This window comes from Delphinus delphis, unplaced genomic scaffold, assembly GCF_949987515.2.
Source record: "Delphinus delphis unplaced genomic scaffold, mDelDel1.2 scaffold_205, whole genome shotgun sequence".
In the NCBI taxonomy this organism is placed as follows: domain Eukaryota; kingdom Metazoa; phylum Chordata; class Mammalia; order Artiodactyla; family Delphinidae; genus Delphinus; species Delphinus delphis.
The window spans coordinates 44763-113147 of NW_027192826.1; the positions used below are offsets into that span (position 1 = coordinate 44763).

Genomic DNA, 68385 nt, shown 5'->3' on the forward strand with positions numbered 1-68385 from the left:
TATGGGGGCTGGGGGAGGGGAGATGGGGTGTTACCGTGTAATGGGTACAGGATGTCAATTTGGATTGATAAATAAGTCTTAGAAATGGACACTGGAGATGGTTGTACCACATTATCAGTGTACTTAACACCGCTGAACTATACACTTAAAAAGGTCAAAATGGTAAATTTTGATATGTGTATTTTAAGCACAATGTAAAAGAAAAGGTTCACAAACTATAGACCCTGCCTGCTAGAGAGTCATTCTCCAGAGCAGGACAGGGTCATTGTATGCAGTGGGAAAGCCGCTACAGGGAGGAGAGCCTGGGGTGTGTGGAAGCACCTAACCCAGCAGGGGCAGTGGGGGGGTTGAGTCCTGAGCCAGCTCCACATGAGTCAGCCAGGCTGAGCGTGTGGTGGGCGCCAAGCCTGAAGGCAAGCAGGGAAGAGGTTCTCATCAGGGAGAACGTAAGTACCTGGAGAAACTTTTTGCCTGGAGACAGTGATGTGACAGACTTGTGCCTTGTGAACTAAGCAAGGTATCTGAGCTTAGGTGCAACAAGTCCTAGGGGAACGGTGAAATCTGGACGCCCTCTCCTCGCCTGACTTCAACGTGCAGTGCGCATCTATTTACTTCTTTCTATCACTAGACAATAACATCTAGAAAGCAGGGACAACTAAGTTAACAAGCCAAGAAGATGGCAGAGTAGAAGGACGTGCTCACACTCCCTCTTGCGAGAACTCCAGAATCACAACTAACTGCTGAACAATCATCAACAGGAAGACACTGGAACTCACAAAAAAGATACCCCACATCCAAAGACAAAGGAGAAGCCACAATAAGACGGTACGAGGGGCGAAATCACAATAAAATCAAATCCAATAACTGCTGGGTGGGTGACTCACAAACTGGAGAACACTTATACCACAGAAATCCACCCACTGGAGTGAAGGTTTTTTTGTTTTTGTTTTTGTTTTAAGGCTGAGTGGGAGGCAAAAAGCCTACAGCACCTGGTATTCCCAGGCGGTCTCCCATCCAAGTACTAACCAGGCCTGACCCTGCTTAGCTTCCAAGATTGAGACGAGATCGGGCGCGTTCAGGGTGGTATGGCCGTGGTCGGGTGGAGTGAAGGTTCTGAGCCCCATGTCAGGTTTCCGAACCTGGGGTTCTGGCAACGGGAGGAAGGAACAGTGACCCCAGGGGAGACTGAACCAGCCCTACCTGACAGTGTTGGAGGGTCTCCTGCAGAGGCGGGGATGGGGCTGTGTCTCACCAGGAGGACAAGGACACTGGCAGCAGAAGTTCTGGGAAGTATTTCTTGGCATGAGCCCTCCCAGAGTCCGCCATTAGCCCCACCAAAGAGCCCGGGTAGTCTCCAATGTTGGGTTGCCTCAGGCCAAACAACAGGGAGGAAAGCCAGCAGTCCCAACATCAGACAAGCGGATTAAGGTTTTACTAAGCTCTGCCCATCAGAGCAGCAGCCAGCTCTACCTACCATCAGTGCTCCCATCAGGAAACTTGCACAACCCTCTTAGATAGCCTCATCCACCAGAGGGCAGACAGCAGAAGCAAGAAGAACTACAATCCTGCAGCCTGTGGAACAAAAACCACATTCACAGAAAGATAGATAAGATGAAAAGGCAGAGGGCTATGTACCAGATGAAGGAACAAGATAAAACCCCAGAAAAACAATTAAATGAAGTGGAGATAGGCAACCTTCCAGAAAAATCATTCAGAATAATGATAGTGAAGATGATCCAGGACCTCGGAAAAAGAATGGAGACAAAGATCGAGAAGATGCAAGAAATGTTTAACAAAGACCTAGAAGAATTAAAGAACAAACAACAGAGAAGAACAATACAAAAACTGAAATGAAAAGTAGACTAGAAGGAATCAACAGCAGAATAACTGAGGCAGAAAAGCTGGTAAGTGACCTGGAAGACAGAATGGTGGAATTCACTGCTGTGGAACAGAATAAAGAAAAAAGAATGAAAAGAACTGAAAACAGCCTAAGAGACCGCTCGGACAACATTAAATGCAACAACATTCGCATTATAGGGGTCCCAGAAGGAGAAGAGAGAGAGAAAGGACCCGAGAAAATATTTGAAGAGATTATAGTAGAAAACGTCCCTAACGTGGGAAAGGAAATAGCCACCCAAGTCCAGGAAGGACAGAGAGTCCCATACGGGATAAACCCAAGGAGAAACACACTGAGACACATAGTAATCAAATTGGCAAAAATTAAAAACAAAGAAAAAATATTGAAAGCATCAAGGGAAAAACAACAAATAACATACAAGGGAACTCCCATAAGGTTAACAGCTGATCTCTCAGCAGAAACTCTAGAACCCAGAAGGGAGTGGCATGATATACTTAAAGTGATGAAAGGGAAGAACCTACAACCAAGATTACTCTACCCAGCAAGGATCTCATTCAGATTCAATGGAGAAATCAGAAGCTTTACAGACAAGGAAAAGCCAAGAGAAATCAGCACCACCAAACCAGCTCTAGAACAAATGCTAAAGGAACTTCTCTAAGTGGGAAACACAAAGAAAAAGGCCAACAAAAAGAATTCCAAAAAAATTAAGAAAATGATAATAGGAACATACATATCGATAATTACCTTAAACGTGAATGGATTAAATGCTCCAACCAAAAGACACAGGTTTGCTGAATGGATACAAAAACAAGACCCATATTATGCTGTGTACAAGAGACCCACTACAGACCTAGGGACACGTACAGACTGAAAGTCAGGGGATGGAAAAAGATATTCCATGGAAATGGAAATCAAAAGAAAGATGGAGAAGCAATACTCATATCAGATAAAATAGACTTTAAAATAAATAATGTTACAAGAGACAAGGAAGGACACTACATAATGATCAAGGGATCAATCCAAGAAGAAGATATAACAATTATAAATATACATGCACCCAACGTAGGAGCACCTCAATACATAAGGCAACGGCTAACAGCTATAAAAGAGGAAATCAACAGTGACACAATAGTGGGGGACTTTGACACCTCACTTACACCAATGGAAAGATCATCCAAAACGCAAATAAATAAGGAAACAGAAGCTTTAAATGACACAACAGACCAGATAGACTTAATTGATATTTATAGGACATTCTATCCAAAAACAGCACATTACACTTTCTTCCCAAGTGCACATGGAACATTCTCCAGGATAGATCACATCTTGGGTCACAAATCAAGCCTCAGTAAATTTAAGAAAATTGAAATCATATCAAACATCTTTTCTGACTACAACACTATGATTTGAAATGAATTATAGGGAAAAAAACGTAAAAAACACAAACACATGGAGGCTAAACAATACATTACTAAATAACCAAGAGATCGCTGAAGAAATCAAAGAGGAAATCAAAAATTACCTAGAGACAAATGACAATGAAAACACGAAGATCCAAAACATATGGGATGCAGCAAAAGCAGTTCTAAGAGGGACGTTTATAGCTATACAAGTCTACCTCAAGAAACTAGAAAAATCTCAAATAAGCAATCTAACCTTACACCTAAAGGAACTAGAGAAAGAAGAAGAAACAAAACCCAAAGTTAGCAGAAGGAAAGAAATCATAAAGATCAGAGCAGAAATAAAGGAAATAGAAAGAAAGAAAACAATAGCAAAGATCAATAAAACTTAAAGCTGGTTCTTAGAGAAGATAAACAAAATTGATAAACCATTAGCCATACTCACCAAAAAATCAATAAAATTAGAAATGAAAAAGGAGAAGTTACAAGGGACACCGCAGAAATACAAAGCATCCTAAGAGCAACTTAGGAGCATCCTACAATAAAATGGACAACCTGGAAGAAATGGACAAATTCTGAGAAAGGTATAACCTTCCAAGACTGAACCAGGAAGAAACAGAAAATATGAATGACCAATCACAAGTAATGAAATTGAAACTGTGATTAAAAATCTTCCAACAAACAAAAGTCCAGGACCAGATGGCTTCACAGGTGAACTCTATGAAACATTTAGAGAAGAGCTAACACTTATACTTCTCAAACTCTTCCAAAAAATTGTGGAGGAAGAACCACTCCCAAACACATTCTATGAGGCCACCATTACCCTGATACCAAACCCAGACAAAGATACTACAAAAAAAGAAAATTACAGACCAATATCACTGATGAATATAGATGCAAAAATCCTCAACAAAACACTAGCAAACAGAATCCAACAACACATGAAAAGGATCATACACCATAATCAAGTGGGATTTATCCCAGGGATGCGAGGATTCTTCAAAATATGCAAAACAATCAATGTGATACACCATATTAATAAATTGAAGAACAAAATCCATATGATCCTCTCAGTAGATGCAGAGAAAGCTTCTGACAAAATTCAACACCCATTTATGACAAAAACTCTCCAGGAAGTGGGCATAGAGGGAACCTACCTCAACATGATGAAGGCCATAGACAACAAACCCAGAGCAAACATCATTCTGAATGGTGACAACCTGAAAGCACTTCCTCTAAGATCAGGAACAAGACAAGGAATGTCCACTCTCACCAATATTATTCAACATAGTCTTGGAAGTCCCAGCCACGGCAATCAGAGAAGAAAAAGAAATAAAAGGAATACAAATCGGAAAAGAAGAGGTAAAACTGTCACTCTTTGCAGATGGCATGATACTACACATAGAGCATCCTAAAGATGCCACCAGAAAACTACTAGAGCTAATCAATGAATTTGGTAAAGTTGCAGGATACAAGATTAATGTACAAAAGTCTCTTGCATTCCTATACACTAAGGATGAAAAATCTGAAAGAGAATTTAAGGAAACATTCCCATTTACCATTGCAACAAATAAAAATAAAAATAAACAAATGGGACCTAATGAAACTTCAAAGCTTTTTCACAGCAAAGGAAACCATAAACAAGACGAAAAGAGAACCCTGAGAATGGGAGAAAATATTTGCAAACGAATCAACAGACAAAGGATTAATCTCCAAAATATATAAACAGCTCATGCAGCTCAATATTAAAAAAACAAACAATCCAATTCAAAAATAGGCAGAAGACCTAAATAGACATTTCTCCAAAGAAGACATACAGATGGCCAAGAAGCAAATGAAAAGCTGTTCAACATCTTTAATTATTAGAGAAATGCAAGTCAAAACTACAATGAGGTATCACCTCACACCAGTTGGAATGGGCATCATCAGAAAATCTACAAACAGCAAATGCTGGAGAGGGTGCCGAGAAAAGGGAACCCTCTTGCACTGTTGGTGGGAATGTAAATTGATACAGCCACTATGGAGAACAGTATGAAGGTTCCTAAAAAACTAAAAATAAAATTACCGTATGATCCAGCAATCCCAGTACTGGGCATATACCCAGAGAAAACCATAATTCAAAAAGACACATGCACCCCAATGTTCATTGCAGCACTATTTACAATAGCCAGGTCATGGAAACAACCTAAATGCCCATCGACAGATGAATGGATAAAGAAGATGTGGTACATATATACAATGGAATACTACCCAGCCATAAAAGGGAAGGAAATTGGGTCATTTATTGAGATGTGGATGGATCTAGAGACTGTCATACAGAGTGAAGTAAGTCAGAACGAGAAAAACAAATATCGTATATTAACGTATATAGGTGGAACCTAGGAAAATGGTACATATGAACCAGTTTGCAGGGCAGAATCTGAGACACAGATGTAGAGAAGAACCATATGGACACCTAGGGGGGAAAGTGGTGGGGGTGGGGGTGGGATGAATTGGGAGATTGGGAATGACATGTATACACTGATGCATATAAAATGGATGACTAATAAGAACCTGCTGTATAAAAAATAAGTTAAATTAAATTAAAAAATCAAAAGAAGAAAAAGTTTACAAGCCTATTATGGATTAGCTCAACAGCCTGAACATCACTAAATTTTTGGGTATAAACTTACATTCAAAGGGTTGGAAACAAAATATGAAATTCTGATTGATGATATTTGCTATTAGCTTGAGAGAAAAGGAAGGAAGCTTCTCAGCCAAACAAAATATTATCACAGAATGCCCATGATAGACTATGACTTTGGTGGCCCCCAATGAACCGCACCCCTGCCCCGAGATTTATGTTCTTGTAGAGTCTCCCACATTGAGTCAGGGCTTGGCCACAAGACGAACTTTGGCCACTGAGCCATTAGCAAATATATTCCAAGGGTGGGGGCTTGATAGGCATTATTCCAATGGGGCTTGTCTTCCTGGAATGTTCCTTAGAACCCCATCGTCAAGCTCTGAGGAAGCCCAAGTAGCCATGCAGAGCATCCCACATAGGAGAGAAGTCAGGCCTTGGGTCAATAGCCCCAGTGACCTCCAAGTCAGTCACCAGCCCCAGCGGCCATAGGGGTGAGGCCATTTAGGAACCTCCAGCCAACCCACTACTATGTGAAACAGAAGGGCCTTGTGATCAGCTGGCAGTGTCAGAAGAAATAATAAATTGTTTTTAGGCCACTAGGTTTTGGGGTGGTTTTTTATCCCCCAAATGGATAACAATGGATAACAGAAACAATTCCTTTCCATATTCCTAATCTCATTTTGGTAAAAAAAAAAAACATGAATAAGGGAATTTGTGAGAGGTGGCATGCCTTGATGACTAAAATCTCCAGCTCTGGAATCACACTTAACTGGTAATTTTGGTTTCACTGCTTACTTAGCAACATGGTCTCAGGAAGATGACTTAACTTTTACAATCGTATCTGCAAAATATGAGTAACACCTGCTTCAAGGGTCTTTAGTGGGCATTAGCTGATGGAATGTATATAAAATGTGAGCCTGCCTGAGCACCTAGTCTGTGCTGAAATCAAATATATTGACTGGTAATTTTTTTTTTTAATAAGAATGACAGTGGGTTTTTTTCCCCGTTTTTATTTGGCCACACTGCGTGGACTGTGAGATCTTAGTTTCCTGACCAGGGATCAAGCCCAGGCCCCAAGCAGTGGAAGCAGGGAGTCCTAACCACTGGACTGCCAGGGAAGTCCCTTGACTGGTACTTTTACACTGAGAACTTTAGAATGGATTCAAAATAAAACCGTGGCAATGTTTAGCAGTGGAGAAAGTTTAGGAACTTCAGAAGGTGTTATATGCCCACAACTAGTCTTAAGGAACAAAGAGATTGAGGCCTGCTGGAGAAACAGGACAAATTCTGGCTGCTTATATATTCAAGAGACTGCTCTACATTCTCAAGCCCTCCAAGTTGCACCTGGGTCTCTTAGCCAGGAGACTGCACCAGGCAGCACGGCCTCAGAGCCAAGAGAGTCACAGATTTAGCAAACATACTGCCTCAAAGCCTGCCGGCTGTTACCTGAAATGAGAGTTCTTGGGAAGGAGAGGACTCTAACTTTCCTCATTAGTTGAGTGATACAAGGAAAGTCTGCAGGAATATCCTTGTTCTCCGTTCCTGTGTTCTCCTCAGCAAGAGCACAGATGCTAACAGAGAGCCCAGATTCCTAGTATCTTTCCTCTGCTGATGGCATTCAGATGATTATGGTGGGTTTTGGCAGTTCCTTCCATTCAGCTTGCTGCTCACTGCTCCTCTGGCCTCCTGACATGGATGTTAAAAGAGAACAAATTCAATCCCACCCCAGTCACCTTTTCCACGTGTCTCCCCTGTGCTACAGTAAGGAAAGTCACCCCACAAAAGCAAGGAATGAGCTGCTATGCCATAAATGGGGCCCAGGGTTAGTTATATGCAGGAACATATCTGTTTCCATAAAGCAGCACATTTTCTGGAGAAGAGCTTCCCATTCATCATTAGAGGAAACGGCTCCTGTCAAGCTCTAGTCAAAGATAGCCAGTGTCCTACGAGCAACAACTTCCCAAACTGGAATATGGGGGCCCAGGGAGTGTGGGAGTGAAAGATGGGGGAGAGGAGCCCCCAGACCAGCAGGTTCCCAGGTGGCTTCCCTCCTCAGGGCCAGGCTTCCCACTGACCAGACTCCATCCCATCCCGCATGTTCATCCAGCTCCTTCGGCGGTAACAGTTTGTCCAGGAGTGAATGAGGCCAAAGTAGGCACAGCCCTTCTTAAACACCTTCTCCTCAAAGGGAAAAATTGTGACACTGATTCTTTCTGTTCTCACAAACCTCCACAAGTAACTGTACTGAGTATAAACCAGAAGGTCAACAAACATTACAGAAGGAAGGGACTTGGGAGGGAGCTTTCTGGTGAGAAGCACTCTGGGTCTAGAGGCGCCACTCCCAAAGGGGGAGGAAAACCTCAATCCTGGGTGACAGGCAAACAAGACAAACCTTTCTCCAATTATAAGCAATGAAAATAATAATATTTGGGGGCTTCCCTGGTGGCTCGGTGGTTATGAATCCGCCTGCCAATGCAGGGGACACGGGTTCGAGCCCCAGTCCAGGAAGATCCCACATGCCGTGGAGCAACTAAGCCTGTGCACCACAACTACTGAGCCTGCGCTCTAGAGCCCACGAGCCACAACTACTGAGCCCACAAGGCACCTAGAGCCTGTGCTCCACAACAAGAGAAGCCACTGTAATGAGAGGCCCATGCACCACAACGAAGAGTAGCCCCCGCTCGCCGCAACTAAAGAAAACCCGCACACAGCAACGAAGACCCAATGCAGCCAGAAATAAAATAAATAAATAAATTTAAAAAGTAATTAAGAAAATAATGACCTTTGGCCTCTGGTCATCTCTGCGGAAATGGGTGGGTCACACTGGCTTCCTACTAAATTGTTTAATTTGTCATTAGGATGAGTACAGAAGTAACTTTGCACCCAGAGGAGAGACATTTTCCCCTAATCTAGATTCTGAATATGCTCTCAGTGGTTCCCAAGGGCATGCAGGTTATGCTGAAAGAATCTGAGCACAGCCTTAACTCCTTCAGTGTAGCTTTTTGTGTGGGTTGCCGAGTTGCTGTTTCCCTTGCTCTAAACCTGAGAAAGCTGCCTCAAGAATTTGTAGGTCTTTTTTTCCTGCCTTAGAAACCTCTTGACACTTGTTCCTTGAAGATCTACAAGTCCATTTCCCCAGTCAAATAATTTCCTCAACTCAGCCTTTTAAAACCCATCTTTTGTATCAGATTTTTATTTTAATTTGAGATGAAAATTGTTTAACATAGTTATTAACTGGCAGAGATAGTTGGAAAAAACGAATCAACACCAGATTATTCAAAAGAATTTATGGCAATAAATCTTACTTCTAACTTCAACTGATACCTCCTAAATTAAGTTCCCTATTACATCATTTCCTCTCATCTGACATGCATTGTTACAGAATATAAGAGAAACATACTGAAACAAAAATACCTCCTGACTCCCTGCTTCGGCTGGTGGTCTACATCAGTTCGAGAGAGAAAGAATAGAGCATCTGGACGCTTTTTCAATCCCACAAGATGGGTCTCCCCAGGGTGGTGATGTATCTCCAAGTTCCAAATCAGCCCCAAGATATGAGAGTAGAGTCACTCCGCTAGGAACCTGAGAGTGGGCGATTGGAGACTCTGACCTGTCCTCTAGACTTAGAATGTAGGAGGAGAAGGAAGATGTGTGCAGAAAAGCTCTGAACCTAAACACACCATTGGAGTGACACGTGCTCTGGGAGATCAGGAAATAGAGAGGTGGCTCCTGGCCAAGGGAACCATGCAGGAGATGACAACCCACAGAGGCATTTGATGGGTTGGGAATGAGGTGAGAAAGACGTGGACAGGAAAGCTAAGTTCAAAACCAGGAACTGCAAAGAGAACAGTGTGCTTGGGAGTGGAAACTATGTCAGAGCACAGTGGAGTGAAACTTTATGTCAGAGCACAGAGAGACCATGGTGCTAAAAATCAGTTGGCCGGACAACAAGGTCTGACTGTATAGCACAGGGAACTATATTCAGCGTCCTGAGATAAACCATAAAGGAAAAGAATATTTAAAAATATGTTAATATGTTAACAGTCACTGCTGTACAGCAGAAATTAACAACATTGTAAATCAACTATACTTCAATTAAAAAAAAAAGACTAGTTAAAAAAAAAGTTTAGTAAAAACAAAAAAACAAAACAGTCGGCCCATCTCAGTATCAATGAGCTCACTCAATACCCAGAGCTTGGTTTTTTAATGCCATTCTCCAATCAAAGGAACCAAGGTCCTGTTGATTCCAGGACTAAGGCAGGAAATAGGCAGGATGGACCCATTGCATCTCGTCTTGCCAGATGTAAGAAAATGCTAAAAACAAAACCAGAGGACAGACCAAAAAACCCAAACCAAACTGAAACAAAGAAATAACAACAACAAAGCCCATACAACATTGAGAGGGTTATCCCAAAGACACGCAGGAGCCAACAGAAAGAGCTCCCAATGGCCAAAGCTAGAACACTTTGAGTAATGAGAGAAAGCAGTATTGGATTATAACTCAAGGTATAAAATAAATATCGATGAGTCCATACCAATGAAAATAAATGACTGAATAAATTAATGAGTGGGAAGGAAGTGGTGATGAATTTGTGTGCAATTAACTCAGGAAGAGATAACTCTTCACAAAGTAATAGAGTCCACTTTCCATGACCAGGTTTTTTAGTTCTTTTGAGAGTATCCCACATTCAGGGATCAGAAATGAAACCTTTTGGAATGTGTAATATAAACAAGGCCCCATTTTCATGTAGATTAACACCCAGATTTTCAGGGATAAAATAACATCATGAAAACAGCTAACTATTCCTCACAGGTTTCAATAAAACTCTTAAACTCCTAAATTAACTTACTAATCTCAGGAAAAGAGAAATTTCACAAGTCAAGTTTTTGGTTTCTGCATTCAAATGTACAGTATAGCAAAGAGAATGAGCAGAAAATTTTCAATGGGACGGCTTTGATTGCATTTCATCTTCTGCAAACAAGCAATATGCAGGCAGACCTCCAAGATATCGCTGGTTCGGTTCCAGACCACAGCAATAAAACCAATGTTGTAATAAGGCGAGCAACATGGATTTTTTGGTTTTCCAGAGTGTATAAGTTATATTTACACTATACTGTAGTCTATAAAGTGTGCAATAGCATTGTCTTTAAAAACGACAATATTTTAAATAAAAACTACTTTATTGCTAAAAAATTCTAACCATCATCTGACAAGAATTGCCACAAACCTTCAATTTGTAAAAAACACAGTATCTGTAAAGCACAGTAAAGTGATAAACAATAAAATGAGGTATGCCTGAATTGTATGTTCTGTTCTTTTCACTACTCTACTTAATTTTTTTTTTTTTTTTTTGTTGCGTTATGTGGGCCTCTCACTGTTGTGGCCTCTCCCGTTGTGGAGCACAGGCTCCGGACGCGCAGGCTTAGTAGCCATGGCTCACGGGCCCAGCCACTCCGCGGCATGTGGGATCTTCCCGGACCAGGGCACGAATCCATGTCCCCTGCATCGGCAGGCGGACTCTCAACCACTGCGCCACCAGGGAAGCCCTCTACTTAATTTTTAAGGAAATATGTACAACTGAATATCCCTAGATTTGCTAACCCTGGTGCTATGCCGGATCAAAAGAACTGACCCTTACAGCATAAAGAATTTAGAGACATCAGTTACTAACCGATTACGTGGAAGGAGACATGCTCCCGAATATTTCCATTTCTAGACAGAAAAATTCAACGGGTCAGAATGGAGAAGTTAAGGTACACACCCCTAACTGCTGCCTCTGATGAGCTTTCCACCCAGAGACTTTACACTTGATGGGTTTCAAATGCTGCTAAGCCCTCCACACCTTGAAAACCATTCTCCCAAAGTGGGAACACCAGCCTGCTCCTAAGAAGTGGGGTCACCACCTGTGTCTCTGAGAAAATGGCCAGTCAGGCCTGAGTTAAGGTTAAGCTGGTCATTTTGAAGCGTTAAATTAAAAAAAAAAAGCTTAAACCATTATCATCTTTAGGTTGATATTTTTGGAGACCTTGCCACTTAAATGGGTTGGTGACAACGGCCTACTAGATACTTGCTTGGGAATTGGGGAGGCTCATCTCTCAGGACACCTTGGGCAAATCAAACGCCTCAACTTCCAAATCTCCCAAAATGGCGCTCGGTGTGGGTGATATTTTCACGAAGCCACAGTCCACGTCCCTCCACCTGCTCTTCAAGTTGTGCTTTCGAGCAGAGCCACTACGACGAATTTCTCCCCGAAACGGTGCACTTTGGCTGGTGGAAGAGGGCAGCGAGCAAAATGTAAAGTTTCTCAGATGTCAAACCACTTCCCATAAACAGTTTAGAAAATAAAATAGTAGTTTCCTGGGTCTGGACTGGGCACACGGACGGGAGAAAGAACCAAGCTGCGGATGGGGGCGGTGAAGGGAAAGAGTACGGGCCAAGACCTGATGCCTGGCAAAAGCGAAGACCTGATTTCGGCCTGCACGTGACGGGCTGGCGGCTGCACGTCACAGCCTTTATACCCTCCTAACTCCCTACCGCCGGCCTCGCCCCTCACTTTTCTCTCCGAGACTCACCTCACGGGGTACTGAGAAAGGACCAGAGACTGCAAGCAGAGGGGCTTCCAACAGGCCCGCCCGTCAGTGGGCGCCAGGTTCAGGCACCGCCCCCATGCCCTACGCATCTTGGGAATTGTAGTCCTGCAGCCCAGCAAGCCTCGGCTGCAGCGCCAAAGAGACTACAGCTCCCAGAATGCACGGCGAGGGCCCCCGCCTCCCGCCCTGCCCCTGGGTGTGGGCCGAGGGTGGTCCTACAGCGCCGGGAAGATTGCGTGTTTGCCAGCACCTCCCGCCGGCGGAGCCCTAGGTCGGCCGGCGTGCCCAGAATGGTTGGATTCACCCTGCACACAGCTACGTCTCCACGAGATGCTGGTGGTGAGACTGGATTTCTCGCGGGCCGCCAAGGGGCCTGCCCCTCCGGCTGCCCGCGCAGGACTGGAGTACCTGGGGCTCGGCTAGCTCAGCTGCTGTTCCGCTCGCCCGCCCCGCCGCTCCGGCCACTCCTCCAGCTCCCGGCCCGGCCGGCGTTAGGAGTGCGGCCAGAGCACGGGGCTCGGCAGTTCCTTAGGCCTTTCGGGAGCGCACACGGAAGCACCCCGATGGGTATCTGAAACGTTAAAAACACTGCCTAAAATAGAAATACGGTACCTGGTACCTGGGTACATGGAACTTGCCTTCTGAAAGCCACCTTCCCGCCCCACCCCCCGCCAACCCCGCCCCACCTTGGGTTGCGGTAAATCTTCCCTCTGGACTGGACCCAGCTGGCCGCAGAGCCCACATCTTGGTCAGGCCCTTAGACGGACTGTTAGTATATAGACCTGAAAGCAGTCTTAACTGACAAAACAGGTATTAGATCATAGAATCTAGGGGAAAAGTCTAAGAGAGAATGAAGGGCCTGAAATGTTTTGTTTTGTTTTAAAGCACCCAAAAGAAAACATAACTGACCTGTATGCAGAAACACAAAAGATTGTGGTAACAAAATGATTTTTTTAAAAAACTGAGCCAACAGCCTTGCAAACAAACTTACCTTTGGTCATATTCTGAAAACAGGAGGATATACTTAGTGAGAAGGACAAAAATTTTACACATCACATTTCTGGGCCATAATGCAATAAAATGAGAAGTAACAGAAAGGGAAGTTAATGATCGGCTCCTCCAAAAAAAGATTATTTTACATAAGTTAATTCCTGGATCAGGGTGCAAGTCCAAAAGACAAACACAGTACCTATAAATATCTGTGCTTGCAAATATATTGTAATCAGATATATGCAACAAAGGTGAAAAGATTGAGCCGTCGGACTGGGAAGCTCGCTGAGTGCCCAGGTCCTGTTCGCTGGAATTCGAGCGCCACCCTGGAGTCATTCAATGTTATCTCAGTATGACTGGGAGCAGCGGGGAAGGAAGGAAGTACTTGGAAATGGAGCCAATGCAGATGCTGGTAGTAAATCAGAGGCCTCCTTCCTGCTGAGTCTGAACTTGGCCTCACAATCCTTTCCAGCACAGAGCCAGGCAGCCACCACAAATGGGCTGGTGTTGGAGGACAAGATCACAACTGTCCTGCAATAGCAGGCAGGGTGGAAACTGGCACCAGCAGCTGCAGAGGAAAAAGTTAACGGCCCCGGTAGAATGTATGATCCACCCTGTGCAAGGACTTGGGATCCCAGAAGTTCTGGCGAGGGCTCAGAGCCAGATTCCTTCATTTCTTTCCTCGGCTGTTCTTCCTGTGACTGGTATGGAAATCCACAAAGCACACACATTAAAAATGGTCACTCTGTGGGCTGTGTCAATACATGGAAGTATGTAAATGAAGGAGTATTTTAAGAGAACACAAAATAATTTGCAGGGTCTGATTAAAAGTGTGTCATGGGGGCTTCCCTGGTGGCACAGTGGTTGAGAGTCTGCCTGCCGATGCAGGGGGCATGGTTTCGTGCCCCGGTCTGGGAAGATCCCACGTGCCGCGGAGCGGCTGGGCCTGTGAGCCATGGCCGCTGAGCCAGTGCGTCTGGAGCCTGTGCTCTGCAACAAGAGAGGCCACAACAGTGAGAGGCCCAAAAGTGTGTCATGTATATTCATAAGTTTAGAAAGGAATTTGGAAATGGCTGAAATTGTTTTATAAAGCTCATTCTTTTAGGTTGTTTAAATTTTAAAATGTGTTTAGAAACACATTGGTATGTAAAAATTTAAATCTTAGCTATCCAGAAACTTCAAATATCTAGAATGAGGCATTTCCCAAAGGTCTGTAACTCAAGATATTACTGTAGTTTGAGAACTATTAATGCGTAATGCACTTGATGAAATAACATGCATTCACAGAGAAAGGAGCAATTGCTATAATATTGTATGTATATAATAATATAATAACTATATATATTGATATAATATGGAACACCTATAATAGGTGAGGCACTGCTAAAAGCAGTGGTTTCCATACACTCACATGTATGTACAACCATTACCACAGTCAATTTTAGAACAGTTTTATCACCTAAGAAAGAAACCTTTAGCTATCACCCTCCTATTTCCCGCCCCCCCACCCCCAGCCCTGAGCAACCGCCAAGCTACTTTTGTCTCTATAGATTTCTCTGTACCGAACATGTAACATAAATGGAATCATGCAATACGTGGACTTTTATAACTGGCTTCTTTCACTCACTGTAATGTCTTCAAGGTCACCCAAGTTGTATGTGTCAGTACTTCATTCCTTTTTATGGCTATCATAATAATATTAAAAATTTTTATCTTGAATGCTGGTACTTGAGAAAAAATAATTAGAAGGAAATGAGAAAGAAAGATTACTCTGGAGCTCCTAAAGTCCTTTCCACTACTCTTGCGATCTCTGGAGGTGGACAGCCCTGATTCTTGTTGCAGGCCAGGACTTAAAGGAATGGGAATACCAAGCTATGAGGTGAATTTGGGTTCCCAAGTGAATGTGAATGAGGCAGAGTGTAGAAGAAGGGTTATTTTACTGAAGGAAGGGGACAAAAATCACTGAGAGGAAAGAGGACAGCTGCCTGAAGCAGAATTAGCACAGCTGTGAGCAGTGAAAGGCAGAAGAAAAGGTGCACATACTTGGGTCCAGAGTCTGACGGGAGGAGAGAGTGTGATGAGATAGGACCAACAGGTCATAAACCTCCAATATCTCGAGTCGCCGGCCTTTGAGGCCTGGATGTCCCCTCAGTGACAGGGAGCCAGGACTGGGAGCTGGGTGACAGCTAATGCTCAGGAAGGAGGTCAGTGTGCAGGCAGCCTCTGTATGTACACCATGGGGGACTTCAGGGAAGGCCCGCATGCCTGCTGGAAGTACTCGTTTATTCAGTCAACAACCTCTTAAGTGCCTGCTGTGTGACACACTGTGCCATGCACTAGAGATACAATATCACCCTGTCCCTGCTGTCACGAGACTCAGCATCTCATAGGAACAGTATTTGTCATTTCTTTTCCATTTCCCCACCATCCCTGGAAGTGTATTCTACACAGTATGGGCAAATTGCAATCACTGTTGATTAATAATTGGAGAAATAAAGCTTTTGACATTCAGAATTTTTAACGAAAGTGCAGTATCTGAGATGTAGCATTCTATATCTTTGGCTTCTTTAAAGTTAGCCATACAGACAAAACAGAAAATGAAAAAAACTCTAAGTTTTCAATTTAAAAAGTTCACATTGATGTCAACAGGAGTTTATTTGGTTTGTTTGTTTGTTTTTTGCGGTACGTGGGCCTCTCACTGTCATGGCCTCTCCCATTGTGGAGCACAGGCTCCAGACGCACAGGCTCAGCGGCCATGGCTCACAGGCCTAGCCGCTCCATGGCATGTGGGATTTTCCCGGACCCGGGCACGAACCCGTGTCCTCTAGCATCGGCAGGCAGACTCTCAACCACTGCACCACCAGGGAAGCCCAATAGGAGTTTTTGGTTTGTTTTTCCTCAAGAGTATCTAGGTACTTAGGAGCTTTAGGTTTGTTTAAAAGGAAGCAGGAGAAAAGAAATGCATAAGTGACTCATGCCATATTTCCTTACATTTCAAATTACTGCAGTGGATTTAAGGGTCTGGAATTTGTTCAGTGACATAATTTGTTTACAATTAAAATGTGGATTTCATCTCCTTTATTCCTCTTGAACTCAGTCATAATCCTGAGCCGCCACCAAAACATTCTTATCTTGAGGTTGGGCTTCTCTCCCTGTAAATGTTGTTTACTGGAAAGGAAAAGAATTTGCCTTGAGTCAGTTACCCTTGGCCATCATGCTTGCTTTCACTAGAGAGTGTGAAGCTTCCTCCCTTCACAACTTTGTAGCCCTCTTTGCCCTGGATTCAACATGCTCAAGACCCATTTGAACATCAGTGACAGCACAGGGGATTGTATTCAAGTCAGATCCCTGGTGTGGCCTAAGTCCTGGGAACTTGCCAGAGTTGTTGGCAGTCATGTCCCTTTTTGGTGAATGCACATGCTTGTCAAAATTAGGAGCAGTTTGATTCCAGACTCAATTCCTCATGTTCTTTTTCCCAGCCGTGGCCTGCAATTGGTATTTCTGATACTAGAAATTTAAAAATGCTGGTCAGCCACAGGAAAAAAAAAATCCTGTGGTTTCTGAGCACTTCGAAATCCATCATGGCCTTGTTCTTTAATCACTCTAGAAAAAGAGAAGCTACATAAAAAAAGAAAGAAATATAGGGACCTGCAGCCAATCCGCGAGAAGCTCTCTAAACATAAAGGACTTGAGGACGAGGACAGTGTCTTCACATTGCTTCTGCATCCCCTGGCAAAACAATGTCACTCGTAGCATGCTGCTAAAGTGAGTGTATCTTATTTGAAAATTAAACCAGCATCTCTCCTCAGGCCCAAGGTGGGGACAGACAGTGCCCCAAGAGGGAGCAGAAGGTTGCAAGCAGCAAGTTTCCAAAAGTAGACCACTGCTTCGCAGCTGCTTCTTGGTATGGACCCATTCCCCCTTTCCAGAGATCAGTGAAAGGAAGGTGGGGCCCCAGGGGGAGGGAACTTGTGTCTTCAGATCTGTCAACCGCTGGGCCTCCAGAGGTTAAATTTGGAGGGAATAGATTAAAGGCAAACCACTTATTTTGCAGTTTGACCTTGGGCCCTAGTGGTCAGGCTGTGTTTTTCTGTTTCCCCCTGTGCGGGGGGTACTGTGTGCATTTAAGCACCAGTGTACATGTGTTTGTGTATAACTCAAGGGATCCAACCGTAAATAAGGGGAAAAGAAAATCAGTATTTATAGGGTTGCCTACTCTTTGCCAGGAAACTTGTAATTACCAAGTCCTTGAATTCTGGCATCCTGCTTGCAAAGGGTGTGCATATTAATTAGCTATTGTTGCATAGCAAATCACCCCAAAACTTAACTAGCTCATGGTTGAACTGCTCAACAGTGTGGGTTTAGCTCAGCTAGGCCATGCCTTTGGTTTCATCCAGGAACCAAAGTGAATGTGTGGTCTGCTGCTGGTTGACTAGGGTGCTCTGCTTCTGGTAGGTAAGCTGGCTGCTAGCTGGGCACCTGGGTGTCCTCCAGCAGGCTAACATGGGCTTGTTTTCATGGAAATCAGGGTTCTGAAAGAAAAAGAACATTCAAGACATTTTGAGCCTAGGCTCGAAACTGGCAGTGTCATACCTACTGCATTCTTCTGGCCAGAGCACATCAGGTCAGCCTCAATCCAAAGTTTAGGGGAACAGATTTCTGTCTCTCCATTTTTTACAGGAGCAGCTGTAAAATCACATTGCAAAGGGCATGGATAAAGTGAGAGAATACAGAATCATTGTTTTCACAATCAGTATCATTATACCTAAGCAGACAAGTTTTATAGAATGGTTCCAAGTGAAGTAACTTGTTGAAAAGCCACACAGCTACTAAACGGCTGGGATGCATGGAGTATTACATCCACCAAAGTCCACAATACCCAAGGCACTAGACCATCCTACAACTGCAACTTTCTCCAGCATCCCAGGGTCCTAGGAGAACACTTCAGAAATATAAGTGCGAGTCCTCTGTGATTCTTCCCATCTAGTGCTCTTCACCATAAAAATAACTGCCTCAAGAGAATGCACAGGACCTTTGAAATGATTTGAATAATTTGGAGAAAGGTCTGAGTTTAGGAAACCAAGGCCTAATTTATTTGTCTTTTCTAATCATAGAAAAACTTTGAAAATACCCATGATGCACTCCAAATATTTGCAAAGTCTTTTTATCCCATTTTGATATTGGTAGGCTATAGATAATTCTCAAAGTAGACTAACACTAGTAACTGGGACGGCAATGTCTATTACTCTGATACAAACACATGTGCAGGAAAGACATTCCATCTACTAAGTTTACCGAATCAGTAACTCTTGAAATATTCCTTTCATTTCTGCAAAGTTATTTTCTAGACGAAAAATAAAGGCTACAAGCTGGTGACTCCCTGTGACGGAGTTCGGGGTTCGAATGACCACCAGGAAGGGTATAGTCTAAGAGTGGGTGGGAGTGCGAGGTCCAAAGGCTGCGATGCATGCTGTTAACCACGCTGGCCACTGCTGGGCACAGGGATCTCCATCAATGACAATAGGGTGGGAGGGGTAGGAGGTGCTTGAACTTGCATGAACTACCGGTCGGCGGTGGGGAGTGCATGGGGACGAGCCAACACAAGCAGAGTGCGAGAGAGAGGACGCACTTGGGAGAAAAATACATGGGGTTTGGGCAGCAGGGAGTAACGGCGGGGATGCGGCTGCCTTCCAGGACCCCCTTCTAGCCACAGGGATGGCCAGGCCGGCGGGGAGCGGCCCATTTGGTGCGCTGTGGTGAGAGGGGGCGGAGGACGTGGGGCCTGCACCGGTCCCCGAGGGAGCGGAGGCGGCAGACACCGCCGTGGGCAACTAAAGGAGAAGGCAGAGCGGGAGGCAAAAACCCTACAGCACCCAGGTTCCCAGGCGGTCTCCCATCCAAGTACTAACCAGGCCCGACTCTGCTTAAGCTTCTGAGATCAGACGAGATCGGGCGCATTCAGGGTGGTATGGACGTATGCGGCGGCAGGGGCCGCGGGCTGCCTCTTGAAGCCCAGGTCCGCTGGCGCTAGCGCAGTCCTGCCAGCCTGGCGGCCAGCCCTCTCCAGCAGGGCCCTACCGCCCGCCCAGACAGGCAGGCGACAGGAAGTCTCTGGGACCCAGAGGTGGAGGAGTGGTGCGCGACCACGCAGCCCTGGGCGGGAGGCACCCTCCAGGCACGTCGAGGCTTGTCGCCCCGCCGGACATACCGCTCAACGCTCAAAGGGACATGGCCCCGGAGGCTTCAGAGCCCGGGGGCCCGCGGTATTTGGGCATCGCCCCTGCACGCCCACGCAGAGCTGGCCAGAGACCAGCTGCGGCCGGGCCGGCCTTCCTGCCCGGCAACAGCTGACCCGCAGCCACTGGGAGCCACCATTGAGTCGGCACGGCCCCTCAGTCCCAGCAAGGTCACTCTTGCCCCGACGCTGCCGCGGAGCACAGGACCCCGGCCCTCGTGGCCGGCAGGCCTGGTGATGCGGCCCCGCCCCCCCTGCGCTGCGCATGCCCCTCCCAGCTGTGTCAAAACGGCGGAGGGGCGACTTTTTCGGCAGGGAGCTGTGGAGAGACACATGGGCAGACAGGTGGCTGCCAGGTGGCTGGGCGCCGGTTGTGGCGCCCAAGTGCAGATCCAGGGGCTCGCGGGCTGCACGGACGGCAAACGGACCCGCGGCCATGTCTGGCTCCCGGCCAGCGACACACGGAGCGTCCGGTGTCCCGCTGCCTTCCAGGGTAGACTTCTGGTCGCCTGGCCGGCCAGGCCGGTGGGAAGCTTCCCCTCCTGCGCGCGCTGTGGTGGGAGGGGTCTGAGTAGGTGGGGCCCGCAGCGGGGCCTGGCGGGGGCGGAGCCTGCGGCTACCGCCACGGGAGAGTAAAGAAGTCTGAACGGGAGGCAAAAAGCCTACAGCACCCGGTATTCCCAGGCGGTCTCCATTCAATTACCAACCAGGCCCGACCCATCTTAGCTTCCGAGATCGAGACGAGATCGGGCCCGTCTAGGGTGGTTTGGCCGTAGACACTGGGGGGGTCGCGGGCTGCCTCTTGAGGCGCAGCTTAGCAGGCGCTTGGGCCTTACCGCCGGCCCAGCGGCCCGCCCGCCCCGGCAGGGCCCCGCCGCCCGCCTAGGCAGGGGAACGGAGGTCTCGGGGACCGGGGGGTGGCGGAGGAGTTGGCGACCTCCCAGCCCAGGGCGGGTGGGACACAGCCAGCTTTTCGGCGCTTCGTGCCCCGCCCCAGATCCCACAGGCCGCTCACAGGGACGTAGCCCCGGAGGCTTCAGGGCCCGGGGCCCGCGGTCCCTCAGGCATCCCACCTGCCCGCCCACGCTGTGGTAGGCGTAGCCCAGAGGCAGACCGGCCCGGCCCTCCTGTCCGACAGCAGCTGGCCCGAAGCCACTGGGAGCCACCATTGAGTTGGCACGGCCCCTTAGACACAGCAACGCCACCCTTGCCCCGACGCCACCGTCCGAGCTCAGGACCCTGCCCCAGGTGGCCGGCAGGCCCGGGGAAGCGGCCTGGGCCCTCGATCCCGCTCCCGCCCACGGCCGCGGCGAAACGGCGGAGGGGGTGCTTTTTCCGGATGGAGCTGTGGAGAGACACCCCGGAAGACAGGTGGCGGCGCCGTGGCTGGGCTCCAGTGGCTGCGGCCAGGTGCAGCTCGCGGGGCACGCGGGCCGAACGGATGGCACCTGGGTCCGCAGCCATGTCTGGGTGGCGTCAGGCCGCTCCCGGAGCGTCTGGTGTGCCGCTGCCTTCCAGGGACGCCTTCTGGCCGCCTGGCCGCTCAGGCAGGTGGGGAGCGCCCCATCAGACGCTTGCTGTGGTGGGAGGGTCCTGAGGAGGTGGGGCCTGCAGCGGTACCCGGTGGGGGCGGAGACGGCTGCCGCCACCGCCACGACCGCCGCGGTCCACAAAAGGAGAAGGTGTGTAGCGGGAGGCAAAAAGCCTACAGCACCTGGCGTTCCCAGGAGCTCTCCCGTCCGCGACGTCTCCCATCCAAATACTAACCAGGCCCAACCCTGCTTAGCTTCCGAGATCGGGCCCGTCTAGGGTGGTTTGGCCGTAGACACTGGGGGGGTCGCGGGCTGCCTCTTGAGGCGCAGCTTAGCAGGCGCTTGGGCCTTACCGCCGGCCCAGCGGCCCGCCCGCCCCGGCAGGGCCCCGCCGCCCGCCTAGGCAGGGGAACGGAGGTCTCGGGGACCGGGGGGTGGTGGAGGAGTTGGCGACCTCCCAGCCCAGGGCGGGTGGGACACAGCCAGCTTTTCGGCGCTTCGTGCCCCGCCCCAGATCCCACAGGCCGCTCACAGGGACGTAGCCCCGGAGGCTTCAGGGCCCGGGGCCCGCGGTCCCTCGGGCATCCCACCTGCCCGCCCACGCTGTGGTAGGCGTAGCCCAGAGGCAGACCGGCCCGGCCCTCCTGTCCGACAGCAGCTGGCCCGAAGCCACTGGGAGCCACCATTGAGTTGGCACGGCCCCTTAGACACAGCAACGCCACCCTTGCCCCGACGCCACCGTCCGAGCTCAGGACCCCGCCCCAGGTGGCCGGCAGGCCCGGGGAAGCGGCCTGGGCCCTCGATCCCGCTCCCGCCCACGGCCGCGGCGAAACGGCGGAGGGGGTGCTTTTTCCGGATGGAGCTGTGGAGAGACACCCCGGAAGACAGGTGGCGGCGCCGTGGCTGGGCTCCAGTGGCTGCGGCCAGGTGCAGCTCGCGGGGCACGCGGGCCGAACGGATGGCACCTGGGTCCGCAGCCATGTCTGGGTGGCATCAGGCCGCCCCCGGAGCGTCTGGTGTGCCGCTGCCTTCCAGGGACACCTTCTGGCCGCCTGGCCGCTCAGGCAGGTGGGGAGCGCCCCATCAGACGGTTGCTGTGGTGGGAGGGTCCTGAGGAGGTGGGGCCTGCAGTGGTACCCGGTGGGGGCGGAGACGGCCGCCGCCACCGCCACGACCGCCGCGGTCGACAAAAGGAGAAGGTGTGTAGCGGGAGGCAAAAAGCCTACAGCACCTGGCGTTCCCAGGAGCTCTCCCGTCCGCGACGTCTCCCATCCAAATACTAACCAGGCCCAACCCTGCTTAGCTTCCGAGATCGAGTCGAGATCGGGCCCGTCTAGGGTGGTTTGGCCGTAGACACTGGGGGGGGTCTCGGGCTGCCTTTTGAGGCACAGCTTAGCAGGCGCTTGGGCCTTACCGCCGGCGCAGCGGCCCGCACGCCCCGGCAGGGCCCCGCCGCCCGCCTAGGCAGGGGAACGGAGGTCTCGGGGACCGGGGGGTGGCGGAGGAGTTGGCGACCTCCCAGACCAGGGCGGGTGGGACACAGCCAGCTTTTCAGCGCTTCGTGCCCCGCCCCAGATCCCACAGGCCGCTCACAGGGACGTAGCCCCGGAGGCTTCAGGGCCCGGGGCCCGCGGTCCCTCGGGCATCCCACCTGCCCGCCCACGCTGTGGTAGGCATAGCCCAGAGGCAGACCGGCCCGGCCCTCCTGTCCGACAGCAGCTGGCCCGAAGCCACTGGGAGCCACCATTGAGTTGGCACGGCCCCTTAGACACAGCAACGCCACCCTTGCCCCGACGCCACCGTCCGAGCTCAGGACCCCGCCCCAGGTGGCCGGCAGGCCTGGGGAAGCGGCCTGGGCCCTCGATCCCGCTCCCGCCCACGGCCGCGGCGAAATGGCGGAGGGGGTGCTTTCTCCGGATGGAGCTGTGGAGAGACACCCCGGAAGACAGGTGGCGGCGCCGGGGCTGGGCTCCAGTGGCTGCGGCCAGGTGCAGCTCGTGGGCTCGCGGGCCGAACGGACGGCACCCGGGTCCGCGGCCATGTCTGGGTGGCGTCAGGCCGCCCCCGGAGCGTCTGGTGTGCCGCTGCCTTCCAGGGACGCCTTCTGGCCGCCTGGCCGCTCAGGCAGGTGGGGAGTGCCCCATCAGACGCTTGCTGTGGTGGGAGGGGCCTGAGGAGGTGGGGCCTGCAGCGGTACCTGGTACCCGGCGGGGGCGGGCGGAGACGGCCGCCGCCGCAGCCGCCGCAGGCGACCAAAGGAGAAAGCGGAGCGGGAGGCAGAAAGCCTACAGCACCCGGTATTCCCAGGAGCTCTCCCATCCAGGAGGTCTCCCATCCAAGTTCTAACCAGGCCCGACCCTGCTTAGCTTCCGAGATCCGGACTTGATCGGGCCCGTCTAGGCTGGTTTGGCAGTAGGTGTCGGCGGGTCGCGGGCTGCCTCTTGAGGCGCAGCTTAGCAGGCCCTTGGGCCTTACCGCCAGCCCAGCGGCCCGCCCGCCCCGGCAGGGCCCCGCCGCCCGCCTAGGCAGAGGAACGGAGGTCTCGGGGACCGGGTGGTGGCGGAGGTGTTGGCGACCACCCAGCCCAGGGCGGGCGGGACCCAGCAAACTTTTCGGCGCTTGGCCTCCCACCCCAGATCCCGCAGGTCGCTCACAGGGATGTGGCCCCGGAGGCTTCAGGGCCCGGGGCCTGCGGTCCCTTGGGCATCCCACCTGCCCACCCACGCTGCGCTGGGCGCAGCCCGGCCGCAGACCGGGCCGGCCCTCCTGCCCGACAGCAGCTGGCCCGAAGCCAGTGGGAGCCACCATTGAGTTGGCAAAGCCCCTTAGACCCAGAAACGCCACCCTTGCCCCCACACCACCGTCCGAGCTCAGGACCCCGCCGCAGGTGGCCGGCAGGCCCGCGGAAGCGGCCTGGGCCCTCTATCCCTCTCCGGCACCCGGCCGCGGCGAAACGGTGGAGGGGGGGCTTTTTCCGGATGGAGCTGTGGAGAGACACCCCCCGGCAGACAGGTGGCGGCGCCGGGGCTGGGCTCCAGTGGGGGCCGCCAGGTGCAGGTCGAGGGGCTCACGGGCCGCATGGACGGCACCCGGGTCCGCGGCCATGTCTGTTTCGCGTCAGCGGACCAACGGAGCGTCTGGTGTGCCGCTGCCTTCCAGGGACGCCTTCTGGCCGCCTGGCCGCTCAGGCAGGTGGGGAGCGCCCCATCAGACGCTTGCTGTGGTGGGAGCGTCCTGAGGAGGTGGGGCCTGCAGCGGTACCCGGCGGGGGCGGAGACGGCCGCCGCCACCGCCACGACCACTGCGGTCGACAAAAGGAGAAGGTGTGTAGCGGGAGGCAAAAAGCCTACAGCACCTGGCGTTCCCAGGAGCTCTCCCGTCCGCGACGTCTCCCATCCAACTACTAACCAGGCCCAACCCTGCTTAGCTTACGAGATCGAGTCGAGATCGGGCCCGTCTAGGGTGGTTTGGCCGTAGACACTGGGGGGGTCGCGGGCTGCCTCTTGAGGCGCAGTTTAGCAGGCGCTTGGGCCTTACCGCCGGCCCAGCGGCCCACCCGCCCCGGCAGGGCCCCGCCGCCCGCCTAGGCAGGGGAACGGAGGTCTCGGGGACCGGGGGGTGGCGGAGGAGTTGGCGACCTCCCAGCCCAGGGCGGGTGGGACACAGCCAGCTTTTCGGCGCTTCGTGCCCCGCCCCAGATCCCACAGGCCGCTCACAGGGACGTAGCCCCGGAGGCTTCAGGGCCCGGGGCCCGCGGTCCCTCGGGCATCCCACCTGCCTGCCCACGCTGTGGTAGGCGTAGCCCAGAGGCAGACCGGCCCGGCCCTCCTGTCCGACAGCAGCTGGCCCGAAGCCACTGGGAGCCACCATTGAGTTGGCACGGCCCCTTAGACACAGCAACGCCACCCTTGCCCCGACGCCACCGTCCGAGCTCAGGACCCCGCCCCAGGTGGCCGGCAGGCCCGGGGAAGCGGCCTGGGCCCTCGATCCCGCTCCCGCCCACGGCCGCGGCGAAACGGCGGAGGGGGTGCTTTCTCCGGATGGAGCTGTGGAGAGACACCCCGGAAGACAGGTGGCGGCGCCGGGGCTGGGCTCCAGTGGCTGCGGCCAGGTGCAGCTCGCGGGGCTCGCGGGCCGAACGGACGGCACCCGGGTCCGCGGCCATGTCTGGGTGGCGTCAGGCCGCCCCTGGAGCGTCTGGTGTGCCGCTGCCTTCCAGGGACGCCTTCTGGCCGCCTGGCCGCTCAGGCAGGTGGGGAGTGCCCCATCAGACGCTTGCTGTGGTGGGAGGGGCCTGAGGAGGTGGGGCCTGCAGCGGTACCTGATACCCGGCGGGGGCGGAGACGGCCGCCGCCGCAGCCGCCGCAGGCGACCAAAGGAGAAAGCGGGATGCAAAAAGCCTACAGCACCCGGTATTCCCAGGAGCTCTCCCATACAGGAGGTCTCCCATCCAAGTTCTAACCAGGCCCGACCCTGCTTAGCTTCCGAGATCCGGACTTGATCGGGCCCGTCTAGGCTGGTTTGGCAGTAGGTGTCGGCGGGTCGCGGGCTGCCTCTTGAGGCGCAGCTTAGCAGGCCCTTGGGCCTTACCGCCAGCCCAGCGGCCCGCCCGCCCCGGCAGGGCCCCGCCGCCCGCCTAGGCAGAGGAACGGAGGTCTCGGGGACCGGGTGGTGGCGGAGGTGTTGGCGACCACCCAGCCCAGGGCGGGCGGGACCCAGCAAACTTTTCGGCGCTTGGCCTCCCACCCCAGATCCCGCAGGTCGCTCACAGGGATGTGGCCCCGGAGGCTTCAGGGCCCGGGGCCTGCGGTCCCTTGGGCATCCCACCTGCCCACCCACGCTGCGCTGGGCGCAGCCCGGCCGCAGACCGGGCCGGCCCTCCTGCCCGACAGCAGCTGGCCCGAAGCCAGTGGGAGCCACCATTGAGTTGGCAAAGCCCCTTAGACCCAGCAACGCCACCCTTGCCCCCACACCACCGTCCGAGCTCAGGACCCCGCCCCAGGTGGCCGGCAGTCCCACGGAAGCGGCCTGGGCCCTCTATCCCTCTCCGTCACCCGGCCGCGGCGAAACGGTCGAGGGGGGGCTTTTTCCGGATGGAGCTGTGGAGAGACACCCCCCGGCAGACAGGTGGCGGCGCCGGGGCTGGGCTCCAGTGGGGGCCGCCAGGTGCAGGTCGAGGGGCTCACGGGCCGCATGGACGGCACCCGGGTCCGCGGCCATGTCTGTTTCGCGTCAGGGGACCAACGGAGCGTCTGGTGTGCCGCTGCCTTCCAGGGACGCCTTCTGGCCGCCTGACCGCTCAGGCAGGCGGGGAGCGCCCCATCAGACGCTTGCTGTGGTGGGAGGGTCCTGAGGAAGTGGGGCCTGCAGCGGTACCCGGCGGGGACGGTGACGGCCGCCGCCACCGCCGCCACAGCCGCGACCGCCGCGGTCGACAAAAGGAGAAGGTGTGTAGCGGGAGGCAAAAAGCCTACAGCACCTGGCGTTCCCAGGAGCTCTCCCGTCCGCGACGTCTCCCATCCAAATACTAACCAGGCCCAACCCTGCTTAGCTTCCGAGATCGAGTCGAGATCGGGCCCGTCTAGGGTGGTTTGGCCGTAGACACTGGGGGGGGTCTCGGGCTGCCTTTTGAGGCACAGCTTAGCAGGCGCTTGGGCCTTACCGCCGGCCCAGCGGCCCGCACGCCCCGGCAGGGCCCCGCCGCCCGCCTAGGCAGGGGAACGGAGGTCTCGGGGACCGGGGGGTGGCGGAGGAGTTGGCGACCTCCCAGACCAGGGCGGGTGGGACACAGCCAGCTTTTCAGCGCTTCGTGCCCCGCCCCAGATCCCACAGGCCGCTCACAGGGACGTAGCCCCGGAGGCTTCAGGGCCCGGGGCCCGCGGTCCCTCGGGCATCCCACCTGCCCGCCCACGCTGTGGTAGGCATAGCCCAGAGGCAGACCGGCCCGGCCCTCCTGTCCGACAGCAGCTGGCCCGAAGCCACTGGGAGCCACCATTGAGTTGGCACGGCCCCTTAGACACAGCAACGCCACCCTTGCCCCGACGCCACCGTCCGAGCTCAGGACCCCGCCCCAGGTGGCCGGCAGGCCTGGGGAAGCGGCCTGGGCCCTCGATCCCGCTCCCGCCCACGGCCGCGGCGAAATGGCGGAGGGGGTGCTTTCTCCGGATGGAGCTGTGGAGAGACACCCCGGAAGACAGGTCAGGACCCCGCCCCAGGTGGCCGGCAGGCCTGGGGAAGCGGCCTGGGCCCTCGATCCCGCTCCCGCCCACGGCCGCGGCGAAATGGCGGAGGGGGTGCTTTCTCCGGATGGAGCTGTGGAGAGACACCCCGGAAGACAGGTGGCGGCGCCGGGGCTGGGCTCCAGTGGCTGCGGCCAGGTGCAGCTCGTGGGCTCGCGGGCCGAACGGACGGCACCCGGGTCCGCGGCCATGTCTGGGTGGCGTCAGGCCGCCCCCGGAGCGTCTGGTGTGCCGCTGCCTTCCAGGGACGCCTTCTGGCCGCCTGGCCGCTCAGGCAGGTGGGGAGTGCCCCATCAGACGCTTGCTGTGGTGGGAGGGGCCTGAGGAGGTGGGGCCTGCAGCGGTACCTGGTACCCGGCGGGGGCGGGCGGAGACGGCCGCCGCCGCAGCCGCCGCAGGCGACCAAAGGAGAAAGCGGAGCGGGAGGCAGAAAGCCTACAGCACCCGGTATTCCCAGGAGCTCTCCCATCCAGGAGGTCTCCCATCCAAGTTCTAACCAGGCCCGACCCTGCTTAGCTTCCGAGATCCGGACTTGATCGGGCCCGTCTAGGCTGGTTTGGCAGTAGGTGTCGGCGGGTCGCGGGCTGCCTCTTGAGGCGCAGCTTAGCAGGCCCTTGGGCCTTACCGCCAGCCCAGCGGCCCGCCCGCCCCGGCAGGGCCCCGCCGCCCGCCTAGGCAGAGGAACGGAGGTCTCGGGGACCGGGTGGTGGCGGAGGTGTTGGCGACCACCCAGCCCAGGGCGGGCGGGACCCAGCAAACTTTTCGGCGCTTGGCCTCCCACCCCAGATCCCGCAGGTCGCTCACAGGGATGTGGCCCCGGAGGCTTCAGGGCCCGGGGCCTGCGGTCCCTTGGGCATCCCACCTGCCCACCCACGCTGCGCTGGGCGCAGCCCGGCCGCAGACCGGGCCGGCCCTCCTGCCCGACAGCAGCTGGCCCGAAGCCAGTGGGAGCCACCATTGAGTTGGCAAAGCCCCTTAGACCCAGAAACGCCACCCTTGCCCCCACACCACCGTCCGAGCTCAGGACCCCGCCGCAGGTGGCCGGCAGGCCCGCGGAAGCGGCCTGGGCCCTCTATCCCTCTCCGGCACCCGGCCGCGGCGAAACGGTGGAGGGGGGGCTTTTTCCGGATGGAGCTGTGGAGAGACACCCCCCGGCAGACAGGTGGCGGCGCCGGGGCTGGGCTCCAGTGGGGGCCGCCAGGTGCAGGTCGAGGGGCTCACGGGCCGCATGGACGGCACCCGGGTCCGCGGCCATGTCTGTTTCGCGTCAGCGGACCAACGGAGCGTCTGGTGTGCCGCTGCCTTCCAGGGACGCCTTCTGGCCGCCTGGCCGCTCAGGCAGGTGGGGAGCGCCCCATCAGACGCTTGCTGTGGTGGGAGCGTCCTGAGGAGGTGGGGCCTGCAGCGGTACCCGGCGGGGGCGGAGACGGCCGCCGCCACCGCCACGACCACTGCGGTCGACAAAAGGAGAAGGTGTGTAGCGGGAGGCAAAAAGCCTACAGCACCTGGCGTTCCCAGGAGCTCTCCCGTCCGCGACGTCTCCCATCCAACTACTAACCAGGCCCAACCCTGCTTAGCTTACGAGATCGAGTCGAGATCGGGCCCGTCTAGGGTGGTTTGGCCGTAGACACTGGGGGGGTCGCGGGCTGCCTCTTGAGGCGCAGTTTAGCAGGCGCTTGGGCCTTACCGCCGGCCCAGCGGCCCACCCGCCCCGGCAGGGCCCCGCCGCCCGCCTAGGCAGGGGAACGGAGGTCTCGGGGACCGGGGGGTGGCGGAGGAGTTGGCGACCTCCCAGCCCAGGGCGGGTGGGACACAGCCAGCTTTTCGGCGCTTCGTGCCCCGCCCCAGATCCCACAGGCCGCTCACAGGGACGTAGCCCCGGAGGCTTCAGGGCCCGGGGCCCGCGGTCCCTCGGGCATCCCACCTGCCTGCCCACGCTGTGGTAGGCGTAGCCCAGAGGCAGACCGGCCCGGCCCTCCTGTCCGACAGCAGCTGGCCCGAAGCCACTGGGAGCCACCATTGAGTTGGCACGGCCCCTTAGACACAGCAACGCCACCCTTGCCCCGACGCCACCGTCCGAGCTCAGGACCCCGCCCCAGGTGGCCGGCAGGCCCGGGGAAGCGGCCTGGGCCCTCGATCCCGCTCCCGCCCACGGCCGCGGCGAAACGGCGGAGGGGGTGCTTTCTCCGGATGGAGCTGTGGAGAGACACCCCGGAAGACAGGTGGCGGCGCCGGGGCTGGGCTCCAGTGGCTGCGGCCAGGTGCAGCTCGCGGGGCTCGCGGGCCGAACGGACGGCACCCGGGTCCGCGGCCATGTCTGGGTGGCGTCAGGCCGCCCCTGGAGCGTCTGGTGTGCCGCTGCCTTCCAGGGACGCCTTCTGGCCGCCTGGCCGCTCAGGCAGGTGGGGAGTGCCCCATCAGACGCTTGCTGTGGTGGGAGGGGCCTGAGGAGGTGGGGCCTGCAGCGGTACCTGATACCCGGCGGGGGCGGAGACGGCCGCCGCCGCAGCCGCCGCAGGCGACCAAAGGAGAAAGCGGGATGCAAAAAGCCTACAGCACCCGGTATTCCCAGGAGCTCTCCCATACAGGAGGTCTCCCATCCAAGTTCTAACCAGGCCCGACCCTGCTTAGCTTCCGAGATCCGGACTTGATCGGGCCCGTCTAGGCTGGTTTGGCAGTAGGTGTCGGCGGGTCGCGGGCTGCCTCTTGAGGCGCAGCTTAGCAGGCCCTTGGGCCTTACCGCCAGCCCAGCGGCCCGCCCGCCCCGGCAGGGCCCCGCCGCCCGCCTAGGCAGAGGAACGGAGGTCTCGGGGACCGGGTGGTGGCGGAGGTGTTGGCGACCACCCAGCCCAGGGCGGGCGGGACCCAGCAAACTTTTCGGCGCTTGGCCTCCCACCCCAGATCCCGCAGGTCGCTCACAGGGATGTGGCCCCGGAGGCTTCAGGGCCCGGGGCCTGCGGTCCCTTGGGCATCCCACCTGCCCACCCACACTGTGCTGGGCGCAGCCCGGCCGCAGACCGGGCCGGCCCTCCTGCCCGACAGCAGCTGGCCCGAAGCCAGTGGGAGCCACCATTGAGTTGGCAAAGCCCCTTAGACCCAGAAACGCCACCCTTGCCCCCACACCACCGTCCGAGCTCAGGACCCCGCCCCAGGTGGCCGGCAGTCCCACGGAAGCGGCCTGGGCCCTCTATCCCTCTCCGTCACCCGGCCGCGGCGAAACGGTCGAGGGGGGGCTTTTTCCGGATGGAGCTGTGGAGAGACACCCCCCGGCAGACAGGTGGCGGCGCCGGGGCTGGGCTCCAGTGGGGGCCGCCAGGTGCAGGTCGAGGGGCTCACGGGCCGCATGGACGGCACCCGGGTCCGCGGCCATGTCTGTTTCGCGTCAGGGGACCAACGGAGCGTCTGGTGTGCCGCTGCCTTCCAGGGACGCCTTCTGGCCGCCTGACCGCTCAGGCAGGCGGGGAGCGCCCCATCAGACGCTTGCTGTGGTGGGAGGGTCCTGAGGAAGTGGGGCCTGCAGCGGTACCCGGCGGGGACGGTGACGGCCGCCGCCACCGCCGCCACAGCCGCGACCGCCGCGGTCGACAAAAGGAGAAGGTGTGTAGCGGGAGGCAAAAAGCCTACAGCACCTGGCGTTCCCAGGAGCTCTCCCGTCCGCGACGTCTCCCATCCAACTACTAACCAGGCCCAACCCTGCTTAGCTTCCGAGATCGAGTCGAGATCAGGCCCGTCTAGGGTGGTTTGGCCGTAGACACTGGGGGGGTCGCGGGCTGCCTCTTGAGGCGCAGCTTAGCAGGCGCTTGGGCCTTACCGCCGGCCCAGCGGCCCGCCCGCCCCGGCAGGGTCCCGCCGCCCGCCTAGGCAGGGGAACGGAGGTCTCGGGGACCGGGGGGTGGCGGAGGAGTTGGCGACCTCCCAGCCCAGGGCGGGTGGGACACAGCCAGCTTTTCGGCGCTTCGTGCCCCGCCCCAGATCCCACAGGCCGCTCACAGGGACGTAGCCCCGGAGGCTTCAGGGCCCGGGGCCCGCGGTCCCTCGGGCATCCCACCTGCCCGCCCACGCTGTGGTAGGCGTAGCCCAGAGGCAGACCGGCCCGGCCCTCCTGTCCGACAGCAGCTGGCCCGAAGCCACTGGGAGCCACCATTGAGTTGGCACGGCCCCTTAGACACAGCAACGCCACCCTTGCCCCGACGCCACCGTCCGAGCTCAGGACCCTGCCCCAGGTGGCCGGCAGGCCCGGGGAAGCGGCCTGGGCCCTCGATCCCGCTCCCGCCCACGGCCGCGGCGAAACGGCGGAGGGGGTGCTTTTTCCGGATGGAGCTGTGGAGAGACACCCCGGAAGACAGGTGGCGGCGCCGTGGCTGGGCTCCAGTGGCTGCGGCCAGGTGCAGCTCGCGGGGCACGCGGGCCGAACGGATGGCACCTGGGTCCGCAGCCATGTCTGGGTGGCATCAGGCCGCCCCCGGAGCGTCTGGTGTGCCGCTGCCTTCCAGGGACGCCTTCTGGCCGCCTGGCCGCTCAGGCAGGTGGGGAGCGCCCCATCAGACGGTTGCTGTGGTGGGAGGGTCCTGAGGAGGTGGGGCCTGCAGTGGTACCCGGTGGGGGCGGAGACGGCCGCCGCCACCGCCACGACCGCCGCGGTCGACAAAAGGAGAAGGTGTGTAGCGGGAGGCAAAAAGCCTACAGCACCTGGCGTTCCCAGGAGCTCTCCCGTCCGCGACGTCTCCCATCCAAATACTAACCAGGCCCAACCCTGCTTAGCTTCCGAGATCGAGTCGAGATCGGGCCCGTCTAGGGTGGTTTGGCCGTAGACACTGGGGGGGGTCTCGGGCTGCCTTTTGAGGCACAGCTTAGCAGGCGCTTGGGCCTTACCGCCGGCCCAGCGGCCCGCACGCCCCGGCAGGGCCCCGCCGCCCGCCTAGGCAGGGGAACGGAGGTCTCGGGGACCGGGGGGTGGCGGAGGAGTTGGCGACCTCCCAGACCAGGGCGGGTGGGACACAGCCAGCTTTTCAGCGCTTCGTGCCCCGCCCCAGATCCCACAGGCCGCTCACAGGGACGTAGCCCCGGAGGCTTCAGGGCCCGGGGCCCGCGGTCCCTCGGGCATCCCACCTGCCCGCCCACGCTGTGGTAGGCATAGCCCAGAGGCAGACCGGCCCGGCCCTCCTGTCCGACAGCAGCTGGCCCGAAGCCACTGGGAGCCACCATTGAGTTGGCACGGCCCCTTAGACACAGCAACGCCACCCTTGCCCCGACGCCACCGTCCGAGCTCAGGACCCCGCCCCAGGTGGCCGGCAGGCCTGGGGAAGCGGCCTGGGCCCTCGATCCCGCTCCCGCCCACGGCCGCGGCGAAACGGCGGAGGGGGTGCTTTCTCCGGATGGAGCTGTGGAGAGACACCCCGGAAGACAGGTGGCGGCGCCGGGGCTGGGCTCCAGTGGCTGCGGCCAGGTGCAGCTCGTGGGCTCGCGGGCCGAACGGACGGCACCCGGGTCCGCGGCCATGTCTGGGTGGCGTCAGGCCGCCCCCGGAGCGTCTGGTGTGCCGCTGCCTTCCAGGGACGCCTTCTGGCCGCCTGGCCGCTCAGGCAGGTGGGGAGTGCCCCATCAGACGCTTGCTGTGGTGGGAGGGGCCTGAGGAGGTGGGGCCTGCAGCGGTACCTGGTACCCGGCGGGGGCGGGCGGAGACGGCCGCCGCCGCAGCCGCCGCGGGCGACCAAAGGAGAAAGCGGAGCGGGAGGCAGAAAGCCTACAGCACCCGGTATTCCCAGGAGCTCTCCCATCCAGGAGGTCTCCCATCCAAGTTCTAACCAGGCCCGACCCTGCTTAGCTTCCGAGATCCAGACTTGATCGGGCCCGTCTAGGCTGGTTTGGCAGTAGGTGTCGGCGGGTCGCGGGCTGCCTCTTGAGGCGCAGCTTAGCAGGCCCTTGGGCCTTACCGCCAGCCCAGCGGCCCGCCCGCCCCGGCAGGGCCCCGCCGCCCGCCTAGGCAGAGGAACGGAGGTCTCGGGGACCGGGTGGTGGCGGAGGTGTTGGCGACCACCCAGCCCAGGGCGGGCGGGACCCAGCAAACTTTTCGGCGCTTGGCCTCCCACCCCAGATCCCGCAGGTCGCTCACAGGGATGTGGCCCCGGAGGCTTCAGGGCCCGGGGCCTGCGGTCCCTTGGGCATCCCACCTGCCCACCCACGCTGCGCTGGGCGCAGCCCGGCCGCAGACCGGGCCGGCCCTCCTGCCCGACAGCAGCTGGCCCGAAGCCAGTGGGAGCCACCATTGAGTTGGCAAAGCCCCTTAGACCCAGCAACGCCACCCTTGCCCCCACACCACCGTCCGAGCTCAGGACCCCGCCGCAGGTGGCCGGCAGGCCCGCGGAAGCGGCCTGGGCCCTCTATCCCTCTCCGGCACCCGGCCGCGGCGAAACGGTGGAGGGGGGGCTTTTTCCGGATGGAGCTGTGGAGAGACACCCCCCGGCAGACAGGTGGCGGCGCCGGGGCTGGGCTCCAGTGGGGGCCGCCAGGTGCAGGTCGAGGGGCTCACGGGCCGCATGGACGGCACCCGGGTCCGCGGCCATGTCTGTTTCGCGTCAGCGGACCAACGGAGCGTCTGGTGTGCCGCTGCCTTCCAGGGACGCCTTCTGGCCGCCTGGCCGCTCAGGCAGGTGGGGAGCGCCCCATCAGACGCTTGCTGTGGTGGGAGCGTCCTGAGGAGGTGGGGCCTGCAGCGGTACCCGGCGGGGGCGGAGACGGCCGCCGCCACCGCCGCCACAACCGCGACCACTGCGGTCGACAAAAGGAGAAGGTGTGTAGCGGGAGGCAAAAAGCCTACAGCACCTGGCGTTCCCAGGAGCTCTCCCGTCCGCGACGTCTCCCATCCAACTACTAACCAGGCCCAACCCTGCTTAGCTTCCGAGATCGAGTCGAGATCAGGCCCGTCTATGGTGGTTTGGCCGAAGACACTGGGGGGGTCGCGGGCTGCCTCTTGAGGCGCAGCTTAGCAGGCGCTTGGGCCTTACCGCCGGCCCAGCGGCCCGCCCGCCCCGGCAGGGTCCCGCCGCCCGCCTAGGCAGGGGAACGGAGGTCTCGGGGACCGGGGGGTGGCGGAGGAGTTGGCGACCTCCCAGCACAGGGCGGGTGGGACACAGCCAGCTTTTCGGCGCTTCGTGCCCCGCCCCAGATCCCACAGGCCGCTCACAGGGACGTAGCCCCGGAGGCTTCAGGGCCCGGGGCCCGCGGTCCCTCGGGCATCCCACCTGCCCGCCCACGCTGTGGTAGGCGTAGCCCAGAGGCAGACCGGCCCGGCCCTCCTGTCCGACAGCAGCTGGCCCGAAGCCACTGGGAGCCACCATTGAGTTGGCACGGCCCCTTAGACACAGCAACGCCACCCTTGCCCCGACGCCACCGTCCGAGCTCAGGACCCCGCCCCAGGTGGCCGGCAGGCCCGGGGAAGCGGCCTGGGCCCTCGATCCCGCTCCCGCCCACGGCCGCGGCGAAACGGCGGAGGGGGTGCTTTCTCCGGATGGAGCTGTGGAGAGACACCCCGGAAGACAGGTGGCGGCGCCGGGGCTGGGCTCCAGTGGCTGCGGCCAGGTGCAGCTCGCGGGGCTCGCGGGCCGAACGGACGGCACCCGGGTCCGCGGCCATGTCTGGGTGGCGTCAGGCCGCCCCCGGAGCGTCTGGTGTGCCGCTGCCTTCCAGGGACGCCTTCTGGCCGCCTGGCCGCTCAGGCAGGTGGGGAGTGCCCCATCAGACGCTTGCTGTGGTGGGAGGGGCCTGAGGAGGTGGGGCCTGCAGCGGTACGTGGTACCCGGCGGGGGCAGGCGGAGACGGCCGCCGCCGCAGCCTCCGCGGGCGACCAAAGGAGAAAGCGGAGCGGGAGGCAGAAAGCCTACAGCACCCGGTATTCCCAGGAGCTCTCCCATCCAGGAGGTCTCCCATCCAAGTTCTAACCAGGCCCGACCCTGCTTAGCTTCCGAGATCCGGACTTGATCGGGCTCGTCTAGGCTGGTTTGGCAGTAGGTGTTGGCGGGTCGCGGGCTGCCTCTTGAGGCGCAGCTTAGCAGGCCCTTGGGCCTTACCGCCAGCCCAGCGGCCCGCCCGCCCCGGCAGGGCCCCGCCGCCCGCCTAGGCAGAGGAACGGAGGTCTCGGGGACCGGGTGGTGGCGGAGATGTTGGCGACCACCCAGCCCAGGGCGGGCGGGACCCAGCAAACTTTTCGGCGCTTGGCCTCCCACCCCAAATCCCGCAGGTCGCTCACAGGGATGTGGCCCCGGAGGCTTCAGGGCCCGGGGCCTGCGGTCCCTTGGGCATCCCACCTGCCCACCCACACTGTGCTGGGCGCAGCCCGGCCGCAGACCGGGCCGGCCCTCCTGCCCGACAGCAGCTGGCCCGAAGCCAGTGGGAGCCACCATTGAGTTGGCAAAGCCCCTTAGACCCAGCAACGCCACCCTTGCCCCCACACCACCGTCCGAGCTCAGGACCCCGCCCCAGGTGGCCGGCAGTCCCACGGAAGCGGCCTGGGCCCTCTATCGCTCTCCGTCACCCGCCCGCGGCGAAACGGTCGAGGGGGGGCTTTTTCCGGATGGAGCTGTGGAGAGACACCCCCCGGCAGACAGGTGGCGGCGCCGGGGCTGGGCTCCAGTGGGGGCCGCCAGGTGCAGGTCGAGGGGCTCACGGGCCGCATGGACGGCACCCGGGTCCGCGGCCATGTCTGTTTCGCGTCAGGGGACCAACGGAGCGTCTGGTGTGCCGCTGCCTTCCAGGGACGCCTTCTGGCCGCCTGACCGCTCAGGCAGGCGGGGAGCGCCCCATCAGACGCTTGCTGTGGTGGGAGGGTCCTGAGGAAGTGGGGCCTGCAGCGGTACCCGGCGGGGACGGTGACGGCCGCCGCCACCGCCGCCACAGCCGCGACCGCCGCGGTCGACAAAAGGAGAAGGTGTGTAGCGGGAGGCAAAAAGCCTACAGCACCTGGCGTTCCCAGGAGCTCTCCCGTCCGCGACGTCTCCCATCCAACTACTAACCAGGCCCAACCCTGCTTAGCTTCCGAGATCGAGTCGAGATCAGGCCCGTCTAGGGTGGTTTGGCCGTAGACACTGGGGGGGTCGCGGGCTGCCTCTTGAGGCGCAGCTTAGCAGGCGCTTGGGCCTTACCGCCGGCCCAGCGGCCCGCCCGCCCCGGCAGGGCCCCGCCGCCCGCCTAGGCAGGGGAACGGAGGTCTCGGGGACCGGGGGGTGGCGGAGGAGTTGGCGACCTCCCAGCCCAGGGCGGGTGGGACACAGCCAGCTTTTCGGCGCTTCGTGCCCCGCCCCAGATCCCACAGGCCGCTCACAGGGACGTAGCCCCGGAGGCTTCAGGGCCCGGGGCCCGCGGTCCCTCGGGCATCCCACCTGCCCGCCCACGCTGTGGTAGGCGTAGCCCAAGGGCAGACCGGCCCGGCCCACCTGTCCGACAGCAGCTGGCCCGAAGCCACTGGGAGCCACCATTGAGTTGGCACGGCCCCTTAGACACAGCAACGCCACCCTTGCCCCGACGCCACCGTCCGAGCTCAGGACCCCGCCCCAGGTGGCCGGCAGGCCCGGGGAAGCGGCCTGGGCCCTCGATCCCGCTCCCGCCCACGGCCGCGGCGAAACGGCGGAGGGGGTGCTTTCTCCGGATGGAGCTGTGGAGAGACACCCCGGAAGACAGGTGGCGGCGCCGGGGCTGGGCTCCAGTGGCTGCGGCCAGGTGCAGCTCGTGGGGCTCGCGGGCCGAATGGACGGCACCCGGGTCCGCGGCCATGTCTGGGTGGCGTCAGGCCGCCCCCGGAGCGTCTGGTGTGCCGCTGCCTTCCAGGGACGCCTTCTGGCCGCCTGGCCGCTCAGGCAGGTGGGGAGTGCCCCATCAGACGCTTGCTGTGGTGGGAGCGTCCTGAGGAGGTGGGGCCTGCAGTGGTACCCGGCGGGGGCGGAGACGGCCGCCGCCACCGCCACGACCGCCGCGGTCGACAAAAGGAGAAGGTGTGTAGCGGGAGGCAAAAAGCCTACAGCACCTGGCGTTCCCAGGAGCTCTCCCGTCCGCGACGTCTCCCATCCAAATACTAACCAGGCCCAACCCTGCTTAGCTTCCGAGATCGAGTCGAGATCGGGCCCGTCTAGGGTGGTTTGGCCGTAGACACTGGGGGGGTCGCGGGCTGCCTCTTGAGGCGCAGCTTAGCAGGCGCTTGGGCCTTACCGCCGGCCCAGCGGCCCGCCCGCCCCGGCAGGGCCCCGCCGCCCGCCTAGGCAGGGGAACGGAGGTCTCGGGGACCGGGGGGTGGCGGAGGAGTTGGCGACCTCCCAGCCCAGGGCGGGTGGGAGCCAGCAAACTTGTGGGAGCTAGGCGCCACGCCCCAGATCCCACAGGCCGCTCACAGGGACGTAGCCCCGGAAGCTTCAGGGCCCGGGGCCCGCGGTCCCTTGGGCATCCCCCATGCCCTCACACGCTGCGCTAGGCGCAGCTCAGACGCAGACCGGACCGGCCCTCCTGCCCGACAGAAGCTGGCCCGAAGCCACTGGGAGCCACCATTGAGTTGGCTCGGCCCCTAAGAGCCAGCAACGCCACCCTCGGCCCCACGCCACCGTCCGAGCTCAGGACCCCGCCCCAGGTGGCCGGCAGGCCCGGGGAAGCGGCCTGGGCCCTCGATCCCGCTCCCGCCCCCGGCCACGGCGAAACGGCGGAGGGGCGGCTTTTTCCGTGTGGAGCTGTGGAGAGCCACCCCGGCAGACAGGTGGCGGCGCCGGGGCTGGGCTGCAGTGGGGGCGGCCAGGTGCAGGTCGAGGGGCTCGCGGGCCGCACGGACGGCCCCCGGGTCCGCGGCCACGTCTGGTTCCCTTCAGGCCACCCCCGGAGCGTCTGGTGCGCCTCTGCCTTCCAGGGACGCCTTCTGGCCGCCTGGCCGCTCAGGCAGGCGGGGAGCGCCCCATCGGACGCTGGCTGCGGTGGGAGGGGCCTGAGGAGGTGGGGCTTGCCGCTGTGCCGGGCGGGGGCGGAGATAGCCGCGAACGGCCGCGAGCGACAAAAGGAGAAGGCGGAGCCGGAGCGGGAGGCGAAAAGCCTAGAGCACCCGGGCTTCCCTATGAGGTCTCCCATCCAAGTTCTAACCAGGCCCGACCCTGCTTAGCTTCCGCGATCGCGGCGAGATCGGGCCCTTCTAGGCTGCTTCGGCAGTAGATGCCGGCGGGGTGGCGGGCTGCCTCTTGAGGCGCAGCTCAGCAGGCGCTTGGGCCTTACCGTCAGCCCGGCGGCCCCCCCGTCCCGGCAGGGCCCCGCCGCCCGCCTAGGCAGGGGAACGGAGGTCTCGGGCACCTGGGGGTGGCGGAGGTGCTGGCGACCACCCCGCCCAGGGCGGGCGGGAGCCAGCAAACTTGTGGGAGCTAGGCGCCACGCCCCAGATCCCGCAGGCCGCTCACGGGGAAGTGGCCCAGGAGGCTTCCGGGCCCGGAGACCGCGGGCCCTTGGGCATCCCCCCTGCCCGCCCACGCTGCGCTAGGCGCAGCTCAGACGCAGACCGGACCGGCCCTCCTGCCCGACAGAAGCTGGCCCGAAGCCACTGGGAGCCACCATTGAGTTGGCACGGCCCCTAAGACCCAGCAACGCCACCCTCGCCCCCACGCCACCGTCCGAGCTCAGGACCCCGCCCCAGGTGGCCGGCAGGCCCGGGGAAGCGGCCTGGGCCCTCGATCCCGCTCCCGCCCCCGGCCACGGCGAAACGGCGGAGGGGCGGCTTTTTCCGTGTGGAGCTGTGGAGAGCCACCCCGGCAGACAGGTGGCGGCGCCGGGGCTGGGCTGCAGTGGGGGCGGCCAGGTGCAGGTCGAGGGGCTCGCGGGCCGCACGGACGGCCCCCGGGTCCGCGGCCACGTCTGGTTCCCTTCAGGCCACCCCCGGAGCGTCTGGTGCGCCTCTGCCTTCCAGGGACGCCTTCTGGCCGCCTGGCCGCTCAGGCAGGCGGGGAGCGCCCCATCGGATGCTGGCTGCGGTGGGAGGGGCCTGAGGAGGTGGGGCTTGCCGCTGTGCCGGGCGGGGGCGGAGATAGCCGCGAACGGCCGCGAGCGACAAAAGGAGAAGGCGGAGCCGGAGCGGGAGGCGAAAAGCCTAGAGCACCCGGGCTTCCCTAAGAGGTCTCCCATCCAAGTTCTAACCAGGCCCGACCCTGCTTAGCTTCCGCGATCGCGGCGAGATCGGGCCCTTCTAGGCTGCTTCGGCAGTAGATGCCGGCGGGGTGGCGGGCTGCCTCTTGAGGCGCAGCTCAGCAGGCGCTTGGGCCTTACCGTCAGCCCAGCGGCCCGCCCGTCCCGGCAGGGCCCCGCCGCCCGCCTAGGCAGGGGAACGGAGGTCTCGGGCACCTGGGGGTGGCGGAGGTGCTGGCGACCACCCCGCCCAGGGCGGGCGGGAGCCAGCAAACTTGTGGGAGCTAGGCGCCACGCCCCAGATCCCGCAGGCCGCTCACGGGGAAGGGCCCAGGAGGCTTCCGGGCCCGGAGACCGCGGGCCCTTGGGCATCCCCCCTGCCCGCCCACGCTGCGCTAGGCGCAGCTCAGACGCAGACCGGACCGGCCCTCCTGCCCGACAGAAGCTGGCCCGAAGCCACTGGGAGCCACCATTGAGTTGGCACGGCCCCTAAGACCCAGCAACGCCACCCTCGCCCCCACGCCACCGTCCGAGCTCAGGACCCCGCCCCAGGTGGCCGGCAGGCCCGGGGAAGCGGCCTGGGCCCTCGATCCCGCTCCCGCCCCCGGCCACGGCGAAACGGCGGGGGGGCGGCTTTTTCCGTGTGGAGCTGTGGAGAGCCACCCCGGCAGACAGGTGGCGGCGCCGGGGCTGGGCTGCAGTGGGGGCGGCCAGGTGCAGGTCGAGGGGCTCGCGGGCCGCACGGACGGCCCCCGGGTCCGCGGCCACGTCTGGTTCCCTTCAGGCCACCCCCGGAGCGTCTGGTGCGCCTCTGCCTTCCAGGGACGCCTTCTGGCCGCTTGGCCGCTCAGGCAGGCGGGGAGCGCCCCATCGGACGCTGGCTGCGGTGGGAGGGGCCTGAGGAGGTGGGGCTTGCCGCTGTGCCGGGCGGGGGCGGAGATAGCCGCGAACGGCCGCGAGCGACAAAAGGAGAAGGCGGAGCCGGAGCGGGAGGCGAAAAGCCTAGAGCACCCGGGCTTCCCTAAGAGGTCTCCCATCCAAGTTCTAACCAGGCCCGACCCTGCTTAGCTTCCGCGATCGCGGCGAGATCGGGCCCTTCTAGGCTGCTTCGGCAGTAGATGCCGGCGGGGTGGCGGGCTGCCTCTTGAGGCGCAGCTCAGCAGGCGCTTGGGCCTTACCGTCAGCCCAGCGGCCCGCCCGTCCCGGCAGGGCCCCGCCGCCCGCCTAGGCAGGGGAACGGAGGTCTCGGGCACCTGGGGGTGGCGGAGGTGCTGGCGACCACCCCGCCCAGGGCGGGCGGGAGCCAGCAAACTTGTGGGAGCTAGGCGCCACGCCCCAGATCCCGCAGGCCGCTCACGGGGAAGGGCCCAGGAGGCTTCCGGGCCCGGAGACCGCGGGCCCTTGGGCATCCCCCCTGCCCGCCCACGCTGCGCTAGGCGCAGCTCAGACGCAGACCGGACCGGCCCTCCTGCCCGACAGAAGCTGGCCCGAAGCCACTGGGAGCCACCATTGAGTTGGCACGGCCCCTAAGACCCAGCAACGCCACCCTCGCCCCCACGCCACCGTCCGAGCTCAGGACCCCGCCCCAGGTGGCCGGCAGGCCCGGGGAAGCGGCCTGGGCCCTCGATCCCGCTCCCGCCCCCGGCCACGGCGAAACGGCGGAGGGGCGGCTTTTTCCGTGTGGAGCTGTGGAGAGCCACCCCGGCAGACAGGTGGCGGCGCCGGGGCTGGGCTGCAGTGGGGGCGGCCAGGTGCAGGTCGAGGGGCTCGCGGGCCGCACGGACGGCCCCCGGGTCCGCGGCCACGTCTGGTTCCCTTCAGGCCACCCCCGGAGCGTCTGGTGCGCCTCTGCCTTCCAGGGACGCCTTCTGGCCGCTTGGCCGCTCAGGCAGGCGGGGAGCGCCCCATCGGACGCTGGCTGCGGTGGGAGGGGCCTGAGGAGGTGGGGCTTGCCGCTGTGCCGGGCGGGGGCGGAGATAGCCGCGAACGGCCGCGAGCGACAAAAGGAGAAGGCGGAGCCGGAGCGGGAGGCGAAAAGCCTAGAGCACCCGGGCTTCCCTAAGAGGTCTCCCATCCAAGTTCTAACCAGGCCCGACCCTGCTTAGCTTCCGCGATCGCGGCGAGATCGGGCCCTTCTAGGCTGCTTCGGCGGTGGATGCCGGCGGGGTGGCGGGCTGCCTCTTGAGGCGCAGCTCAGCAGGCGCTTGGGCCTTACCGTCAGCCCGGCGGCCCGCCCGTCCCGGCAGGGCCCCGCCGCCCGCCTAGGCAGGGGAACGGAGGTCTCGGGCACCTGGGGGTGGCGGAGGTGCTGGCGACCACCCCGCCCAGGGCGGGCGGGAGCCAGCAAACTTTTGGGAGCTAGGCGCCACGCCCCAGATCCCGCAGGCCGCTCACGGGGAAGTGGCCCAGGAGGCTTCCGGGCCCGGAGACCGCGGGCCCTTGGGCATCCCCCCTGCCCGCCCACGCTGCGCTAGGCGCAGCTCAGACGCAGACCGGACCGGCCCTCCTGCCCGACAGAAGCTGGCCCAAAGCCACTGGGAGCCACCATTGAGTTGGCACGGCCCCTAAGACCCAGCAACGCCACCCTCGCCCCCACGCCACCGTCCGAGCTCAGGACCCCGCCCCAGGTGGCCGGCAGGCCCGGGGAAGCGGCCTGGGCCCTCGATCCCGCTCCCGCCCCCGGCCTTGGCGAAACGGCGGAGGGGCGGCTTTTTCCGTATGGAGCTGTGGAGGGCCACCCCGGCAGACAGGTGGCGGCGCCGGGGCTGGGCTGCAGTGGGGGCGGCCAGGTGCAGGTCGAGGGGCTCGCGGGCCGCACGGACGGCCCCCGGGTCCGCGGCCACGTCTGGTTCCCTTCAGGCCACCCCCGGAGCGTCTGGTGTGCCTCTGCCTTCCAGGGACGCCTTCTGGCCGCCTGGCCGCTCAGGCAGGCGGGGAGCGCCCCATCGGACGCTGGCTGTGGTGGGAGGGGCCTGAGGAGGTGGGGCTTGCAGCAATGCCAGGCGGGGGCGGAGATAGCCGCGAACGCCACGAGCGACAAAAGGAGAAGGCGGAGCAGGAGGCGAAAAGCCTAGAGCACCCGGGCTTCCCTAAGAGGTCTCCCATCCAAGTTCTAACCAGGCCCGACCCTGCTTAGCTTCCGCGATCGCGGCGAGATCGGGCCCTTCTAGGCTGCTTCGGCAGTAGATGCCGGCGGGGTGGCGGGCTGCCTCTTGAGGCGCAGCTCAGCAGGCGCTTGGGCCTTACCGTCAGCCCAGCGGCCCGCCCGTCCCGGCAGGGCCCCGCCGCCCGCCTAGGCAGGGGAACGGAGGTCTCGGGCACCTGGGGGTGGCGGAGGTGCTGGCGACCACCCCGCCCAGGGCGGGCGGGAGCCAGCAAACTTGTGGGAGCTAGGCGCCACGCCCCAGATCCCGCAGGCCGCTCACGCGGAAGTGGCCCAGGAGGCTTCCGGGCCCGGAGACCGCGGGCCCTTGGGCATCCCCCCTGCCCGCCCACGCTGCGCTAGGCGCAGCTCAGACGCAGACCGGACCGGCCCTCCTGCCCGACAGAAGCTGGCCCGAAGCCACTGGGAGCCACCATTGAGTTGGCACGGCCCCTAAGACCCAGCAACGCCACCCTCGCCCCCACGCCACCGTCCGAGCTCAGGACCCCGCCCCAGGTGGCCGGCAGGCCCGGGGAAGCGGCCTGGGCCCTCGATCCCGCTCCCGCCCCCGGCCACGGCGAAACGGCGGAGGGGCGGCTTTTTCCGTGTGGAGCTGTGGAGAGCCACCCCGGCAGACAGGTGGCGGCGCCGGGGCTGGGCTGCAGTGGGGGCGGCCAGGTGCAGGTCGAGGGGCTCGCGGGCCGCACGGACGGCCCCCGGGTCCGCGGCCACGTCTGGTTCCCTTCAGGCCACCCCCGGAGCGTCTGGTGTGCCTCTGCCTTCCAGGGACGCCTTCTGGCCGCCTGGCCGCTCAGGCAGGCGGGGAGCGCCCCATCGGACGCTGGCTGTGGTGGGAGGGGCCTGAGGAGGTGGGGCTTGCAGCTGTGCCAGGCGGGGGCGGAGATAGCCGCGAACGCCACGAGCGACAAAAGGAGAAGGCGGAGCGGGAGGCGAAAAGCCTAGAGCACCCGGGCTTCCCTAAGAGGTCTCCCATCCAAGTTCTAACCAGGCCCGACCCTGCTTAGCTTCCGCGATCGCGGCGAGATCGGGGCGAGATCGGGCCCTTCTAGGCTGCTTCGGCAGTAGATGCCGGCGGGGTGGCGGGCTGCCTCTTGAGGCGCAGCTCAGCAGGCGCTTGGGCCTTACCGTCAGCCCGGCGGCCCGCCCGTCCCGGCAGGGCCCCGCCGCCCGCCTAGGCAGGGGAACGGAGGTCTCGGGCACCTGGGGGTGGCGGAGGTGCTGGCGACCACCCCGCCCAGGGCGGGCGGGAGCCAGCAAACTTGTGGGAGCTAGGCGCCACGCCCCAGATCCCGCAGGCCGCTCACGCGGAAGTGGCCCAGGAGGCTTCCGGGCCCGGAGACCGCGGGCCCTTGGGCATCCCCCCTGCCCGCCCACGCTGCGCTAGGCGCAGCTCAGACGCAGACCGGACCGGCCCTCCTGCCCGACAGAAGCTGGCCCGAAGCCACTGGGAGCCACCATTGAGTTGGCACGGCCCCTAAGACCCAGCAACGCCACCCTCGCCCCCACGCCACCGTCCGAGCTCAGGACCCCGCCCCAGGTGGCCGGCAGGCCCGGGGAAGCGGCCTGGGCCCTCGATCCCGCTCCCGCCCCCGGCCACGGCGAAACGGCGGAGGGGCGGCTTTTTCCGTGTGGAGCTGTGGAGAGCCACCCCGGCAGACAGGTGGCGGCGCCGGGGCTGGGCTGCAGTGGGGGCGGCCAGGTGCAGGTCGAGGGGCTCGCGGGCCGCACGGACGGCCCCCGGGTCCGCGGCCACGTCTGGTTCCCTTCAGGCCACCCCCGGAGCGTCTGGTGTGCCTCTGCCTTCCAGGGACGCCTTCTGGCCGCCTGGCCGCTCAGGCAGGCGGGGAGCGCCCCATCGGACGCTGGCTGTGGTGGGAGGGGCCTGAGGAGGTGGGGCTTGCAGCTGTGCCAGGCGGGGGCGGAGATAGCCGCGAACGCCACGAGCGACAAAAGGAGAAGGCGGAGCGGGAGGCGAAAAGCCTAGAGCACCCGGGCTTCCCTAAGAGGTCTCCCATCCAAGTTCTAACCAGGCCCGACCCTGCTTAGCTTCCGCGATCGCGGCGAGATCGGGGCGAGATCGGGCCTTTCTAGGCTGCTTCGGCAGTAGATGCCGGCGGGGTGGCGGGCTGCCTCTTGAGGCGCAGCTCAGCAGGCGCTTGGGCCTTACCGTCAGCCCGGCGGCCCGCCCGTCCCGGCAGGGCCCCGCCGCCCGCCTAGGCAGGGGAACGGAGGTCTCGGGCACCTGGGGGTGGCGGAGGTGCTGGCGACCACCCCGCCCAGGGCGGGCGGGAGCCAGCAAACTTGTGGGAGCTAGGCGCCACGCCCCAGATCCCGCAGGCCGCTCACGCGGAAGTGGCCCAGGAGGCTTCCGGGCCCGGAGACCGCGGGCCCTTGGGCATCCCCCCTGCCCGCCCACGCTGCGCTAGGCGCAGCTCAGACGCAGACCGGACCGGCCCTCCCGCCCGACAGAAGCTGGCCCGAAGCCACTGGGAGCCACCATTGAGTTGGCACGGCCCCTAAGAGCCAGCAACGCCACCCTCGCCCCCACGCCACCGTCCGAGCTCAGGACCCCGCCCCAGGTGGCCGGCAGGCCCGGGGAAGCGGCCTGGGCCCTCGATCCCGCTCCCGCCCCCGGCCACGGCGAAACGGCGGAGGGGCGGCTTTTTCCGTGTGGAGCTGTGGAGAGCCACCCCGGCAGACAGGTGGCGGCGCCGGGGCTGGGCTGCAGTGGGGGCGGCCAGGTGCAGGTCGAGGGGCTCGCGGGCCGCACGGACGGCCCCCGGGTCCGCGGCCACGTCTGGTTCCCTTCAGGCCACCCCCGGAGCGTCTGGTGCGCCTCTGCCTTCCAGGGACGCCTTCTGGCCGCCTGGCCGCTCAGGCAGGCGGGGAGCGCCCCATCGGACGCTGGCTGCGGTGGGAGGGGCCTGAGGAGGTGGGGCTTGCCGCTGTGCCGGGCGGGGGCGGAGATAGCCGCGAACGGCCGCGAGCGACAAAAGGAGAAGGCGGAGCCGGAGCGGGAGGCGAAAAGCCTAGAGCACCCGGGCTTCCCTAAGAGGTCTCCCATCCAAGTTCTAACCAGGCCCGACCCTGCTTAGCTTCCGCGATCGCGGCGAGATCGGGCCCTTCTAGGCTGCTTCGGCAGTAGATGCCGGCGGGGTGGCGGGCTGCCTCTTGAGGCGCAGCTCAGCAGGCGCTTGGGCCTTACCGTCAGCCCGGCGGCCCGCCCGTCCCGGCAGGGCCCCGCCGCCCGCCTAGGCAGGGGAACGGAGGTCTCGGGCACCTGGGGGTGGCGGAGGTGCTGGCGACCACCCCGCCCAGGGCGGGCGGGAGCCAGCAAACTTGTGGGAGCTAGGCGCCACGCCCCAGATCCCGCAGGCCGCTCACGCGGAAGTGGCCCAGGAGGCTTCCGGGCCCGGAGACCGCGGGCCCTTGGGCATCCCCCCTGCCCGCCCACGCTGCGCTAGGCGCAGCTCAGACGCAGACCGGACCGGCCCTCCTGCCCGACAGAAGCTGGCCCGAAGCCACTGGGAGCCACCATTGAGTTGGCACGGCCCCTAAGAGCCAGCAACGCCACCCTCGCCCCCACGCCACCGTCCGAGCTCAGGACCCCGCCCCAGGTGGCCGGCAGGCCCGGGGAAGCGGCCTGGGCCCTCGATCCCGCTCCCGCCCCCGGCCACGGCGAAACGGCGGAGGGGCGGCTTTTTCCGTGTGGAGCTGTGGAGAGCCACCCCGGCAGACAGGTGGCGGCGCCGGGGCTGAGCTGCAGTGGGGGCGGCCAGGTGCAGGTCGAGGGGCTCGCGGGCCGCACGGACGGCCCCCGGGTCCGCGGCCACGTCTGGTTCCCTTCAGGCCACCCCCGGAGCGTCTGGTGCGCCTCTGCCTTCCAGGGACGCCTTCTGGCCGCCTGGCCGCTCAGGCAGGCGGGGAGCGCCCCATCGGACGCTGGCTGCGGTGGGAGGGGCCTGAGGAGGTGGGGCTTGCCGCTGTGCCGGGCGGGGGCGGAGATAGCCGCGAACGGCCGCGAGCGACAAAAGGAGAAGGCGGAGCCGGAGCGGGAGGCGAAAAGCCTAGAGCACCCGGGCTTCCCTAAGAGGTCTCCCATCCAAGTTCTAACCAGGCCCGACCCTGCTTAGCTTCCGCGATCGCGGCGAGATCGGGCCCTTCTAGGCTGCTTCGGCAGTAGATGCCGGCGGGGTGGCGGGCTGCCTCTTGAGGCGCAGCTCAGCAGGCGCTTGGGCCTTACCGTCAGCCCGGCGGCCCGCCCGTCCCGGCAGGGCCCCGCCGCCCGCCTAGGCAGGGGAACGGAGGTCTCGGGCACCTGGGGGTGGCGGAGGTGCTGGCGACCACCCCGCCCAGGGCGGGCGGGAGCCAGCAAACTTGTGGGAGCTAGGCGCCACGCCCCAGATCCCGCAGGCCGCTCACGGGGAAGTGGCCCAGGAGGCTTCCGGGCCCGGAGACCGCGGGCCCTTGGGCATCCCCCCTGCCCGCCCACGCTGCGCTAGGCGCAGCTCAGACGCAGACCGGACCGGCCCTCCTGCCCGACAGAAGCTGGCCCGAAGCCACTGGGAGCCACCATTGAGTTGGCACGGCCCCTAAGACCCAGCAACGCCACCCTCGCCCCCACGCCACCGTCCGAGCTCAGGACCCCGCCCCAGGTGGCCGGCAGGCCCGGGGAAGCGGCCTGGGCCCTCGATCCCGCTCCCGCCCCCGGCCACGGCGAAACGGCGGAGGGGCGGCTTTTTCCGTATGGAGCTGTGGAGGGCCACCCCGGCAGACAGGTGGCGGCGCCGGGGCTGGGCTGCAGTGGGGGCGGCCAGGTGCAGGTCGAGGGGCTCGCGGGCCGCACGGACGGCCCCCGGGTCCGCGGCCACGTCTGGTTCCCTTCAGGCCACCCCCGGAGCGTCTGGTGTGCCTCTGCCTTCCAGGGACGCCTTCTGGCCGCCTGGCCGCTCAGGCAGGCGGGGAGCGCCCCATCGGACGCTGGCTGTGGTGGGAGGGGCCTGAGGAGGTGGGGCTTGCAGCAATGCCAGGCGGGGGCGGAGATAGCCGCGAACGCTACGAGCGACAAAAGGAGAAGGCGGAGCAGGAGGCGAAAAGCCTAGAGCACCCGGGCTTCCCTAAGAGGTCTCCCATCCAAGTTCTAACCAGGCCCGACCCTGCTTAGCTTCCGCGATCGCGGCGAGATCGGGCCCTTCTAGGCTGCTTCGGCAGTAGATGCCGGCGGGGTGGCGGGCTGCCTCTTGAGGCGCAGCTCAGCAGGCGCTTGGGCCTTACCGTCAGCCCAGCGGCCCGCCCGTCCCGGCAGGGCCCCGCCGCCCGCCTAGGCAGGGGAACGGAGGTCTCGGGCACCTGGGGGTGGCGGAGGTGCTGGCGACCACCCCGCCCAGGGCGGGCGGGAGCCAGCAAACTTGTGGGAGCTAGGCGCCACGCCCCAGATCCCGCAGGCCGCTCACGGGGAAGTGGCCCAGGAGGCTTCCGGGCCCGGAGACCGCGGGCCCTTGGGCATCCCCCCTGCCCGCCCACGCTGCGCTAGGCGCAGCTCAGACGCAGACCGGACCGGCCCTCCTGCCCGACAGAAGCTGGCCCGAAGCCACTGGGAGCCACCATTGAGTTGGCACGGCCCCTAAGAGCCAGCAACGCCACCCTCGCCCCCACGCCACCGTCCGAGCTCAGGACCCCGCCCCAGGTGGCCGGCAGGCCCGGGGAAGCGGCCTGGGCCCTCGATCCCGCTCCCGCCCCCGGCCACGGCGAAACGGCGGAGGGGCGGCTTTTTCCGTGTGGAGCTGTGGAGAGCCACCCCGGCAGACAGGTGGCGGCGCCGGGGCTGGGCTGCAGTGGGGGCGGCCAGGTGCAGGTCGAGGGGCTCGCGGGCCGCACGGACGGCCCCCGGGTCCGCGGCCACGTCTGGTTCCCTTCAGGCCACCCCCGGAGCGTCTGGTGTGCCTCTGCCTTCCAGGGACGCCTTCTGGCCGCCTGGCCGCTCAGGCAGGCGGGGAGCGCCCCATCGGACGCTGGCTGTGGTGGGAGGGGCCTGAGGAGGTGGGGCTTGCAGCTGTGCCAGGCGGGGGCGGAGATAGCCGCGAACGCCACGAGCGACAAAAGGAGAAGGCGGAGCGGGAGGCGAAAAGCCTAGAGCACCCGGGCTTCCCTAAGAGGTCTCCCATCCAAGTTCTAACCAGGCCCGACCCTGCTTAGCTTCCGCGATCGCGGCGAGATCGGGGCGAGATCGGGCCCTTCTAGGCTGCTTCGGCAGTAGATGCCGGCGGGGTGGCGGGCTGCCTCTTGAGGCGCAGCTCAGCAGGCGCTTGGGCCTTACCGTCAGCCCGGCGGCCCGCCCGTCCCGGCAGGGCCCCGCCGCCCGCCTAGGCAGGGGAACGGAGGTCTCGGGCACCTGGGGGTGGCGGAGGTGCTGGCGACCACCCCGCCCAGGGCGGGCGGGAGCCAGCAAACTTGTGGGAGCTAGGCGCCACGCTCCAGATCCCGCAGGCCGCTCACGCGGAAGTGGCCCAGGAGGCTTCCGGGCCCGGAGACCGCGGGCCCTTGGGCATCCCCCCTGCCTGCCCACGCTGCGCTAGGCGCAGCTCAGACGCAGACCGGACCGGCCCTCCCGCCCAACAGAAGCTGGCCCGAAGCCACTGGGAGCCACCATTGAGTTGGCACGGCCCCTAAGAGCCAGCAACGCCACCCTCGCCCCCACGCCACCGTCCGAGCTCAGGACCCCGCCCCAGGTGGCCGGCAGGCCCGGGGAAGCGGCCTGGGCCCTCGATCCCGCTCCCGCCCCCGGCCACGGCGAAACGGCGGAGGGGCGGCTTTTTCCGTGTGGAGCTTTGGAGAGCCACCCCGGCAGACAGGTGGCGGCGCCGGGGCTGGGCTGCAGTGGGGGCGGCCAGGTGCAGGTCGAGGGGCTCGCGGGCCGCACGGACGGCCCCCGGGTCCGCGGCCACGTCTGGTTCCCTTCAGGCCACCCCCGGAGCGTCTGGTGTGCCTCTGCCTTCCAGGGACGCCTTCTGGCCGCCTGGCCGCTCAGGCAGGCGGGGAGCGCCCCATCGGACGCTGGCTGTGGTGGGAGGGGCCTGAGGAGGTGGGGCTTGCCGCTGTGCCGGGCGGGGGCGGAGATAGCCGCGAACGCCGCGAGCGACAAAAGGAGAAGGCGGAGCCGGAGCGGGAGGCGAAAAGCCTAGAGCACCCGGGCTTCCCTAAGAGGTCTCCCATCCAAGTTCTAACCAGGCCCGACCCTGCTTAGCTTCCGCGATCGCGGCGAGATCGGGCCCTTCTAGGCTGCTTCGGCGGTGGATGCCGGCGGGGTGGCGGGCTGCCTCTTGAGGCGCAGCTCAGCAGGCGCTTGGGCCTTACCGTCAGCCCGGCGGCCCGCCCGTCCCGGCAGGGCCCCGCCGCCCGCCTAGGCAGGGGAACGGAGGTCTCGGGCACCTGGGGGTGGCGGAGGTGCTGGCGACCACCCCGCCCAGGGCGGGCGGGAGCCAGCAAACTTTTGGGAGCTAGGCGCCACGCCCCAGATCCCGCAGGCCGCTCACGGGGAAGTGGCCCAGGAGGCTTCCGGGCCCGGAGACCGCGGGCCCTTGGGCATCCCCCCTGCCCGCCCACGCTGCGCTAGGCGCAGCTCAGACGCAGACCGGACCGGCCCTCCTGCCCGACAGAAGCTGGCCCAAAGCCACTGGGAGCCACCATTGAGTTGGCACGGCCCCTAAGACCCAGCAACGCCACCCTCGCCCCCACGCCACCGTCCGAGCTCAGGACCCCGCCCCAGGTGGCCGGCAGGCCCGGGGAAGCGGCCTGGGCCCTCGATCCCGCTCCCGCCCCCGGCCTTGGCGAAACGGCGGAGGGGCGGCTTTTTCCGTATGGAGCTGTGGAGGGCCACCCCGGCAGACAGGTGGCGGCGCCGGGGCTGGGCTGCAGTGGGGGCGGCCAGGTGCAGGTCGAGGGGCTCGCGGGCCGCACGGACGGCCCCCGGGTCCGCGGCCACGTCTGGTTCCCTTCAGGCCACCCCCGGAGCGTCTGGTGTGCCTCTGCCTTCCAGGGACGCCTTCTGGCCGCCTGGCCGCTCAGGCAGGCGGGGAGCGCCCCATCGGACGCTGGCTGTGGTGGGAGGGGCCTGAGGAGGTGGGGCTTGCAGCAATGCCAGGCGGGGGCGGAGATAGCCGCGAACGCCACGAGCGACAAAAGGAGAAGGCGGAGCAGGAGGCGAAAAGCCTAGAGCACCCGGGCTTCCCTAAGAGGTCTCCCATCCAAGTTCTAACCAGGCCCGACCCTGCTTAGCTTCCGCGATCGCGGCGAGATCGGGCCCTTCTAGGCTGCTTCGGCAGTAGATGCCGGCGGGGTGGCGGGCTGCCTCTTGAGGCGCAGCTCAGCAGGCGCTTGGGCCTTACCGTCAGCCCAGCGGCCCGCCCGTCCCGGCAGGGCCCCGCCGCCCGCCTAGGCAGGGGAACGGAGGTCTCGGGCACCTGGGGGTGGCGGAGGTGCTGGCGACCACCCCGCCCAGGGCGGGCGGGAGCCAGCAAACTTGTGGGAGCTAGGCGCCACGCCCCAGATCCCGCAGGCCGCTCACGCGGAAGTGGCCCAGGAGGCTTCCGGGCCCGGAGACCGCGGGCCCTTGGGCATCCCCCCTGCCCGCCCACGCTGCGCTAGGCGCAGCTCAGACGCAGACCGGACCGGCCCTCCTGCCCGACAGAAGCTGGCCCGAAGCCACTGGGAGCCACCATTGAGTTGGCACGGCCCCTAAGACCCAGCAACGCCACCCTCGCCCCCACGCCACCGTCCGAGCTCAGGACCCCGCCCCAGGTGGCCGGCAGGCCCGGGGAAGCGGCCTGGGCCCTCGATCCCGCTCCCGCCCCCGGCCACGGCGAAACGGCGGAGGGGCGGCTTTTTCCGTGTGGAGCTGTGGAGAGCCACCCCGGCAGACAGGTGGCGGCGCCGGGGCTGGGCTGCAGTGGGGGCGGCCAGGTGCAGGTCGAGGGGCTCGCGGGCCGCACGGACGGCCCCCGGGTCCGCGGCCACGTCTGGTTCCCTTCAGGCCACCCCCGGAGCGTCTGGTGTGCCTCTGCCTTCCAGGGACGCCTTCTGGCCGCCTGGCCGCTCAGGCAGGCGGGGAGCGCCCCATCGGACGCTGGCTGTGGTGGGAGGGGCCTGAGGAGGTGGGGCTTGCAGCTGTGCCAGGCGGGGGCGGAGATAGCCGCGAACGCCACGAGCGACAAAAGGAGAAGGCGGAGCGGGAGGCGAAAAGCCTAGAGCACCCGGGCTTCCCTAAGAGGTCTCCCATCCAAGTTCTAACCAGGCCCGACCCTGCTTAGCTTCCGCGATCGCGGCGAGATCGGGGCGAGATCGGGCCCTTCTAGGCTGCTTCGGCAGTAGATGCCGGCGGGGTGGCGGGCTGCCTCTTGAGGCGCAGCTCAGCAGGCGCTTGGGCCTTACCGTCAGCCCGGCGGCCCGCCCGTCCCGGCAGGGCCCCGCCGCCCGCCTAGGCAGGGGAACGGAGGTCTCGGGCACCTGGGGGTGGCGGAGGTGCTGGCGACCACCCCGCCCAGGGCGGGCGGGAGCCAGCAAACTTGTGGGAGCTAGGCGCCACGCCCCAGATCCCGCAGGCCGCTCACGCGGAAGTGGCCCAGGAGGCTTCCGGGCCCGGAGACCGCGGGCCCTTGGGCATCCCCCCTGCCCGCCCACGCTGCGCTAGGCGCAGCTCAGACGCAGACCGGACCGGCCCTCCTGCCCGACAGAAGCTGGCCCGAAGCCACTGGGAGCCACCATTGAGTTGGCACGGCCCCTAAGACCCAGCAACGCCACCCTCGCCCCCACGCCACCGTCCGAGCTCAGGACCCCGCCCCAGGTGGCCGGCAGGCCCGGGGAAGCGGCCTGGGCCCTCGATCCCGCTCCCGCCCCCGGCCACGGCGAAACGGCGGAGGGGCGGCTTTTTCCGTGTGGAGCTGTGGAGAGCCACCCCGGCAGACAGGTGGCGGCGCCGGGGCTGGGCTGCAGTGGGGGCGGCCAGGTGCAGGTCGAGGGGCTCGCGGGCCGCACGGACGGCCCCCGGGTCCGCGGCCACGTCTGGTTCCCTTCAGGCCACCCCCGGAGCGTCTGGTGTGCCTCTGCCTTCCAGGGACGCCTTCTGGCCGCCTGGCCGCTCAGGCAGGCGGGGAGCGCCCCATCGGACGCTGGCTGTGGTGGGAGGGGCCTGAGGAGGTGGGGCTTGCAGCTGTGCCAGGCGGGGGCGGAGATAGCCGCGAACGCCACGAGCGACAAAAGGAGAAGGCGGAGCGGGAGGCGAAAAGCCTAGAGCACCCGGGCTTCCCTAAGAGGTCTCCCATCCAAGTTCTAACCAGGCCCGACCCTGCTTAGCTTCCGCGATCGCGGCGAGATCGGGGCGAGATCGGGCCCTTCTAGGCTGCTTCGGCAGTAGATGCCGGCGGGGTGGCGGGCTGCCTCTTGAGGCGCAGCTCAGCAGGCGCTTGGGCCTTACCGTCAGCCCGGCGGCCCGCCCGTCCCGGCAGGGCCCCGCCGCCCGCCTAGGCAGGGGAACGGAGGTCTCGGGCACCTGGGGGTGGCGGAGGTGCTGGCGACCACCCCGCCCAGGGCGGGCGGGAGCCAGCAAACTTGTGGGAGCTAGGCGCCACGCCCCAGATCCCGCAGGCCGCTCACGCGGAAGTGGCCCAGGAGGCTTCCGGGCCCGGAGACCGCGGGCCCTTGGGCATCCCCCCTGCCCGCCCACGCTGCGCTAGGCGCAGCTCAGACGCAGACCGGACCGGCCCTCCTGCCCGACAGAAGCTGGCCCGAAGCCACTGGGAGCCACCATTGAGTTGGCACGGCCCCTAAGAGCCAGCAACGCCACCCTCGCCCCCACGCCACCGTCCGAGCTCAGGACCCCGCCCCAGGTGGCCGGCAGGCCCGGGGAAGCGGCCTGGGCCCTCGATCCCGCTCCCGCCCCCGGCCACGGCGAAACGGCGGAGGGGCGGCTTTTTCCGTGTGGAGCTGTGGAGAGCCACCCCGGCAGACAGGTGGCGGCGCCGGGGCTGAGCTGCAGTGGGGGCGGCCAGGTGCAGGTCGAGGGGCTCGCGGGCCGCACGGACGGCCCCCGGGTCCGCGGCCACGTCTGGTTCCCTTCAGGCCACCCCCGGAGCGTCTGGTGCGCCTCTGCCTTCCAGGGACGCCTTCTGGCCGCCTGGCCGCTCAGGCAGGCGGGGAGCGCCCCATCGGACGCTGGCTGCGGTGGGAGGGGCCTGAGGAGGTGGGGCTTGCCGCTGTGCCGGGCGGGGGCGGAGATAGCCGCGAACGGCCGCGAGCGACAAAAGGAGAAGGCGGAGCCGGAGCGGGAGGCGAAAAGCCTAGAGCACCCGGGCTTCCCTAAGAGGTCTCCCATCCAAGTTCTAACCAGGCCCGACCCTGCTTAGCTTCCGCGATCGCGGCGAGATCGGGCCCTTCTAGGCTGCTTCGGCAGTAGATGCCGGCGGGGTGGCGGGCTGCCTCTTGAGGCGCAGCTCAGCAGGCGCTTGGGCCTTACCGTCAGCCCGGCGGCCCGCCCGTCCCGGCAGGGCCCCGCCGCCCGCCTAGGCAGGGGAACGGAGGTCTCGGGCACCTGGGGGTGGCGGAGGTGCTGGCGACCACCCCGCCCAGGGCGGGCGGGAGCCAGCAAACTTGTGGGAGCTAGGCGCCACGCCCCAGATCCCGCAGGCCGCTCACGGGGAAGTGGCCCAGGAGGCTTCCGGGCCCGGAGACCGCGGGCCCTTGGGCATCCCCCCTGCCCGCCCACGCTGCGCTAGGCGCAGCTCAGACGCAGACCGGACCGGCCCTCCTGCCCGACAGAAGCTGGCCCGAAGCCACTGGGAGCCACCATTGAGTTGGCACGGCCCCTAAGACCCAGCAACGCCACCCTCGCCCCCACGCCACCGTCCGAGCTCAGGACCCCGCCCCAGGTGGCCGGCAGGCCCGGGGAAGCGGCCTGGGCCCTCGATCCCGCTCCCGCCCCCGGCCACGGCGAAACGGCGGAGGGGCGGCTTTTTCCGTATGGAGCTGTGGAGGGCCACCCCGGCAGACAGGTGGCGGCGCCGGGGCTGGGCTGCAGTGGGGGCGGCCAGGTGCAGGTCGAGGGGCTCGCGGGCCGCACGGACGGCCCCCGGGTCCGCGGCCACGTCTGGTTCCCTTCAGGCCACCCCCGGAGCGTCTGGTGTGCCTCTGCCTTCCAGGGACGCCTTCTGGCCGCCTGGCCGCTCAGGCAGGCGGGGAGCGCCCCATCGGACGCTGGCTGTGGTGGGAGGGGCCTGAGGAGGTGGGGCTTGCAGCAATGCCAGGCGGGGGCGGAGATAGCCGCGAACGCTACGAGCGACAAAAGGAGAAGGCGGAGCAGGAGGCGAAAAGCCTAGAGCACCCGGGCTTCCCTAAGAGGTCTCCCATCCAAGTTCTAACCAGGCCCGACCCTGCTTAGCTTCCGCGATCGCGGCGAGATCGGGCCCTTCTAGGCTGCTTCGGCAGTAGATGCCGGCGGGGTGGCGGGCTGCCTCTTGAGGCGCAGCTCAGCAGGCGCTTGGGCCTTACCGTCAGCCCAGCGGCCCGCCCGTCCCGGCAGGGCCCCGCCGCCCGCCTAGGCAGGGGAACGGAGGTCTCGGGCACCTGGGGGTGGCGGAGGTGCTGGCGACCACCCCGCCCAGGGCGGGCGGGAGCCAGCAAACTTGTGGGAGCTAGGCGCCACGCCCCAGATCCCGCAGGCCGCTCACGGGGAAGTGGCCCAGGAGGCTTCCGGGCCCGGAGACCGCGGGCCCTTGGGCATCCCCCCTGCCCGCCCACGCTGCGCTAGGCGCAGCTCAGACGCAGACCGGACCGGCCCTCCTGCCCGACAGAAGCTGGCCCGAAGCCACTGGGAGCCACCATTGAGTTGGCACGGCCCCTAAGACCCAGCAACGCCACCCTCGCCCCCACGCCACCGTCCGAGCTCAGGACCCCGCCCCAGGTGGCCGGCAGGCCCGGGGAAGCGGCCTGGGCCCTCGATCCCGCTCCCGCCCCCGGCCACGGCGAAACGGCGGAGGGGCGGCTTTTTCCGTGTGGAGCTGTGGAGAGCCACCCCGGCAGACAGGTGGCGGCGCCGGGGCTGGGCTGCAGTGGGGGCGGCCAGGTGCAGGTCGAGGGGCTCGCGGGCCGCACGGACGGCCCCCGGGTCCGCGGCCACGTCTGGTTCCCTTCAGGCCACCCCCGGAGCGTCTGGTGTGCCTCTGCCTTCCAGGGACGCCTTCTGGCCGCCTGGCCGCTCAGGCAGGCGGGGAGCGCCCCATCGGACGCTGGCTGTGGTGGGAGGGGCCTGAGGAGGTGGGGCTTGCAGCTGTGCCAGGCGGGGGCGGAGATAGCCGCGAACGCCACGAGCGACAAAAGGAGAAGGCGGAGCGGGAGGCGAAAAGCCTAGAGCACCCGGGCTTCCCTAAGAGGTCTCCCATCCAAGTTCTAACCAGGCCCGACCCTGCTTAGCTTCCGCGATCGCGGCGAGATCGGGGCGAGATCGGGCCCTTCTAGGCTGCTTCGGCAGTAGATGCCGGCGGGGTGGCGGGCTGCCTCTTGAGGCGCAGCTCAGCAGGCGCTTGGGCCTTACCGTCAGCCCGGCGGCCCGCCCGTCCCGGCAGGGCCCCGCCGCCCGCCTAGGCAGGGGAACGGAGGTCTCGGGCACCTGGGGGTGGCGGAGGTGCTGGCGACCACCCCGCCCAGGGCGGGCGGGAGCCAGCAAACTTGTGGGAGCTAGGCGCCACGCTCCAGATCCCGCAGGCCGCTCACGCGGAAGTGGCCCAGGAGGCTTCCGGGCCCGGAGACCGCGGGCCCTTGGGCATCCCCCCTGCCTGCCCACGCTGCGCTAGGCGCAGCTCAGACGCAGACCGGACCGGCCCTCCCGCCCAACAGAAGCTGGCCCGAAGCCACTGGGAGCCACCATTGAGTTGGCACGGCCCCTAAGAGCCAGCAACGCCACCCTCGCCCCCACGCCACCGTCCGAGCTCAGGACCCCGCCCCAGGTGGCCGGCAGGCCCGGGGAAGCGGCCTGGGCCCTCGATCCCGCTCCCGCCCCCGGCCACGGCGAAATGGCGGAGGGGCGGCTTTTTCCGTGTGGAGCTTTGGAGAGCCACCCCGGCAGACAGGTGGCGGCGCCGGGGCTGGGCTGCAGTGGGGGCGGCCAGGTGCAGGTCGAGGGGCTCGCGGGCCGCACGGACGGCCCCCGGGTCCGCGGCCACGTCTGGTTCCCTTCAGGCCACCCCCGGAGCGTCTGGTGTGCCTCTGCCTTCCAGGGACGCCTTCTGGCCGCCTGGCCGCTCAGGCAGGCGGGGAGCGCCCCATCGGACGCTGGCTGTGGTGGGAGGGGCCTGAGGAGGTGGGGCTTGCCGCTGTGCCGGGCGGGGGCGGAGATAGCCGCGAACGCCGCGAGCGACAAAAGGAGAAGGCGGAGCCGGAGCGGGAGGCGAAAAGCCTAGAGCACCCGGGCTTCCCTAAGAGGTCTCCCATCCAAGTTCTAACCAGGCCCGACCCTGCTTAGCTTCCGCGATCGCGGCGAGATCGGGCCCTTCTAGGCTGCTTCGGCAGTAGATGCCGGCGGGGTGGCGGGCTGCCTCTTGAGGCGCAGCTCAGCAGGCGCTTGGGCCTTACCGTCAGCCCGGCGGCCCGCCCGTCCCGGCAGGGCCCCGCCGCCCGCCTAGGCAGGGGAACGGAGGTCTCGGGCACCTGGGGGTGGCGGAGGTGCTGGCGACCACCCCGCCCAGGGCGGGCGGGAGCCAGCAAACTTGTGGGAGCTAGGCGCCACGCCCCAGATCCCGCAGGCCGCTCACGGGGAAGTGGCCCAGGAGGCTTCCGGGCCCGGAGACCGCGGGCCCTTGGGCATCCCCCCTGCCCGCCCACGCTGCGCTAGGCGCAGCTCAGACGCAGACCGGACCGGCCCTCCCGCCCGACAGAAGCTGGCCCGAAGCCACTGGGAGCCACCATTGAGTTGGCACGGCCCCTAAGAGCCAGCAACGCCACCCTCGCCCCCACGCCACCGTCCGAGCTCAGGACCCCGCCCCAGGTGGCCGGCAGGCCCGGGGAAGCGGCCTGGGCCCTCGATCCCGCTCCCGCCCCCGGTCTTGGCGAAACGGCGGAGGGGCGGCTTTTTCCGTGTGGAGCTGTGGAGAGCCACCCCGGCAGACAGGTGGCGGCGCCGGGGCTGGGCTGCAGTGGGGGCGGCCAGGTGCAGGTCGAGGGGCTCGCGGGCCGCACGGACGGCCCCCGGGTCCGCGGCCACGTCTGGTTCCCTTCAGGCCACCCCCGGAGCGTCTGGTGTGCCTCTGCCTTCCAGGGACGCCTTCTGGCCGCCTGGCCGCTCAGGCAGGCGGGGAGCGCCCCATCGGACGCTGGCTGTGGTGGGAGGGGCCTGAGGAGGTGGGGCTTGCAGCTGTGCCGGGCGGGGGCGGAGATAGCCGCGAACGCCGCGAGCGACAAAAGGAGAAGGCGGAGCGGGAGGCGAAAAGCCTAGAGCACCCGGGCTTCCCTAAGAGGTCTCCCATCCAAGTTCTAACCAGGCCCGACCCTGCTTAGCTTCCGCGATCGCGGCGAGATCGGGCCCTTCTAGGCTGCTTCGGCAGTAGATGCCGGCGGGGTGGCGGGCTGCCTCTTGAGGCGCAGCTCAGCAGGCGCTTGGGCCTTACCGTCAGCCCGGCGGCCCGCCCGTCCCGGCAGGGCCCCGCCGCCCGCCTAGGCAGGGGAACGGAGGTCTCGGGCACCTGGGGGTGGCGGAGGTGCTGGCGACCACCCCGCCCAGGGCGGGCGGGAGCCAGCAAACTTGTGGGAGCTAGGCGCCACGCCCCAGATCCCGCAGGCCGCTCACGGGGAAGTGGCCCAGGAGGCTTCCGGGCCCGGAGACCGCGGGCCCTTGGGCATCCCCCCTGCCCGCCCACGCTGCGCTAGGCGCAGCTCAGACGCAGACCGGACCGGCCCTCCTGCCCGACAGAAGCTGGCCCGAAGCCACTGGGAGCCACCATTGAGTTGGCACGGCCCCTAAGACCCAGCAACGCCACCCTCGCCCCCACGCCACCGTCCGAGCTCAGGACCCCGCCCCAGGTGGCCGGCAGGCCCGGGGAAGCGGCCTGGGCCCTCGATCCCGCTCCCGCCCCCGGCCACGGCGAAACGGCGGAGGGGCGGCTTTTTCCGTATGGAGCTGTGGAGGGCCACCCCGGCAGACAGGTGGCGGCGCCGGGGCTGGGCTGCAGTGGGGGCGGCCAGGTGCAGGTCGAGGGGCTCGCGGGCCGCACGGACGGCCCCCGGGTCCGCGGCCACGTCTGGTTCCCTTCAGGCCACCCCCGGAGCGTCTGGTGTGCCTCTGCCTTCCAGGGACGCCTTCTGGCCGCCTGGCCGCTCAGGCAGGCGGGGAGCGCCCCATCGTACGCTGGCTGTGGTGGGAGGGGCCTGAGGAGGTGGGGCTTGCAGCAATGCCAGGCGGGGGCGGAGATAGCCGCGAACGCCACGAGCGACAAAAGGAGAAGGCGGAGCAGGAGGCGAAAAGCCTAGAGCACCCGGGCTTCCCTAAGAGGTCTCCCATCCAAGTTCTAACCAGGCCCGACCCTGCTTAGCTTCCGCGATCGCGGCGAGATCGGGCCCTTCTAGGCTGCTTCGGCAGTAGATGCCGGCGGGGTGGCGGGCTGCCTCTTGAGGCGCAGCTCAGCAGGCGCTTGGGCCTTACCGTCAGCCCAGCGGCCCGCCCGTCACGGCAGGGCCCCGCCGCCCGCCTAGGCAGGGGAACGGAGGTCTCGGGCACCTGGGGGTGGCGGAGGTGCTGGCGACCACCCCGCCCAGGGCGGGCGGGAGCCAGCAAACTTGTGGGAGCTAGGCGCCACGCCCCAGATCCCGCAGGCCGCTCACGCGGAAGTGGCCCAGGAGGCTTCCGGGCCCGGAGACCGCGGGCCCTTGGGCATCCCCCCTGCCCGCCCACGCTGCGCTAGGCGCAGCTCAGACGCAGACCGGACCGGCCCTCCTGCCCGACAGAAGCTGGCCCGAAGCCACTGGGAGCCACCATTGAGTTGGCACGGCCCCTAAGACCCAGCAACGCCACCCTCGCCCCCACGCCACCGTCCGAGCTCAGGACCCCGCCCCAGGTGGCCGGCAGGCCCGGGGAAGCGGCCTGGGCCCTCGATCCCGCTCCCGCCCCCGGCCACGGCGAAACGGCGGAGGGGCGGCTTTTTCCGTGTGGAGCTGTGGAGAGCCACCCCGGCAGACAGGTGGCGGCGCCGGGGCTGGGCTGCAGTGGGGGCGGCCAGGTGCAGGTCGAGGGGCTCGCGGGCCGCACGGACGGCCCCCGGGTCCGCGGCCACGTCTGGTTCCCTTCAGGCCACCCCCGGAGCGTCTGGTGTGCCTCTGCCTTCCAGGGACGCCTTCTGGCCGCCTGGCCGCTCAGGCAGGCGGGGAGCGCCCCATCGGATGCTGGCTGTGGTGGGAGGGGCCTGAGGAGGTGGGGCTTGCAGCTGTGCCAGGCGGGGGCGGAGATAGCCGCGAACGCCACGAGCGACAAAAGGAGAAGGCGGAGCGGGAGGCGAAAAGCCTAGAGCACCCGGGCTTCCCTAAGAGGTCTCCCATCCAAGTTCTAACCAGGCCCGACCCTGCTTAGCTTCCGCGATCGCGGCGAGATCGGGGCGAGATCGGGCCCTTCTAGGCTGCTTCGGCAGTAGATGCCGGCGGGGTGGCGGGCTGCCTCTTGAGGCGCAGCTCAGCAGGCGCTTGGGCCTTACCGTCAGCCCGGCGGCCCGCCCGTCCCGGCAGGGCCCCGCCGCCCGCCTAGGCAGGGGAACGGAGGTCTCGGGCACCTGGGGGTGGCGGAGGTGCTGGCGACCACCCCGCCCAGGGCGGGCGGGAGCCAGCAAACTTGTGGGAGCTAGGCGCCACGCTCCAGATCCCGCAGGCCGCTCACGCGGAAGTGGCCCAGGAGGCTTCCGGGCCCGGAGACCGCGGGCCCTTGGGCATCCCCCCTGCCTGCCCACGCTGCGCTAGGCGCAGCTCAGACGCAGACCGGACCGGCCCTCCCGCCCGACAGAAGCTGGCCCGAAGCCACTGGGAGCCACCATTGAGTTGGCACGGCCCCTAAGAGCCAGCAACGCCACCCTCGCCCCCACGCCACCGTCCGAGCTCAGGACCCCGCCCCAGGTGGCCGGCAGGCCCGGGGAAGCGGCCTGGGCCCTCGATCCCGCTCCCGCCCCCGGCCACGGCGAAACGGCGGAGGGGCGGCTTTTTCCGTGTGGAGCTTTGGAGAGCCACCCCGGCAGACAGGTGGCGGCGCCGGGGCTGGGCTGCAGTGGGGGCGGCCAGGTGCAGGTCGAGGGGCTCGCGGGCCGCACGGACGGCCCCCGGGTCCGCGGCCACGTCTGGTTCCCTTCAGGCCACCCCCGGAGCGTCTGGTGTGCCTCTGCCTTCCAGGGACGCCTTCTGGCCGCCTGGCCGCTCAGGCAGGCGGGGAGCGCCCCATCGGACGCTGGCTGTGGTGGGAGGGGCCTGAGGAGGTGGGGCTTGCCGCTGTGCCGGGCGGGGGCGGAGATAGCCGCGAACGCCGCGAGCGACAAAAGGAGAAGGCGGAGCCGGAGCGGGAGGCGAAAAGCCTAGAGCACCCGGGCTTCCCTAAGAGGTCTCCCATCCAAGTTCTAACCAGGCCCGACCCTGCTTAGCTTCCGCGATCGCGGCGAGATCGGGCCCTTCTAGGCTGCTTCGGCAGTAGATGCCGGCGGGGTGGCGGGCTGCCTCTTGAGGCGCAGCTCAGCAGGCGCTTGGGCCTTACCGTCAGCCCGGCGGCCCGCCCGTCCCGGCAGGGCCCCGCCGCCCGCCTAGGCAGGGGAACGGAGGTCTCGGGCACCTGGGGGTGGCGGAGGTGCTGGCGACCACCCCGCCCAGGGCGGGCGGGAGCCAGCAAACTTGTGGGAGCTAGGCGCCACGCCCCAGATCCCGCAGGCCGCTCACGGGGAAGTGGCCCAGGAGGCTTCCGGGCCCGGAGACCGCGGGCCCTTGGGCATCCCCCCTGCCCGCCCACGCTGCGCTAGGCGCAGCTCAGACGCAGACCGGACCGGCCCTCCCGCCCGACAGAAGCTGGCCCGAAGCCACTGGGAGCCACCATTGAGTTGGCACGGCCCCTAAGAGCCAGCAACGCCACCCTCGCCCCCACGCCACCGTCCGAGCTCAGGACCCCGCCCCAGGTGGCCGGCAGGCCCGGGGAAGCGGCCTGGGCCCTCGATCCCGCTCCCGCCCCCGGTCTTGGCGAAACGGCGGAGGGGCGGCTTTTTCCGTGTGGAGCTGTGGAGAGCCACCCCGGCAGACAGGTGGCGGCGCCGGGGCTGGGCTGCAGTGGGGGCGGCCAGGTGCAGGTCGAGGGGCTCGCGGGCCGCACGGACGGCCCCCGGGTCCGCGGCCACGTCTGGTTCCCTTCAGGCCACCCCCGGAGCGTCTGGTGTGCCTCTGCCTTCCAGGGACGCCTTCTGGCCGCCTGGCCGCTCAGGCAGGCGGGGAGCGCCCCATCGGACGCTGGCTGTGGTGGGAGGGGCCTGAGGAGGTGGGGCTTGCAGCTGTGCCGGGCGGGGGCGGAGATAGCCGCGAACGCCGCGAGCGACAAAAGGAGAAGGCGGAGCGGGAGGCGAAAAGCCTAGAGCACCCGGGCTTCCCTAAGAGGTCTCCCATCCAAGTTCTAACCAGGCCCGACCCTGCTTAGCTTCCGCGATCGCGGCGAGATCGGGCCCTTCTAGGCTGCTTCGGCAGTAGATGCCGGCGGGGTGGCGGGCTGCCTCTTGAGGCGCAGCTCAGCAGGCGCTTGGGCCTTACCGTCAGCCCGGCGGCCCGCCCGTCCCGGCAGGGCCCCGCCGCCCGCCTAGGCAGGGGAACGGAGGTCTCGGGCACCTGGGGGTGGCGGAGGTGCTGGCGACCACCCCGCCCAGGGCGGGCGGGAGCCAGCAAACTTGTGGGAGCTAGGCGCCACGCCCCAGATCCCGCAGGCCGCTCACGGGGAAGTGGCCCAGGAGGCTTCCGGGCCCGGAGACCGCGGGCCCTTGGGCATCCCCCCTGCCCGCCCACGCTGCGCTAGGCGCAGCTCAGACGCAGACCGGACCGGCCCTCCTGCCCGACAGAAGCTGGCCCGAAGCCACTGGGAGCCACCATTGAGTTGGCACGGCCCCTAAGACCCAGCAACGCCACCCTCGCCCCCACGCCACCGTCCGAGCTCAGGACCCCGCCCCAGGTGGCCGGCAGGCCCGGGGAAGCGGCCTGGGCCCTCGATCCCGCTCCCGCCCCCGGCCACGGCGAAACGGCGGAGGGGCGGCTTTTTCCGTATGGAGCTGTGGAGGGCCACCCCGGCAGACAGGTGGCGGCGCCGGGGCTGGGCTGCAGTGGGGGCGGCCAGGTGCAGGTCGAGGGGCTCGCGGGCCGCACGGACGGCCCCCGGGTCCGCGGCCACGTCTGGTTCCCTTCAGGCCACCCCCGGAGCGTCTGGTGTGCCTCTGCCTTCCAGGGACGCCTTCTGGCCGCCTGGCCGCTCAGGCAGGCGGGGAGCGCCCCATCGTACGCTGGCTGTGGTGGGAGGGGCCTGAGGAGGTGGGGCTTGCAGCAATGCCAGGCGGGGGCGGAGATAGCCGCGAACGCCACGAGCGACAAAAGGAGAAGGCGGAGCAGGAGGCGAAAAGCCTAGAGCACCCGGGCTTCCCTAAGAGGTCTCCCATCCAAGTTCTAACCAGGCCCGACCCTGCTTAGCTTCCGCGATCGCGGCGAGATCGGGCCCTTCTAGGCTGCTTCGGCAGTAGATGCCGGCGGGGTGGCGGGCTGCCTCTTGAGGCGCAGCTCAGCAGGCGCTTGGGCCTTACCGTCAGCCCAGCGGCCCGCCCGTCACGGCAGGGCCCCGCCGCCCGCCTAGGCAGGGGAACGGAGGTCTCGGGCACCTGGGGGTGGCGGAGGTGCTGGCGACCACCCCGCCCAGGGCGGGCGGGAGCCAGCAAACTTGTGGGAGCTAGGCGCCACGCCCCAGATCCCGCAGGCCGCTCACGCGGAAGTGGCCCAGGAGGCTTCCGGGCCCGGAGACCGCGGGCCCTTGGGCATCCCCCCTGCCCGCCCACGCTGCGCTAGGCGCAGCTCAGACGCAGACCGGACCGGCCCTCCTGCCCGACAGAAGCTGGCCCGAAGCCACTGGGAGCCACCATTGAGTTGGCACGGCCCCTAAGACCCAGCAACGCCACCCTCGCCCCCACGCCACCGTCCGAGCTCAGGACCCCGCCCCAGGTGGCCGGCAGGCCCGGGGAAGCGGCCTGGGCCCTCGATCCCGCTCCCGCCCCCGGCCACGGCGAAACGGCGGAGGGGCGGCTTTTTCCGTGTGGAGCTGTGGAGAGCCACCCCGGCAGACAGGTGGCGGCGCCGGGGCTGGGCTGCAGTGGGGGCGGCCAGGTGCAGGTCGAGGGGCTCGCGGGCCGCACGGACGGCCCCCGGGTCCGCGGCCACGTCTGGTTCCCTTCAGGCCACCCCCGGAGCGTCTGGTGTGCCTCTGCCTTCCAGGGACGCCTTCTGGCCGCCTGGCCGCTCAGGCAGGCGGGGAGCGCCCCATCGGATGCTGGCTGTGGTGGGAGGGGCCTGAGGAGGTGGGGCTTGCAGCTGTGCCAGGCGGGGGCGGAGATAGCCGCGAACGCCACGAGCGACAAAAGGAGAAGGCGGAGCGGGAGGCGAAAAGCCTAGAGCACCCGGGCTTCCCTAAGAGGTCTCCCATCCAAGTTCTAACCAGGCCCGACCCTGCTTAGCTTCCGCGATCGCGGCGAGATCGGGGCGAGATCGGGCCCTTCTAGGCTGCTTCGGCAGTAGATGCCGGCGGGGTGGCGGGCTGCCTCTTGAGGCGCAGCTCAGCAGGCGCTTGGGCCTTACCGTCAGCCCGGCGGCCCGCCCGTCCCGGCAGGGCCCCGCCGCCCGCCTAGGCAGGGGAACGGAGGTCTCGGGCACCTGGGGGTGGCGGAGGTGCTGGCGACCACCCCGCCCAGGGCGGGCGGGAGCCAGCAAACTTGTGGGAGCTAGGCGCCACGCCCCAGATCCCGCAGGCCGCTCACGGGGAAGTGGCCCAGGAGGCTTCCGGGCCCGGAGACCGCGGGCCCTTGGGCATCCCCCCTGCCCGCCCACGCTGCGCTAGGCGCAGCTCAGACGCAGACCGGACCGGCCCTTCCGCCCGACAGAAGCTGGCCCGAAGCCACTGGGAGCCACCATTGAGTTGGCACGGCCCCTAAGAGCCAGAACGCCACCCTCGCCCCCACGCCACCGTCCGAGCTCAGGACCCCGCCCCAGGTGGCCGGCAGGCCCGGGGAAGCGGCCTGGGCCCTCGATCCCGCTCCCGCCCCCGGCCACGGCGAAACGGCGGAGGGGCGGCTTTTTCCGTGTGGAGCTGTGGAGAGCCACCCCGGCAGACAGGTGGCGGCGCCGGGGCTGGGCTGCAGTGGGGGCGGCCAGGTGCAGGTCGAGGGGCTCGCGGGCCGCACGGACGGCCCCCGGGTCCGCGGCCACGTCTGGTTCCCTTCAGGCCACCCCCGGAGCGTCTGGTGTGCCTCTGCCTTCCAGGGACGCCTTCTGGCCGCCTGGCCGCTCAGGCAGGCGGGGAGCGCCCCATCAGACGCTGGCTGTGGTGGGAGGGGCCTGAGGAGGTGGGGCTTGCAGCTGTGCCGGGCGGGGGCGGAGATAGCCGCGAACGCCGCGAGCGACAAAAGGAGAAGGCGGAGCGGGAGGCGAAAAGCCTAGAGCACCCGGGCTTCCCTAAGAGGTCTCCCATCCAAGTTCTAACCAGGCCCGACCCTGCCTAGCTTCCGCGATCGCGGCGAGATCGGGCCCTTCTAGGCTGCTTCGGCAGTAGATGCCGGCGGGGTGGCGGGCTGCCTCTTGAGGCGCAGCTCAGCAGGCGCTTGGGCCTTACTGTCAGCCTGGCGGCCCGCCCGTCCCGGCAGGGCCCCGCCGCCCGCCTAGGCAGGGGAACGGAGGTCTCGGGCACCTGGGGGTGGCGGAGGTGCTGGCGACCACCCCGCCCAGGGCGGGCGGGAGCCAGCAAACTTGTGGGAGCTAGGCGCCACGCCCCAGATCCCGCAGGCCGCTCACGGGGAAGTGGCCCAGGAGGCTTCCGGGCCCGGAGACCGCGGGCCCTTGGGCATCCCCCCTGCCCGCCCACGCTGCGCTAGGCGCAGCTCAGACGCAGACCGGACCGGCCCTCCCGCCCGACAGAAGCTGGCCCGAAGCCACTGGGAGCCACCATTGAGTTGGCACGGCCCCTAAGACCCAGCAACGCCACCCTCGCCCCCACGCCACCGTCCGAGCTCAGGACCCCGCCCCAGGTGGCCGGCAGGCCCGGGGAAGCGGCCTGGGCCCTCGATCCCGCTCCCGCCCCCGGCCTTGGCGAAACGGCGGAGGGGCGGCTTTTTCCGTATGGAGCTGTGGAGGGCCACCCCGGCAGACAGGTGGCGGCGCCGGGGCTGGGCTGCAGTGGGGGCGGCCAGGTGCAGGTCGAGGGGCTCGCGGGCCGCACGGACGGCCCCCGGGTCCGCGGCCACGTCTGGTTCCCTTCAGGCCACCCCCGGAGCGTCTGGTGTGCCTCTGCCTTCCAGGGACGCCTTCTGGCCGCCTGGCCGCTCAGGCAGGCGGGGAGCGCCCCATCGGACGCTGGCTGTGGTGGGAGGGGCCTGAGGAGGTGGGGCTTGCAGCTGTGCCGGGCGGGGGCGGAGATAGCCGGAACGCCGCGAGCGACAAAAGGAGAAGGCGGAGCGGGAGGCGAAAAGCCTAGAGCACCCGGGCTTCCCTAAGAGGTCTCCCATCCAAGTTCTAACCAGGCCCGACCCTGCTTAGCTTCCGCGATCGCGGCGAGATCGGGGCGAGATCGGGCCCTTCTAGGCTGCTTCGGCAGTAGATGCCGGCGGGGTGGCGGGCTGCCTCTTGAGGCGCAGCTCAGCAGGCGCTTGGGCCTTACCGTCAGCCCGGCGGCCCGCCCGTCCCGGCAGGGCCCCGCCGCCCGCCTAGGCAGGGGAACGGAGGTCTCGGGCACCTGGGGGTGGCGGAGGTGCTGGCGACCACCCCGCCCAGGGCGGGCGGGAGCCAGCAAACTTGTGGGAGCTAGGCGCCACGCCCCAGATCCCGCAGGCCGCTCACGGGGAAGTGGCCCAGGAGGCTTCCGGGCCCGGAGACCGCGGGCCCTTGGGCATCCCCCCTGCCCGCCCACGCTGCGCTAGGCGCAGCTCAGACGCAGACCGGACCGGCCCTTCCGCCCGACAGAAGCTGGCCCGAAGCCACTGGGAGCCACCATTGAGTTGGCACGGCCCCTAAGAGCCAGAACGCCACCCTCGCCCCCACGCCACCGTCCGAGCTCAGGACCCCGCCCCAGGTGGCCGGCAGGCCCGGGGAAGCGGCCTGGGCCCTCGATCCCGCTCCCGCCCCCGGCCACGGCGAAACGGCGGAGGGGCGGCTTTTTCCGTGTGGAGCTGTGGAGAGCCACCCCGGCAGACAGGTGGCGGCGCCGGGGCTGGGCTGCAGTGGGGGCGGCCAGGTGCAGGTCGAGGGGCTCGCGGGCCGCACGGACGGCCCCCGGGTCCGCGGCCACGTCTGGTTCCCTTCAGGCCACCCCCGGAGCGTCTGGTGTGCCTCTGCCTTCCAGGGACGCCTTCTGGCCGCCTGGCCGCTCAGGCAGGCGGGGAGCGCCCCATCAGACGCTGGCTGTGGTGGGAGGGGCCTGAGGAGGTGGGGCTTGCCGCTGTGCCGGGCGGGGGCGGAGATAGCCGCGAACGACAAAAGGAGAAGGCGGAGCGGGAGGCGAAAAGCCTAGAGCACCCGGGCTTCCCTAAGAGGTCTCCCATCCAAGTTCTAACCAGGCCCGACCCTGCTTAGCTTCCGCGATCGCGGCGAGATCGGGCCCTTCTAGGCTGCTTCGGCAGTAGATGCCGGCGGGGTGGCGGGCTGCCTCTTGAGGCGCAGCTCAGCAGGCGCTTGGGCCTTACCGTCAGCCCAGCGGCCCGCCCGTCCCGGCAGGGCCCCGCCGCCCGCCTAGGCAGGGGAACGGAGGTCTCGGGCACCTGGGGGTGGCGGAGGTGCTGGCGACCACCCCGCCCAGGGCGGGCGGGAGCCAGCAAACTTTTGGGAGCTAGGCGCCACGCCCCAGATCCCGCAGGCCGCTCACGGGGAAGTGGCCCAGGAGGCTTCCGGGCCCGGAGACCGCGGGCCCTTGGGCATCCCCCCTGCCCGCCCACGCTGCGCTAGGCGCAGCTCAGACGCAGACCGGACCGGCCCTCCCGCCCGACAGAAGCTGGCCCGAAGCCACTGGGAGCCACCATTGAGTTGGCACGGTCCCTAAGACCCAGCAACGCCACCCTCGCCCCCACGCCACCGTCCGAGCTCAGGACCCCGCCCCAGGTGGCCGGCAGGCCCGGGGAAGCGGCCTGGGCCCTCGATCCCGCTCCCGCCCCCGGCCTTGGCGAAACGGCGGAGGGGCGGCTTTTTCCGTATGGAGCTGTGGAGGGCCACCCCGGCAGACAGGTGGCGGCGCCGGGGCTGGGCTGCAGTGGGGGCGGCCAGGTGCAGGTCGAGGGGCTCGCGGGCCGCACGGACGGCCCCCGGGTCCGCGGCCACGTCTGGTTCCCTTCAGGCCACCCCCGGAGCGTCTGGTGTGC

At 64.6% G+C, this 68385-nt stretch overlaps 9 pseudogenes; all 9 read right to left on the bottom strand.

Moving 5' to 3' along the window:
- Nucleotides 1-977: 977 nt before the first annotated feature.
- On the bottom strand, nucleotides 978-1097 carry LOC132419371 (5S ribosomal RNA; annotated as a pseudogene).
- Nucleotides 1098-19323: 18226 nt separating this feature from the next.
- On the bottom strand, nucleotides 19324-19442 carry LOC132419377 (5S ribosomal RNA; annotated as a pseudogene).
- Nucleotides 19443-20356: 914 nt separating this feature from the next.
- On the bottom strand, nucleotides 20357-20475 carry LOC132419378 (5S ribosomal RNA; annotated as a pseudogene).
- A 1973-nt stretch (nucleotides 20476-22448) lies between these two features.
- LOC132419379 (5S ribosomal RNA) lies at nucleotides 22449-22584 on the bottom strand (annotated as a pseudogene).
- Nucleotides 22585-26696: 4112 nt separating this feature from the next.
- Nucleotides 26697-26832, bottom strand: LOC132419380 (5S ribosomal RNA; annotated as a pseudogene).
- Nucleotides 26833-31085: 4253 nt separating this feature from the next.
- Nucleotides 31086-31221, bottom strand: LOC132419374 (5S ribosomal RNA; annotated as a pseudogene).
- A 924-nt stretch (nucleotides 31222-32145) lies between these two features.
- LOC132419372 (5S ribosomal RNA) lies at nucleotides 32146-32281 on the bottom strand (annotated as a pseudogene).
- A 4130-nt stretch (nucleotides 32282-36411) lies between these two features.
- Nucleotides 36412-36547, bottom strand: LOC132419376 (5S ribosomal RNA; annotated as a pseudogene).
- A 924-nt stretch (nucleotides 36548-37471) lies between these two features.
- LOC132419373 (5S ribosomal RNA) lies at nucleotides 37472-37607 on the bottom strand (annotated as a pseudogene).
- Between the last annotated feature and the right edge of the window lie 30778 nt (nucleotides 37608-68385).